The sequence below is a fragment of the Castanea sativa genome, chromosome 5 (genome assembly GCF_040712315.1).
Source record: "Castanea sativa cultivar Marrone di Chiusa Pesio chromosome 5, ASM4071231v1".
Taxonomy (NCBI): domain Eukaryota; kingdom Viridiplantae; phylum Streptophyta; class Magnoliopsida; order Fagales; family Fagaceae; genus Castanea; species Castanea sativa.
Window position 1 is genome coordinate 79,881,072 of NC_134017.1, and position 50,637 is coordinate 79,931,708.

The following is a 50,637-nucleotide window of genomic DNA, read 5'->3' on the forward strand; positions in this document are numbered from 1 at the left end:
AAAGGTCTAAATATTTCTTCTTAAAAAAATTCTTAATAATGATCTAACCTTTAAGAACTTAATAATTTATTATTAAGAAAATCTTATTGATCCTGTTATTTATTAATGATGTGGTGATATCTAAACCACTTATTTATCAATAAATAATAAAGTTTTTAAGTAATTTATGATGAAATTACTCTAATACCTCTACAACATCTTAATTTTTGGATTTGGCTTACCTCTAGTACCTTTTTAACTGGAAGTCTTGTTTTATTTGAAATACATAATAGCAAGTGATAGTAAGTTTTAATCTCCACATTTTATTTAGTTAGTGGGTGGTGCGACAGTTTCTCATTAAGACAAAATGAGATTTCAATTAAAAAAAGTACTGAAGTTTCTCATCATGGCAATTTTTTTTTTGGAACTCGATTTTTTGTAACTCAAGTTACAAGTTAAACACGAGTTTCACAAACTCGAGTTTTTAAAGGTGGTAGATCGCTAAATATTTTGCGAACAATGGTAGGACAATAATTATTTGGCCAATGATAGTATTTGCCCATTTTCGCCCCCACAGTCCACCCTAATCACAACCCACCATTGTTACAAACCTACCATAGCCACAACCACCTAGAGAGAGAGAGAGAGAGAGAGAGAGAGAGAGAGAGAGAGAGAGAGAGAGAGAGAGAGAGAGAGAGAGAGAGAGAGAGAGAGAGAGAGAGAGATCGGCGGCCCGGTAGCGGCTCGAGGTCGGCAAAGTGGAGTGAGGATGAGAGAGGAAGAGCGTGAGAGATCGCAGAGAGAGAGAGAGAGAGAGAGAGAGAGAGAGAGAGCATCAGAGGTGTGAGAGGAGAGAGGGAAGAGTTGATTAAAAAAAAGGAAAAAACAATTTTCTTACATCTGTCTGAGCCCACCTAGGTGAATAAAAAATAATAAAACTTTTGAGGTTTTGATAGTGCCGTTCTAATAATAGAACGGCACTGTAGCATGTTGGAAAAATATTTACAATTTAAACACCTTAGCATTCATAATGGGAATGCTAAATGCCATATGTTGCCATTATTTAGCTATTTGTCTCTCAAAAACCTCCATCATTTGGAATTGTAAAAGTAAAGAATTGTTAAAATTTTTCCAATACTGCTACAATGCCATCCTACTTTTATGATGGCACTGTAGACTATTGTATTTGTTTTTTAATCTGTTTTATTCGTCAGACTTCTCAACTCTCACTCTCTCTCTTTGTGCTGGTGGTTGGGCCTCCACGCCAGTGGGTGGGTCATGGGTTAGTGGATCGGTGGATTGCTAGGTTTGGAGTTCTGGGTTCTCTATGGTTTTTTTTTTTCCCCTGTGACCAATGCTTAAAGAAAGAGGTGGGTATGGCTAAAGTGGGTCGTGGGTCATGGGTCGTGGCTCTCTTAAGTCCGATGTTGCTGGGTTTTGTTGGTCATTGGAGATCGTCAGTGTTTGGGTCCGATTTTGCTGGGTTTGGGTCCAATTTTGCTGGGTTTTGTTGGTCATTGGAGATCGTCGGTGTTTGGGTCCGATTTTGCTGGGTTTTTGTTGGTCATTTGTGGGTTTTGTTTTGGCGGTGGTGGGTGGCAGCCGATGGGTGATGGGCAATGAGGCCTTACTTGTATAATCTTTGATTTGAATGAAATTCTCTTTGTTTTGAATCAATTTTGAATAATTGGTGTGTGTGATTTTGATTTTTTTTGTTGTTGTAAATTCGGCATTGAGAGAGAGGCTGAATAAGATTATGGCTTTGAACTATTTCACCACCTCGCCAAAAATGAAGGCTCTGGTGGAAGTTGCAGCTAGAAGAGAGGTAAAAATTAGAGAGAGGAGAGAGATGGGAGAGAATAGATATGATTTTGGAATATATTATTTTATTGTGTAGAAATATTATTTTAATGTGTTGTATTGTAAAATATAAGTTTGGATGCTGTGAATATTGTAAAATGGTATGGTATAATTGATTTAGTAGTTTTTTGAAATGGTAAAATAGGATAGGATACAATTTTTGGATGGGGATGCTCTTATGAAGCAAAGATTTTGATGTTTGGTGTGCCAAATGCCAAAAATTTGGCATTTGGCACACCTGATGCCAATGCTCTAAAAAATAGTCTTCTGCTTCAATATCCTTTAAAATTCTTATTTTTGATCTACTATAATATTTTACAAATACCATTTTGTTCCGCAATATGGTCACATTATCCAAGATGCTAAGCTCTTGACACCAGCTCGCTTAGTTGTTATTTCTCTTGTATTCAACCTCAAGGAAATGTTGTAGTTCACACTCTTGTGAGATGAGCCAAGTTTTCTTCTATTTTAATAGTTTGGAACTTTGGATGGAAGAAGTTCCACCAAAAGTAAATGGCTCATGGAGAGAAGAATAAATATAGATGTACATTTAGATTATGTTAGAGTAAAATTTTCTTTAAAAAGAAAAGGCCAAAGTAGATTTTCTATCTTCTTGTATTAATAAAATAAAATAAAATAAATCGTGTTAAGTAACAAGACACTAAAACAATATACACTGCTCACTTTTTTTTTGTTTTCTTAATTAATCGAATCATTTTTGCTTTCAAATTCTTATACTGACTGGTATCTTCTAATAATAGTTCCAAACTCTTAAAGTTTTTAATTTCGGTAAGAAAACACAAATAATTTGTTGTATTTTATTGGCGCTAGGGATTTGGATTGAGAGTTCAACTTCTTAGGTTATCTGGTACACTTACTCCTCAATAACAAACTTATAACACTTATAAATTGTAATAAGGATTCTTTCCCCTGATCAATGTGTACTCCCTTTTTTTTATTTTTTATCTTTTTCTTTTTTTCTGCACAAACTCTCACTTCTTATTTAAATGGCTAATTTGTATTTATTTCAATTAATTCATTTGAATCATTTTTATTTTATTTATTTATTTTAAAAATTTTGATAACTGGGGAGGAAGAATTTGAACCCCTGAATGTTTTCTTTAGAAACACCAAAAAATACCATTAGAAAGTACAAATTGAACTATAAGGTTTTTGACATTTTATTTAAAAAGAAAATCAAATGGCTAACTCTCACTTCTTATTTAAATGGCTAATTTTTATTTATTTCAATTAATTCATTTGAATAATTTTATTTTAAAAATTTTGATAACTGGGGAGGAAGAATTTGAACTCCTAAATGTCTTCTTTAGAAACACCAAAAAATACCATCAGAAAACATACGTTCCTGACATTTTATTTTTAAAAAAATTAAACTTCCCCAAAAGATGCCTCTGAATTATCCCTAATTGATAAGTTTAACTTGTACAACTGAGTGAATTATCAAATGTTATGAGAAATTCAGCTAAAAACAAAAGTGCTATAATACTTGGTCTAAAATGAAAGGGAAGTAGTGTTCGTGGGGCTGCCACCTTTACTCCCAATAATATTCGTTCTCCAGTTTTTCGCCGCCATTGACTTGACTCAATTGTCACTTGTTTTTCTAAAATTTAATTTAATTTAGACAATGTATTTTAGACTTTTGTCTAATACTTAGTTTTGCATTATATCGAATTAGCAATTGGTAGTTTGGACTTTGGATATTTACTTAAATCCTCCTGAAATTGTTGCTGATCATTACTCCAAGGTCACATTTTCTCTTCTCACATATTAGAGAGTTTCACTAATTAAATTTAATATGGAATTGGGGGAGTCATCATTTTGTGAAATTAATGGAGTTTCATGTATTGTGTACTTCGAGACTTAATAATTTTTCATGTCTGTCCAGGATTGCCCAATTGTCAATGGCCAGTGCCCCAATCGATTCACTGCCTCACGTTTTTTTTTGAGCACATAGTTGTTTACACCAGGGACAGTTAATAGGAATTTATAGGGCACCCGATCAAGCCTATGGGTTGCGTTGGGGATAACTTGTGCTCTAACCACTGCCTCCAAATAAATAAATAAAAAAAAAAAGAAGAAAAAAGAAATAGAAGCATAATAGTGCCTATAGGTGACTTACCTTTCCCACGATAGAAGGTAGAAATTAAGAATACAAATGTGACTCACAGTAAATGGAAATTTATAAATTAGTCTGTATTACTTATGAAATAACTAGCACTTTAAGCATATGTGAGGTGCCTATGAATAATTTTTATCATTAACATCTATTTGTTAAAAAAATTGCACAGCATTCATTTAGTTTTTCTGACGCTTAATAAAGCATAACTTGATGAGCTTTTATTTATTTTTTGTTTTTTTGAGTGAGTTTCAACTTATGAAGTCCGCTCTTGATAATAACTCTTTATCATCAGACCAAAACACTAATCAATTTTTGGTGTAGGCGGGGATTAAACTCCAAATCTCTTATACAACCACCAGAGACTTTACCAGTTGAGCTAACTAGAACCCACTTTATTTTTTGATTTTGAATGATCTTTTTGTTCAATATTTTGTTCTTTCATGGTTGTTGGGTCTAATCTTTGGGCCAATTTTCATTATTGCTATTTGGGTTTTTATTTTTTATTTCTATTTTTTGTTTAAGGGGCTAAAGATTATGCATTATGCCTGTGAATTATCCTCACGCAATAAGCATACCTAGTACAACCGAATGCCTTTGAATTATCATATGCAGTCAGCATAAAAACAAAAATGCTATCTGAATACTTGGACTAAAATGAAAGGGCGGCAGTACTTGTGGGGCTGCGACCTTTACTAGCCAACCCATAATAATCTAGCACCTAATAAATAAAGGAGTATCATTTTCAACCCAAAAAAAAAAAAAAGAATTTCCTACCTACCTCCTTCAATTTGTATAAAACTACTAGTCATAGCAATGAATATAGGAGTATTAGTTTACTACTACATTTTTCACAATGGGATGGTCCTTGGTGAAGAGCTTATTATGGGGTTTGACAGTTCTAGTTCAACTTCATCGGCATAGAGGATGCTTTGAAGAAGAGAGGATGGGTCTGTTAGAAATCAAGGAATTTGTGAGGTCGAGCCCCAATGTTACAAATCATCATCTTCTCCCTTCTTGGGTTAATGATGAGTCGAAAAGTGAGTGTTGTGAGTGGGAGCGAGTCACCTGCAACCCCACCACTGGTCACGTGACCCAACTCTCTCTCCAAAACATCAGAGATTTAGATATTGATTGTCATTATTATATAGATTTTGGTCACCAATACGTCGCATGGTTTCTAAATGTTTCTATATTTGAAACATTTCAAGAGCTCAGAAGTCTTAATTTATCCTGCAATGGAATTGGTAGTTGGATTGAGAATGAAGGTATGCTTTTTTTTTTTTTTTTTTTTTTTGAGATAGTAGAATGAAGGTATGTTAATCGTGCCTCCTATTTATATTTATTTGTTTCTTATTTTATTTTCAAAAGATTAAAAAAATGGCTTTATACAGAATTGGTGTAATAATACGGCTAATTTCGCTAACATATATACTATATATGATAATTACAAGTTTTACTTTTATCACATGAATTATACTGGCTTTTCTTTGACATATCTGTTTAGTATTTAGTCTAAAATAATTTTGAATCTTTAATGATATTTAAGTTTTTTCCTATTATTTAACAATTTCTAATTAATTAACTCGTGCATCATATATGTGCATATAGGTCATAATCTTAAGTAGTTTTACCACCGCACATTTTTGGTGCGATGGTCACTCTACAGGTATAAATGCTTGTGGAGGGTGGAGCAAGGGCCGGGGTTTAAGTCTTCAGAGGGAGTTTCACACCCATATATACTTAGATTAAACTAGAGTAAAAATTTTATCATGTGTCAAAAAAAAAAAAAAAAAAAAAAGTAGTTTTATCCTTTTCTCAATAAAACAATTGAATTTTGCTTACATGTTAACTTCACATTTCTTCAGCAATTCTTTTCCCATTTAATTTATGTATCAAATAAAATGGAAAAAGCATATGTAAGATACTAAAAATTGGTCTTTGAATTCTCTTCAATTGACTATATCAATAAAACTACTTATTTGCACTATATTATATCCCATTTTATTACCATGTATATCATTAATTAGATCTTGGTTCTAACGTGTTCAATTGGAGTATTATACAATCATTGAGATTACTTAAATCACTTAAAACTTTGAGTCTTCCTGATAATTGTTTGTAAGGATCCTTTCCTGCTGAAGGTATGCCTATACATCATTATAATCTTAATTCCTACTTTTCACTTCTTTTTTTTTTTTCTTTTTTTTTTTGTGTAGAACTTTTGGTTTTCGAAGACTTGGAGATATTGGATTTAAGCAACAATCAACTCAATGGCTTCCTAACAGTTCAAGGTAGAGAGATAGAGAAGATCATATTTTTATTTAATCAGAGTTACTAGTTTATAATAAAGCAGTGATCTAATTAAATTGACAGCTTTATGATCAATATGCAATAATTAATCATGCATCTGCATTTTAGCCTTACTAGTTTGTAACTTGTGCTTACACACATGTGAACATTCAACGATAGTCAGGGGTAAAGCCAGAAATTTTTGTTTGGGGGCACAAGTTGTGGCACTAATATATTTATCAAGACAACCCCCACACACACATATATATATACACACACTTTTTTATTTGATAAGTTATATATATATACAAACTCAAAAAAAAAAAAAAGCACAATATTTTCAATCAAAATTATGTTTGATGGAGGTCTTTCATAAAATAAAATTCAATTTTACAATTTTCATAGTGAATTTCTTAAAAAGTTTCAATCTCAATACAAATGATCATATTTTATACTAAAGTAAGTAAAAAAAATATTTTAATTGAACTAATAAAATTTTTACAAACTGATCCAAAACTTGGAGAAATAAGTTAAGCTCCGAACACATTTGAAACTATCTTACTCTAACCCATTATGTGGTCAAATAAAAGATATATTCCAAATTGGTAAACAAAGTGCAAATGTAAAACTAAAATAGCAAACCATAAATCTTTATATTTAAACATTTACCATCTTAATCCCAACCCTCCACTCCCACTTCATTATGATCAAACGGTTAACATAAAGCCATTGACTATATGTACACACTTATTATCTTAATCTCACCTTCCATTTCCACTACACTTTCATCGAATGGTAAAAACACGATGACTTTGATTCATTTCTAATTTTTGAAAGCCTTAATTATCACCTTCCATGCCCACTTCACTCTCTCATCCAACAGCAAACATTAACTTTGATTCATTTTTGTAATTTTCAAAGCTGGCTTCGGCCTTCTAAAAGCAAAACTAAACACTTTTAACAATCAGGGTTTGGTCACTAGCACATATATACTCAAGTATGCCACAACCATGCCTTGTGTCATCACAATCATAGAAGCCCACTTCAACCTCAAACTCTTCGAGCCACCACCGACACCTCAAGAAAATCATTCTCTTCATTTTTGCTTCACCTACTACTCTCTTTTCTCAATGCCTTACGAATCTTTCTCAATCTCTCGATTTCAATATATATTTTTTGAAAGATAGTGAGGCTGTACGTGCATTTGGTCCATCTACAAATGCCAATCCAGGTTCAATGAATTATGAGTGTTATTGTTACAGTCTCTCTGCTTTTTAAGCTTGCCACAAAAATCTCTTTGGCTCTCATGCTTGTCACAATTATTGAGGTTTTCTTAACTTCTGTGTTAGGTGTTAATGCCTGCACAAAAAATTAAATTTTAAAATTTTAGATAAGACATATGGCAAAAAATTAGCAATCCAATTTAGAATTAAATTAGATTTTCTCTCAAATTTGGCTTTAATTATATATATAAATATATTGTTGACACAAAACTAATAATTAAATAAGATACGTGACACAAAATTGAGAATTTAATTAAAATCTAATTAAATTTTCTCTGAGGTTTGATTCTCTTTGAGCGAGCGTGATGCTCTCTATTGATATTCATATTTGTTGTTGGAAACACATTATAGGGTAGATTTGTAGAGCACGTTGCTTCCAAATTTTTTATTTTTATTTTTAAATATTCTTTTGTATTATACTTTTTTTTTTTGAGAAACAATTCTTTTGCATTATACTTGATTTAATAGAATAACATCACCTAAGTAATTACTTTAATTTTAGTGAAGATGGTGTTTTGCCCTACTTATTACCATATAAAAGTGTAATTGATTTAATTGCATACAATAAAGGGTTATCATTTTCATTGTGTACACTCAGAATTCAAAAGTTTGTCGAAGCTAAGCAAGCTGAAGCACCTAGACCTCGGTGGCAATGATTTCGACAAAGGGATTTTAAGATCCTTGGGTGCACTGTCAGCGCTTACATCCTTGAAATTGGATTCTAATCAAATGGAAGGCCTCCTTTATGACCAAGGTAATGCAAGGTTGTTTTGGTTCTTTCACACAATAAAAGAATTAACAAACAAATAAAATCCTGTCCATATAGTGTTTATTGAGATCTGATCTAGCTTGTAAGTGCAAAGAAAATAAAAGGATAAATTCAGAAATATATATATATATATATATATATATATATATATATATATATATTATTTAACGTTGCAACTGAAATTTCTTTGCTGAAAGTACTGTAGATAAAACTAAAGGTAGCTGAAATAGTACAGTGAGACTCATGAATAATATTAAACAGTGTGATGGGACCCGTGGATAGTAGCAAAAAGAGTTGAATAATAAAAAAAGCTGGCTTTTTAAGCCAATGCCAAACGCACACTAAATATGTTATATTCATATTGTTGCAGATCTTGCTAGTCTAAGAAGCTTGGAGGTCCTCAATTTAGCAAACAATTCTTTCAACGGTTCCTTGCCAAAATGTAATGGACTTCTTCTTCTCTCTCTCCTAAATTCTATGGTTGAATTAACTTTGGGTGCATGTCTATATAATAATTAAATTATATATATGTAGTATTTAAATTATATATATATATATATATATATATATATAAATTATATTATGCATGCATCTTATTGTATATTTTTAAGTGTATCTATGCATATGCATGGGGTTATAAGCTAGTACATAGAGTAATATTAGATGTAATTCTCACACACACAATTTGACCAGCTATTCTTCCACACCACAAATGATTTTCTTTTTCTGTAGATTGGGCAACTTTGGGTAGGTTGTAGCTTTTAGGTCCTAGTAATAGTCACTTCACTGGAATTGTTCCTCCTTCTTTAGGAGAATTATCTTCTCTCAAATCTTTATCTTAATTTGAGCCGAAATTATTTTGATGGCTCCTTTCGATGCATTTAATCTAAAATTTGATGTATTCTTATGAATAAGATATAATAAAGTTGAAACTTACAAACATTTAGTCATTTTTTACAGGTTTATGTGGACTCAAAAAACTTGAAGAGTTAGATCTTCAGGGGAATTCTTTTGAAGGGACCCTTCCTTCTTGCCTATACAATTTGACATCTCTTCAACGGTTAGATCTCACTTGGAATCAATTCAGAGGAAACATTTCATCTTTGATAGCTGGCCTTACCTCCCTTAAGTATATTGATCTTAGTTATAACCTTTTTGAGGGTTTCTCATTCAGCTTATTTGCTAATCATTCTAAGCTTGAGTTATTTAAATTTAGATGTGGTAACAAGAAGGTTGAGATAGAAACAGAAAATTCAGATTGGGTACCCTCATTTCAGCTGGAGTCTTTAGTGATATCTAATTGTTCACTGAATATGCTATCCCATCAATTTCCAACATTTCTCTTTCACCAGCATAGCTTGAGAAGCCTTGGTCTTGAATACACTGGGTTGAAAGGACCGTTTCCTGATTGGTTGTTTAGAAACAATACGAGGCTAAAATATGCCATTCTTAATGATAACTCTTTCTCGGGTCATTTTCATTTGCCGCTCTTTCTCAACTCTACTCATGGGATAGATGTGTCAAACAATCAGCTCATTGGAAAGCTTCAACGAAATATTGGGGAGATCCTACCAGATATAAAGTATCTAAGCTTATCCAATAATTCTTTCACAGGTTCTCTCCCATCCTCAATTGGTAATATGAGTCTCTTGTCTGTATTTGACGTGTCTTTTAACAACTTCTCCGGAGAAGTACCAAAGGAAGTACCTGTAGGTTGCACCATGTTGTCGATCTTGGTATTATGCAATAATAATTTTGAGGGCCATTTAGATTGGGTACCTTTATATAACTTAACTACGCTATCTTTTTTGAAAATAAATCATAATCAGTTCTCCGGAGCTATGCCAAATGAATTACCCAATTTCATGTTTATTTCTTTCTTGGATGTTAGCAACAACAAATTGTCGGGTAAGATTCCTACTTGGATATGCAACCAAACAGAATTTAGAGGTATTCTCATGGAAAATAATTATTTTGAAGGTCAAATTCCATGTGACACAATTACAGTTGAGATTTTGGACTTTTCTCATAACCTCCTTCATGGATCTTTACCTTTGTGGTCAAGCACTCAGTTAAAACATTTACATTTGGAAGGGAACATCTTCTCAGGATCAATACTAGAAACTTTTCTCAATATGTCGGAGCTTTTGACATTGGATATCAGTGATAATAAATTGTCAGGCAGCATTCCCAGTGCAATTAGTAAAACTTCCAACTTAAGAATTTTGTTGCTGGGAGGAAATCATTTGAGTGGCAATATTTCGACACAGTTATGTCAATTGACCAATATAAGCTTAATGGACCTTTCTAGAAACTTCTTTTCCGGGACAATACCTCACTGTTTTGGACACACACTGTCTTTTGGTTTTTTTAATGCAGAAAATTCGGGGGACTTTTCTCTTGAATTTGTTAATTCCTTTCTTGATCCTAATGGAATTAATGTGTATGAACTAGATGTTGAAGTTAACTTTGTTACCAAATATAGGCTTAGCTCTTACAAGGGTGGCATTCTTACGTACATGTCAGGTTTGGATTTATCTTGTAACAATCTAATAGGTGAAATCCCACCTGAACTTGGACAGGTACAAGGAATTCATGCACTTAACTTGTCTCACAATCAGTTGACAGGTTCCATTCCAAAATCTTTCTCAAACTTGACTGAATTAGAGAGCTTGGATCTTTCTCACAATAGATTGAGCAAAGAAATTCCTCCACAATTGATTGAGCTTACCTTTTTGGAGGTGTTCAGTGTTGCTTATAACAACTTATCAGGTAGGACCCCAGATATGAAAGCCCAATTTGGAACTTTTGAAGCAAGCAGCTATGATGGAAATCCATTTCTTTGTGGAGTGCCATTGGAGAAAAGCTGCAGCAATAATAAGGATGCTTCACCTCCAACACAAACACAATCCTCAAATGTAAGTGATGAGAAATGGTACAAAATAGATCAAGCGGTTTTCTTCACTAGCTTTTCGGTAACTTACATCATGTTCTTTTTGGGAGTTATTACTGTTCTTTATATCAACCCTCATTGGCGACTGTGGTGTTTCAATTTGGCCAAGGATTTCGTATATTCTTGTTATTTTTGTGTTGCCAATTCCCTATGTAAATTATTAGTCCGTATGTATAAATAGCTATGGTTGCTTTCTCAATATTTGGGAACTCTTATTGTAGCAAACTTAATTTATATATATAATGGATTGTGACTTCAAATTCTCAATAAGTTTTTTCTCCCTGTTTTCTTCTCATTAAAATCTCACTTATTCACTATAAATTTAGTTTTTTCTTTTTTTGGTTTCTCTTGGTTGTTCTAAAATCTCTACTAGGAGAAATATTGATCCCAAAAACAGTATTGAGCCTAAAAGGTAATGGAAATGAAACCAAGGCAATCTCATGAATGTGAATTCTCTTCAATGTGTGAAACAACTTACGAAACCTTTATTCAGGTAATGGTTTTAATGGATGGTAAATATTTTGTAGTTTTTTATATAGAGAAATGCTATGTCCTTAATATTTTCACAATACTTTCACAATAAATTCGTTGTTACTTGATGTGAAAATATTGTAGGAGTAGCAGTTTTCTTTTTTTAACCCAAATTTTGAAATTTTGAATTTTTATGGATTGTTTGGTCATTAAGACTTTAGAAAATGTTTAAGGAAAAACAGAAAGGAAAAAAAAGAAAAAGACTGAAGAATTTCTAATTATGAATGTTGTTAAAATATTTGGAAAAATGTTTGACCGGTGGTTAAAAAGGGCATATGATAGGCACGCATATCAGTTAAGGATTACATGTGAGACTACAACATAAAATGACTAAATTTACTAAGGTTGTGTTTGGCATGATGTAAAACGTTTTCCATGTGTAAAATATTTTCAAGTTTAAATGTTTTTTGGAAAGAAATATATTTTCAAGCGTTTAGTTTTGTTCTTGAAAATGCTCTAGAAAACACATTATCTACTAGTTTCTCACATTTTTCCAACTTCCAAACAAATATTATAATAGAAAATCTCAGTAAATAAACCCAAAGAAAAAAAAAACATTCATCAAACATTCAAACTTAGTCAAATTGAGAGAGAGAGAGAGAGAGATCATTGGTGGGTCTGTGGTTTGATTTAGAGGCAAGGGAGACAAGATCAAGAGGCAGAGGAGACAAGGTTGAAAGGTTCAATAAGCGTATAAAACACTTATGAACGTTCAGACCCCCAATTTAAACTTAACCGATACAAGCTTATCCTTAGACAATAAAAGTGCATAATGATAAGTACAAGCAATACCCAAAACAACTAATAACTCTAAGCCATAATTAATCACATCACTGCATCAATTAATATGTAAAAGTAAGGGAAGAGAGATGCAAATACAAAGATAACATGGCGATGTGTTATCGAAGAAGAAAATGAAGTACTCGACAAAAAACATCTCCGCTGCCCTCCGAGCGGTCAAATAATCCACTAGAGAATGAAGTTGAGATGCATGAATAGCAATAGACCCTCCAAGCCTAATCTACCCAGTGCACCTAAGCCCTCCAAGCTTCTTACTCTAACAGGGTTATGCCGAACCTTGTCTTCTCTAGTTTACCGGATCTCGCAATATACCTATTGCATCAACCAAATGAAATTGGTCCTCTCTGAACTATTTCCCAAACACCAAAATGCCTCCTCACTAATATAGGTATAGTGAAATAAGGATTTGGCAAATGAACATCTCAAGGGTATGTCAATGGAAAGGGTGAGAGTAGAGGAATTTGGAGAATTAAAGGATTAAAATTGTGGATGAGTCAATCTTGTTTTTCTCTAGGGTTTCTCTCTCAAAATTCTCTCTAGAAGCTCTCTACATTTCGTGGGTATAAGGGTATTTATAATAGGGTACGTGAGGAATGTGAAAAGGCATTTTTCATCCAAACAGGCCATTCTGGCGACTCAGCCTTGCGACTGGAACTAGTCGCAAGTCTGAGTCGCAAGATAACTGTCAAACCAGACTGTACTTTTTTTTTCCTGAAGTGCTCCAGTTGTCATGACCCTTCAACTCCTTGCATGCTTCACATGTGTGGCACTTTGGCGACTTGCCAGTCGCGAGACTCCTTTGAGTGCACACATCAATTTTCTTCACACTTTCTCACACACTACCCTTACATAATTCCCACCTAAATATAGGGTATCTAATTGCTAAAATACAAACAAATTTGGCACGGAATAAAGCCAACACATGATTGAATAAATTCAATCTTGCAAGGGTCGTGGTGGGTCTTTCAACCTTGCAAGGGTCATGGTGGGTCTTTCGATGAGATTAAGAGGCGGCGATTCAATAGTGGGTCGGTCAGTTAAATGGGCGGTCGGTTCAATAGTGGGTCACGGTGATCAGATTAGCTCTCCTTCGTCTCATTCAAGATTTCCTCTCTGCTCTCCCTCTCTCTTTGGTATGGGTGTGCAAAATGAATGTGAGTGTGAGTCTTGGGCTGAAAATAAATTGTTGTAAAATGAAAGTGTATTTCATTTTACACCAAAAGCAGGTCTATTTCACAATATAAAAGAAAATGTTTTTCGGTTTACGGTTTACCGAATTTTCAGTCAAACCAAACACCTATAAATATGTAGAATGCTTTCCATAAAACCTTTTCAGTTGAAACAAACACAGACTAAAATTCATTTATTGAAAAACTGTTGGTCCTTTAATTGAGCAACTGATATTGTGGTAAATGAAATGACACTGTCTTTGCTTAATTCAAGCCGGCATAAGTTAATGGTTCTTTTCCTTCTTCTTTTTTGTGGCGAAATGGTTCTTTTCCTTTTGTGAATCAATCTTATGAGTAAATTTAATGAAATCAATTCAAACAAGTTGTAGTTTCTTCTCCTTAATCCCCTTCCCACTTGTGGAAGATCCACATGAGTTCATTTATCAACCCCAAACACAGCAATGACAAGAGACCCACCTATTTGAATTTCAAAGGAGCTAAAAGGTGTTGACTTATGATGGAATTTGATTAATTGAGAATAAAGGTATGTTAATTTTGCCTCCTACTTGTGTTTTCTATTCTCAATCCAACCACCAATTCCATTCCAAGATAAATCAAGATTTTTAGCTCCTTGAAAGTCTTAAGCCACATCCATAATATAATTTTTTTGTATACCACTTAATATTAGTGGAACACAAGAAGTGGAGGCAGATTTGTAATTGTAGTCAACTTATCATGTCTTGGGGGGGGGGGGGGGGGGGGGGGGGGGGGGGGGGGGGGCCCCCCCCCCCCCCCAAAAAAAAAAAAAAAAAAAAAAAAACTTATATTGTCTTTAACAATTTTAACGTAACTAAGAAATTTCATTCAACATTTAAGGAACAGGAGTAAAACTAAAACATAAATTATCCACTTCTACAATCTTGATAAGGTAAAACAAGACACTGACACAGTCACTGCTCTCCTAAGCATAAATAGCTAGAGCTTAGTAATGCAGAAAAACATTTAAAATCTGGGAATTATTCCAAAAAGCTCCCTAAAAAAAAGAATCCGAATAGAAAATTGTATGTAAAGTAAAACATACTAATCCATGCAAATGTTGAAAGTAACACACTATCTACTACATTTTTACGCATCTATTTAAAAATAAAGGCCTAATCAAAATATGAACGTGGATTCTTGAATGATCACGTCAATGTAGAAATCAAAGGCACTGAGTGAGTGACCATATTAAGATTAATTATTTAAGACGTATTTTTCAAGTTGAAGGAAATTAATAAACCGGATGTAGGCCTACTTTGTCTTTTTCATGGCAGAAATTAAAGTCCCTAATTTGATAGTATATTTATCTACATTTTAGTTATCAAACAAGAACATTTTCACGCGTTATCTATCAAAGTATATATATGATCCTTTTGTTTTTTTTTTTCTTGACAGATTTATTCACCTCTTTCTCTAATGTGAGGAAATAAAATATGAACTTAAACAATAAGCACAACAATAGTAAATGATGTTGTAAAGTTTTTAGACCCCTTAAATACAACCAGATTAACCTAGTTATTTAGCCAAGTGATTAACTTAGGTAAATTGTGCAAATTTAGGTCAACACATATAAATCATATCATGCAAAGCAGCGGAAATATAAATAACACAATAATATGATGACCCAGGAAAATCAAACCGGTAAAAAACCTGAGGAGGATTTAACCTAGCTATCCTTAAGGTAAACTGAATCCACTATGAAAGAATTGAAATTTACACAATACCAACTTAGACCACGAATATCCTATTGCTACCTCGAGTAGGAAACTTACTACCACGACCACGTGACAGCTCCGAGTCCACGGACTACTTCTTTCTTGGATTCCCAGCAAGCACAAGCACTCCCGCCTGTATATCTTTAAGCTCTTGAATCTGTAACTGAATTGATCACCAAGTTCTTGACATAATCTTGATCCTTGATAACCCTAAGTATGTGTGAAGGCAAACACCTCTAGATCTCACAAAAGACTCACACACACAGCATAAAGAGCATCAACAACAACTTTAAAAATGTGGCTAGGGTTTTCCCTTTTATACTTAGGGCAAAACATAAAACCCTACACATAAAACGGGCTTAGGCTGAGTTGGAAAATTCTGCAGAAAAACAATCTGCATGACTTTCGATCGGTCGAGTCTAATTCTAGATCGATCGAGCCAGACAGAATTGCACAGTAAATTCTGCAGCAACTCGATTCCAACTTTACATATAAGACACATACTTTGAGCAGTCTAAACAAGACTAAAACGTTTTGATCATGGTTTGCCAACATTACAAATTAGAGTTCTAATACATTTAAACCTAAAGGTCTTAGAAACCAACAGATGTGAATTATCGATTGTCCTAAAAGTTTAACCTATTAAAATATAATAAATTTAATCATTTAACCAATACTTCTAGCACTCTTTCTCACATATGGGCTGAAACTACCTCTTAATAGGTGAGACCCAACACCTAGGAATTTAAATGGGAGGAAACTATGATCGAACTCAGGATCTCATGCTCTGATACCATGTTAAATTACTGATTGTCCTAAAAGCTTAAGCTATTAGAATATAGTAAATTTAATCATTTAACCAATACTTCTAACAAATGACTTGACAATAAATGACGAGAGTGCTATGACTTGACTCAATTATCCTACCTACTTCTTTCACAGATTTACTATCCATAATTTCATTGCCCCTTCCTTGCGGAAATAATACCTTGGGGAGTTTTCAACTAAATATTATGTAAATATATGATATATAAGAAAACCACCTGATCAAAAAGACTTTAAACATGTGAGTTTAAGGCCAACTATGTTATATTAACTAGTTATTCTTCTCATTCTTGTTCAATGTGGAAATTCACTCACACGTGTATTCTTAAGACTTCCACCATTGACTTGACTCAATTCTCATACTTTGTAGTTTGTATAAAACTGTCACAGCAATGAATAGAGGAGTAATACTATTACTACATTTTCGCAAAGGGATGGTCCTCGGTGAATAGCTCATTGTGGGCTTTGATTGTTGTAGTTCAACTTCATAGGCCCAAATGTTGTATTGAAGAAGAGTGGATGAGTCTGATACTGATAGAAATCAAGGAGTTTGTGAGGTCCACCCCTGATGTGACCATCAAGAGCTTGTCCAACTGATGAATTAGACAAAAATGGAAAGAAGCATATAAAAACCTAAACAACCAAGAATAAAAGAATAGAGAGAGACGAGAGAGTGAGACTAGGCAAGAAGAGAGATGAGAGTTTGTCTCAATTCCCACATCATTCCAAACACATTTGGGCATGTCTGATGGTCATATCACATATTCACACCAACCCACTTCATTCTTAAAAATCTAGATTTTTGGGCTAGGCTAAGGTCATATCAATTTTTTTTTTTTTTTTTAATATTTGTAAAGAATAGCTTGATAGTTGTTATGTTAAGTGTGTGGTATTTGTGTTAATAGGGTCTATTTTGTTTATAGGCTTATTGGGCCTCCCAAGTCCCAAGTGTAATGGCCTCCAATTAATAAATCATTGTTTACGTTTCTTATGTTTAATGAGGCCCATGATTTTAAGTTGTGGGAGTTTCAAGAGAGTTCATGGGCCCAATATATAGTTCATTTAGTATGACGGATCATTTCTTTATTTCATTATTTCATACCATCTCCACTGCATCTTCTCCTACCCTACCCGCGTTACTTGTTGGACCCATTTCTCATGCATTAGACACTCTTTCACCTACCTAATAATAACTTAAAATAACTTATAAATTAATAAAGACTCTTTCTCCTTGTCAATTCGTGATTCTTTTTTTTTTTATATACTAAAACACTAACTTCTCTCACTTTAAGACTCATTTAGCCACAACAAACTTTCACTTCTTCTCATTTAATTTTTCAATTTATTTTTATATAATTAATTCTTTTAACAACTTTTCAGGAGAAGTTCCAAAGGAATCGCTTGCAGTTTGCTTCTTACTGCAGATTTTGGACTTATCTAATAATAAATTCAGCGGCCATCTATTGTCAAGTACTTTTAACTTTACTAAGTTAAAGGTTCTGAAGATAAATGACAATCAGTTCACTGGAACTCTGTCACCCAAATGTTCTCTCATGTCTTTTTTTGACGTCAGCAATAACAAACTGTCAGATAAGATTCCCACTTGGATATGCAACAAGACAAATCTTCGTACACTCTTTTTGTGGAATAATTTTTTCAAAGGTCAGATTCCTTGTGAAACAATTCAAATTCGGCATTTAGACCTTTCTCAAAATTCACTTTCAGGTTCTTTACCTTCGTGGTCAAGTGAATGGTTAGAAGCTGTGCATTTGGGCCAGAACAGCTTTTCAGGGTCAATACCAAAAGCTTTTCTCAATATTTCGTACCTTTCAACATTAGATATCAGTGACAACAGGTTGTCAGGCAGAATTCCCAGTGCAGTTGGTGAACTTGGGGATTTAACGATTTTATTGCTAAGAGGAAATCGTTTAAGAGGCATAATTTCCAACTCAGTTTTGCCAATTGAACGATAAGAGGTTGATGGATCTGTCCAACAACTTCCTTTCGGGAACAATACCTCACTGCTTTGGCCGAGTTTTCTCTGAATATTATCTTTCAATTCCAATTGATTTAGTTGATATTTCAACTATGCCTTATGAATATAGAATTTTCCAAAAAGTTATTAATGTGCCAATTTTGGGAATTTTTTATGATGATCTCGGTAACAAAGTTGGACTTAGTTATGAATATGACCCACAAGATGAATTTAATTTCATTACAAAATTCAGGCGTAGCTCTTACATGGGATCCTTTTTTTACTACATGTCTGGTTGGGATTTCTCTTGCAACAACCTAACAGGTGGAATCCCAATCGAACTTGGACAACTATCTATAATTCTTTCATTGAATTTATCTCACAATCAATTAACAGGTCCCATTCCAGAGACATTGTCAAACATGACTGAATTAGAGAGCTTGGATCTTTCTCACAACAATTTGAGTGGAGGAATTCCTCACCAACTTATTGTTCTTCATTTTTTGGAGGTGTTCAGTGTTGCTCATAACAACTTATCAGGTAGGACGCCAGATATGAGAGCACAATTTGGAACTTTTAATGCAAGCAGCTATGAAGGAAATCAATTTCTTTGTGGACTGCCATTGGAGAAAAACTGCACCATTAAAGATGATTCACCTCCAACTCCAACAAAATCCTTAGATGTAAATGACGGGAAATGGTCAAAGTAGATCAAACAGTCTTCTTCACTAGCTTTTCGGTAACTTACATCATGTTCTGCCTATGAGTAATTACTGTTCTTTATATCAACCCTCATTGGCAATTGCGATGTTTCAATTTGGTTGAGGATTGCATGTATTCTTGTTATTTTTTTGTTGTCATTACTCTTCGTAAGTTAGCAATCCGTTTGTATAATTAGCTATGGTTGCTTTCTCAATATCTGGGAACTCTCATTGTAGCAAACTTTATGTCTATGCTTATCAATAATGGACCTAATAAGTTTTCTTTCCCTGTTTTCATCCTCATTGTAGTCTCATTTATCCACTAAAAATGTATGAAACTGCTATTATGTGAATTCTCTTTGTTGTGCTGAAACAACCTTACCAATAGTTATCCAAATATTGCGTGGGTGATAGGCTAGTTTTTAAGAAATCGAAGAGCATTACAAGATTTACACAATGATAGAATATCAATTGAAGTAAAGCTTGTGAGTAGAACAAAGAAATTAATCGAAGAAGAAGATGAAAACAAAGAGTGATAAAGTGGGAGAAAGAGAGAAACTAAGAGCTTTAGAAGCAGAATTAATTACTGTGATTGATAATTTATATGAGGCTGGGATGAAGATCTTTTAGGCTATTAAAGCTTGTAGTCTCTTTCTCACAAACTCGTATTGACTTATATATATGTAGGTAACGCAACGCTAATTAATACAATCACTCCGCTATTAAGCATAAACAGTCAGTTTTTTCCCCTTCTCTTCTTTTCATTTTTGTTCATATTCAATCCTTGTACGTTAAATTATTACTTGGGACTTGAAAATGCAATTTGGAGTATGATAAACAGCATGTCTCCATCATAGTTTAAATTATGGATTGACATGATATGGATTGATTAGTCTAATCAATCGATATCATGTTTTACAATTCAATAGTTAGGGGAGGGGAGGTTTTATCCTTATATACCTCCATTAAAAATAACATCATGTGTCGATGCTAGAAGAATAGAAGCATAAGAAGTAAATTTTGCTTCAAAACCCTCTAAAATTCTTATCATAATCTACTATAATGTTTTACAAAGAGACCATTCCGTTCCGCAATATGGTCACATTATCCAAGATGCTAAGCCCTTGACAAGCTCGCTTAGTCCATATTTACACCCTAAATTAAACAAATGCGAATATTTATTTTCTTTTTTCCAAATAAAAGAATATATACTAATACACACACTGTCAATCTCATTAAAATCTTATTCAACTAGAATGCCTTTAAGTCTAATAACCACTCTTGAGTGTAATGGTTGAGCTTAATAACGTAAGCTTGTAACCAATTTCTCACAACGTAAACTTGTAACCAAGTTGGGACATTAAAGTGGTCAAATGTATGTTATGATTAGTTAGGTAGCATGTGGTTAGTATGTTTGATTTCTCCCACCTAGAGTCAATATTCAACATGCGACTTGCTCTTAGATTAAAGGGCAACCCACCCGAAATGTTGTTTTTCTATTTTCGGATTGCTTCGCTAGCCCTCTCCATGTGTCTCTCTCTCACTTCTGCTCTCTCTCTCTCTCTGAATAGCCTTGCTCCTTTCTTTTTGTCTATTCAACTTGAATTAGACTTCCAAGAGACCAACACGTTCAATACTATTTCTCAATTCGTGTGGCTATCAATTTCCTTTCAGCCAACTTCAACCTTGCACCACTTCTCATAAATTAGCTTGACTGGATTCAAATTTTGGGATTATTTTGCAAACAAACCCATTTTGCTAACAATTTCGTTAGTTAGCATGTTTCCAAAACTATTTAAGAAACTAGTATTTCAAGTTTTTAAGACTCAAGTTCAGTGAAACTCGAGTCTTAAAGACTCGAGTTCCATGAGCTAGTAAAGCTAAGGTGGAAAAAATTCTACATGAAACTCCAAGTTTCTCAAAAGAAGAAGAAAAAATTGATCTTCTTCTTCTTCCAGCCCCAAAAACAACACCATTTTCTCCCACTTCCAGCCCCAAAAACCCAACAACAAAACCAAACACCTATTTCTAGCCCTAAAAATCCAAGAACAAAACCAAACACAAAACCCATAACAAATACCTGAATCAATCTTGGTAATTTGGCAGAGGCGAGGAAGTAGCTTCATTAGTTAGATGTAATTCTCACACACAATTTGACCAGCAATTTTCCACACCACAAATGATTTTCTTTTTTTGTAGATTGGGCAACTTTTTGATCTTAGTAACAATCACTTCACTAGAATTGTTGATGGCTCCTTTCCATGTATTTGACCAAAATTCGATGTAAATATTTTTTCACGAAAATTGAAAAAAAAAAAAAAAACTAAAATGAAACAAGTCTACTCTAGACCCAATGTATTCTTATGAATAAGATATAATAAAGTTGAAAATTACAAACGTTTAGTCATTTTATACAGGTTTATGTGGACTCAAAAAACTTGAAGAGTTAGATCTTCAGAGGAATTCTTTTGAAGGGACTCTTCCTTCTTGCCTATACAATTTGACATCTCTTCAATAGTTAGATCTCAATGGAAATCAGTTCCGAGGAAACATTTCATCTTTGATAGTTGGCCTTACCTCCCTTAAGTACATTGAGCTCAATCATAATCTTTTTGAGGGTTCTCATTCAGCTTATTTTCTAATCATTCTAAGCTTGAGTTATTTCAATTTGAATGTCATGATAACGAGAAGGTTGATATAGAAACGGAAAATTTTGACTGGGTACCCTTATTTCAGTTGAGAGAACTTGATCTTTCATATAATGGGTTGAAAGGACTGTTTCCTGATTGGTTGTTTAGAAGCAATATGAAGCTAGAATATTTCAATTTTAAAGATAACTCTTTCTCGGGTCATTTTCATTTACCGCTCTTTCTTAACTCTAATTATAAGATAGATGTGTCAAACAATCAGCTCATTGGAAAACTTCAACGAAATATTGGGGAGATCCTACCAAATATATGGTATCTAAACTTATCCAATAATTTTTTCACAGGTTCTCTCCCATCCTCGATTGGTAATATGAGTCTCTTGGTCACATTCGACGTGTCCTATAACAACTTCTCTAGAGAAGTACCAAAGGAATTACCTGTAGGTTGCTCCAAGTTGTGGGTCTTGGTATTATTCAATAATTATTTTGATGGCCATTTAGATTGGGTACCTTTATATAACTTAACTATGCTATTTGTTTTGAAAATAAATCATAATCAGCTCTCTGGAGCTAGGTCAAATGAATTACCCAATTTCATTAGTTATATTGATTTCTTGGATGTTAGCAACAACAAAATGTCGGGTAAGATTCCTACTTGGATATGCAACCAAACAGGTTATTATGGTATTTTTATGCAAAATAAATATTTTGAAGGTCAAATTCCATGTGAAACAATTACAGTTGAGTTTTTGGACCTTTCTCATAACCTCCTTCATGTTTCTTTACCTTTGTGGTCAAGCACTTGGTTAAAACATTTCCATTTGGAAGAGAACATCTTTTTACATTGGATCAATACCAGGACCTTTTCTCAATATGTCGGAGCTTTTGACATTGGATATTAGTGATAATAAATTGTCAGGCAGCATTCCCAATGCAATTGGGAAAACTTCCAACTTAAGAATTTTGTTGCTAGGAGGAAATCATTTGAGTGGAAATATTTCGACACAGTTATGTCAACTGACCAATATAACTTTAATGGATATTTCTAGAAATTTATTTTCCGGGACAATTCCCTCACTATTTTGGACACACACTGTATTTTGGTTTTTTTAAAGTAGAATATTGGGGAAGCTTTTCTCTTAAATATGTTAGTTTCTTTGGTTTTTTTAAGGTAGAATATTTTACGTATTACCTAGATGTTGAAGTCAACTTTGTTACCAAATATAGGCTTAGCTATTACGAGGGTTGCATTCTTACTTACATGACAGGTTTGGATTTATCTTGTAACAATCTAACAAGTGAAATCCCACTTGAACTTGGATAGCTACAAGGAATTCATGCACTAAACTTGTCTCACAATCAATTGACAGGTTCCATTCCAAAATCTTTCTCACACTTGATTGAAGTAGAGTGCTTGGATCTTTCTCACAATAGATTGAGCGGAGAAATTTCTCCACAATTGATTGAGCTTACCTTTTTGGAGGTCTTCAATGTTGCTTATAACAACTTATCAGGTAGGACCCCAGATATGAAAGCACAATTAGCAGCTATGATAGAAATCCATTTCTTTGTAGAGTGCCATTGGAGGGTGCCATGACTTGACTCAATTATCCTACCTACTGCATTTACAGATTTACTGTCCTTAATTTCGTTCCCCATTCCTTGCGGAAATAATACCTTGGGGAGTCTTCAACTGAATAATATGTAAATATAATATATAAGAAAACAATTGAACCCAAAAGAATTAAACATATGAGTTTGAGGCCAACTATATTATATTAACTACTTACTCTTCTCATTCATATTCAATGTGGAAATTCACCCACACACGTGTTCTCAAGACTTCTACCATTGACTTGATTCAATTCTCATACTTTGTAGTTTGTATAAAACTGTCACAGCAATGAATAGAGGAGTTATACTATTACTACATTTTCACAATGGGATGGTCCTTGGTGAATAGCTTATTGTGGGGTTCGATTGTTGTAGTTCAATTTACGGGCCCAAAGATTGCATTGAAGAAGATCGGATGAGTCTGATAGAAATTAAGGAGTTTGTGAGGTCCACCCCTAATGTGACCATCAGGAGCTTGTCCAACTGATGAGTTAGACAAAAATGGAAAGAAGCATATAAAAACCTAATCAACCAAGAATAAAAGAATAGAGAGAGGCGAGAGAGCGAGACTAGATAGGAAGAGGGACAAGAGTTTGTCTCAATTCCCACATCATTCCAAACACATTTGGGCTTGTCTAAGGGTCATATCACATATTCATACCAACTCACTTCATTCTTAGAAATCTATATTTTTGGGTTGGGCTAAGGTTATGTCAAAATATTTTTTTTATTTTTTTATATTTAAAAAGAATAGCTTGTTGTTATGTTAAGTGGTGGTATTGGTGTTAATAGGGTCTATTCTATTTATAGGCTTATTGGGCCTCCCAAGTTCTAAGTGTAATGGCCCCAATTAATAAAATGTTGGTTCAGTTTCTTATGGTTAATGAGGCACATGATTCTAAGTTGGAGAGTTTCTAATAACTATTGCTGGTAATTAATCAAATGGGCTGGAGTTACATGTACTATTGGTTTAGATGAAGGGTTTCAAAGAGAGTTCAAGGGCCCAATATCTAGTCTATATAGTAGGTCAATGATGGATCATTTCTTTATTTCATACCATCTCCACTACATCATCTCCTACCCATTTCTCATTCATTAGACACTCATTCTCCTACCTACCTACTAATAACTTAAAATAATTTATAAATTAATAAGAACTCTTTCTCCTTGTCAATTCGTGATTCATTTTTTTTTATTAAAACACTAACTTCTCACTCTAAGACTCATTAGCCAAGAGAAACTTTCACTTCTGATCATTTTATTTTTCAATTTATTTTTTATAATTAATACATTTGAATAATTTTTTAATTATAAAATGCTCCAAAAATGCCTTTGTCTTTCAAAAATAAAAAAGAAACATAACAAAACAAAAGATGCCTTTAAATTATGCTTCAGTGACAAGCATAAGTTGTACAAAGAGTGTGTTATCAAATGCCCTCTAAATATTATCTTGTAACAACTTAATAGGTGAAATACCACTTGAACGTGGATAGCTACAAGGAATTCATTCACTAAACTTGTCTCATAATCAGTTGACAAGTTCCATTCCAAAGATACTGTCAAACTTGGCTAAATTAGAGAGCTTGGATCTTTCTCATGATAGTTTGAGTGGAGAAATACCTCCACAATTGCTTGAGTTTACCTTTCCAGTGGTGTTTAGGGTCGCTTATAACAACTTATCAAGTAGGACCTCGGGTATTAAATCACAATTTGGAACTTTTGACGCAAGCAGCGATGAAAGAAATCCATTTCTTTGTGGACTCCCATTGGAGATCTCCAACACACGCAATCCTCAGATGTAGGTGATGAGGAATGGTACAAAGTAGATCAAACATTCTTCGTCACTTGCTTTTCAATAACTTACATCATGCACTCCTAGGCATAAATGGTCATAGTATACTACTACAAAAGCTTTTTAAATTATGACAATGTTTCTAAATTGAACGTTGTATTTAAAGTAAAATATACATTTTTTTTTTTAATTTTTGCAAAAGTGCAAATCACACAACTAAAGTTTGGAGGTTTTTGAATTTTATACTTTGAAAATTTTAGAATTTAGATTTTATCCCCTGAAGTTATATTCTATTTGCATCAATAGCTCATCCATCCATGTTTTCACTTATGTGACACATAAGCTAGCTTGACATGCGTGTTTAGTTCTGTGCGTTTTTAGACCCCTTAAAACAACCAGATTAGCCTAGTTATTTAGCCAAGTTATTAACTTAGGTAAATTATGCAAATCTAGGTTAACATAAATATATTATATTATGCAAAGCAGCGAAAATATAAAGAACACAATGATATGATGACCCAGGAAAACCAAACCGATAAAAAACCTGGGGAGGATTTAACCTAGCTATCCCCAAGATAAAACTGAATCCACTATGAAAGAATTGAAGTTTACACAATAGCGACTTAGACCACTAACATCCTATTGCTACCTCGAGTAGGAAACTTACTACCACGACCATGTGACAGCCCCGAGTCCACGGACTACTTCTTTCTTGGATTCCACAGCAAGCACAAGCACTTCCGCTTATATATCTTTAAGCTCTTGAATCTGCAACTAAAACAATCACCAAGCTCTTGACATAGTCTTGATCCCTGATAACCCTAAGTATGTGTGAAGGCAAACACCTCTAGATCTCACAAAAAGATTCACACACACAGCATAAAGAGCAACACTAAAACGTGGCTAAGGTTTTCCCTTTTATACCTAGGGCAAAACATAAAATCCTACATGCAAAACCGGCTTGGGCTGAGTTAGAAAAATTATGCAGAAAAACAATCTGCACGACTTTCGATTGATCGAGTCTAATTCTCGATTGATCGAGCCAGGCAGAATTGCACAGTAAATTCTGCAGCAACTCGATTCCAACTTTACATAAAAGACACATACTTTGAGCAGTCTAAACAAGACTAAAATATTTTTATCATGGTTTGCCAACATTACAAATTAGTGTTCTAATACATTTAAACCTAAAGGTCTTAGAACCTAACAAACTCCCCCTTTGGCAATCCGTGACAAAACACAAACACAACAAAATGCTCAAAGTTTACATATAAACAGCCCATTACAAAAACAAAACCCAACATAACAAATTCAACCTAACTACTATCCATCAATTACAAGTGTAAACAGCAGCACGACTGAATCAACCTGTATATTCCTGTAACACTTAACAAACACATAAACGCATGTGTGGAAAATACAAGTAAAACAACATAACTTCTTGATTTCACATAAACATAAACTACAAGACATATATCATGAATAAACTCATCAATATAGATCGATAAACAATGTAGCACAATGTGAAACAAGAAACAGATAAACAAAACAAAATATCTCCCCCTATCATAGACAATCCCAACACAAACATTATGAGCCAAAAAGATACATACAAAGTGAAGCACCTAGATACAATCTAAAATCTCCACAGCTCCAAACAACTCAAAAATCTCCCTCTAACTACAAAAACTCCTCTCTACACCATATATACACTCCCTCTTTTTGTGATGAATTGCCAGAGGGCACTCACTCATCATCAAAAGGAGGTGGCGGTCTAATACTCTCCAAATATGCTCGCAAGGCACGAAGCTCATCAAACATGTTCACTAAAAGCTGACCATGAGCCGCCTGAATGGTCATGACAGTCTCCAACATACGTCGAATGTCTGAGTCATCCAAAGTAGAAGGCGGAGGAACATCAGCAGCAACATGAGGATCATCAGACGCCTCAGCAGTAGTATCACCTGTAGAGGAGGGAGGAGGAGGAGGTACAACACTTGAAGACTCAACCCTATGACGTTTAGAGTTTGCTCTCAACTAAGCAGCCATCTGCCTAAGAAAGGTGGCACCTATAGGAACAATAATATGAACAGGCTCAGACGCAGGAAACTCTTCTAAATCAAGATGTAGAAGAATCCTATGAATAAAAAGGGAAAGAAAAGAGCATAAGCAGTAGAACTACTCCTATAAACCTCGTTCAAAGAATGAATAAACAGATGAAGAAAATTGATAGGAGCATCAGTAACAAGGGCATATAGAAACACACATCGCTCAACAGGGATGGTGTACAGATGAGAAATAGGCCACAAGGAATGACAAGCAATCCGAAAGAAAAGATAGTGAACCTCAGAGAGCTCAGCAGTAGTGATCCGAGGATCAGAGCCCCATTGGATAGAAGACCCAGTGATGTAAGACATGATGTCGTCTAGGGGAGGAGACTCATCATAAGGGTAGACAAGATGCTGAACAAGAGGCCCCCAAGAGCTCCAGCCACTACCAAAGGAGTAATGGTGTACTCTTCACCTTGTATCCAACTCTTAAGTAAAGTGTTGGAATCATAAACGTGGATAGAGAGGTTCGAATAGAACTCTTTAATCAAGGTAGCTGGAGGGGGGGTCAAAAATATTTAACAAAGGTAACCAACCACGTCGCTCAAAGTTCCTCCTAATCTCGGGATCTAGCTCATCTAATAGAACCTTTCTCTTAGCCTAAATGTTCCTCTTAAGGTTAAGTGTCTCAAAGGTCTTTTGGTGTTTCTCACTCAAGAATCTCTCACTCTCAAATGATGGAGCAGAAGAAGAGGAGGAGGTCTTATTGGCTCTAGTTTTCCTAGGCATGATGCTAAGGAAAGAACAGACAAACAAAACCAAAAAGAAAATAAAAGAAAACCAAGGGTAGACTGCAAGTTAGCACAAAACAATATAGAAAATAACAAATCTATATGATGCATGAACAGTGTAAACAAATGATGCATGCTCTAATGCAGTGAGAATAAGTTTAATACAACTTTAAAAATACAAAATTGGCTTGAGCATAGAGTTTATATCAAAAACCCCAACATTTTGAAAAACCACTTGTACAATTTTAAAAAAATTGACCAATTGATCATTACAAAAGATAGATAAGACATCAAAATGATCAAATTAATCAATCCAACAAGTCAATTTCATGAAATTAAACTCAATTGAACAAAATCACTAATTCGGGTAGTTTCAAGCCCTAGAATTTCAAATTTTTCACAAAACCTCAAATTAATCAAATTAAAGCACCAAGAACAGATATATGACATCTCACAACAAAAACCCAACGACCAATTTTAGAGGAAACGATCAAAAACACCAAAACCCCATAGGTTCGAAAAACACCCTTGAATGCATGATTTAATGCATGAAAAATGAAAATAACGGAAAAATGAGGGGTAGAATGGTCTTACCGGCCTTAGAAGTCAAAATCCTTGCAAAACAATCGGAGGAAAACGACAAAAATTAACTTTGACTCTTATACCGGTTGAAAAGAGAGAGAAAAACTTTGAAAAGTTTTGAAAAGTGATGAACACGTGAAACACAAAGCTTTTTAAGAAAACTTCCTGTGCGATTTTCGATCAGTCAAAAATTAGGTTCGATCGATCGAAAAAGCCTTCGATTGATCCAACAGCGATCGAGTACCGATCGAAACAGACAAAAGTTGACCAAAAATTTAATCACAATTTCGATTGGTCAAGAAATAGCTTCGATCGATCGATCGAAATTCTGGAAAAAACAGTTTTTTGAAAAACACAGCATTTTTATGCAAAAACTCTTCAAAGCAAAGAATTTTATGAATAAAATGCATGAGTATGAGATGAAAATTATCCATGATAACAGGGATCAAGGATCAAGGATCAACTCTTAAATCAAAAGATCTAAACACTAGAGCTAACCCGCTCTGATACCACTTGTATGTTTTTAGACCCCTTAAAACAACTAGATTAACCTAGTTATTTAGCCAAGTTATTAACTTAGGTAAATTATGCAAATCTAGGTTAACACAAATATATCATATCATGCAAAGCAGCGGAAATATAAAGAACACAATGATATGATAACTCAAGAAAACCAAACTGGTAAAAAACCTGAGGAGAATTTAACCTAGCTATCCTCAAGGTAAAACTGAATCCATTATGAAAGAATTGAAGTTTACACAATAGCTACTTAGACCACTAACATCCTATTGCTACCTCGAGTAGGAAACTTACTACCACGACCAGGAAACTTACTATCACAACCACGTGACAGCTTCGAGTCCACGAACTACTTCTTTCTTGGATTCCTTAGCAAGCACAAGTACTCTCGCTTGTATATCTTTAAGCTCTTGAATCTGCAACTGAAATGATCACCAAGCTCTTGACATAGTCTTGATCCTTGATAACCCTAAGTATGTGTGAAGGCAAACACCTCTAGATTTCACAAAAAGATTCACACACACAGCATAAAGAGCAACACTAAAACGTGGCTAGGGTTTTCCCTTTTATACCTAGGGCAAAACATAAAACCTTACACGCAAAACGGGCTTGGGCTGAGTTGGAAAAATTCTGCAGAAAAACAATCTGCACAACTTTCGGTCGGTCGAGTCTAATTCTCGATCGATCGAGCCAGGCAGAATTGCACAGTAAATTCTGCAGCAACTTGATTTCAACTTTACATAAAAGACACATACTTTGAGCAGTCTAAACAAGACTAAAATGTTTTGATTATGGTTTGCCAACATTACAAATTAGTGTTCTAATACATTTAAACCTAAAGGTCTTAGAACCTAACAAGTTCATCTAATAAAATAATGTCATGTTACACAATAGAAATGACAAAAAATTATTTTATTGGATAAACTAAATACGTGTAACAAGCTTATGTGGCACTTAACAAAAAATATAGATGATACGACTACTGATACAAACAAAATGTAACTTCAAAAGCTAAAATCCAAAATTTGAAACTCCAAGATGTAAAATTTAAAAACCCCTAAATTTTAGGGGTGTAGTTTGCACTTTAGTCTTTTTCTTTTTTCACTTCGCTTCTCAATCAATTTTGTTGAGATGCAATTCTTGTTCATTGAATTATTAGTTGAGACTTAAAATTGCAATGTGGAGTAAACTAAAAGGCATGTCTCCATCAAAGGTTTAAAATTACACCAATTCATGTGAATGTGGAAATTTAGAATTTTTCTTAGTTGCCTCTAATAATGCATTGGTTGCTTTCAGCAAGGAAATGCATACAATAAATAAAGGCCTACTAAATCCATATCATGTCATCGTGGAAATAGAGTCCTAACATTAAATTCATGCACTAAATGCTAAGTCAAGTTTTGCGTTTTCCTTCTAGTCTTTCACGCGCATTCTTTCTCCTGTCTGCAAGTATTCTATTGTTTACAGCATCGTATTGCAAAAGATAAAGTGGATCAGTATTCTTCAACGATCACCTCAATGTTCAATGGACTCCTCTTCCTGCTTAAACTTTTTAGCATGGCAATACCTCTCCTTCAGCTATCAGTGACTTATTTTCTTTACGTTTTGGGCCTACCTCCTCATCCATGCACTCCATGTCATTAGTAGAATTGGGCCTTTGCGTAATTCTGGACCAGTATTCCATTAAAAGAAAGTCCTTACGTTAAGCCCAAGTTGTCTATCACTTTAAAATTTCCTATCACTAAATAAAACAATGTTTTTTTCCCTTTTTTATTATAAATGTTAATAGAGTGGTATTGGACATTGGGACTACATATGATGCATAGGAAGGTTGGGGCCCCGTGGCGCAGCTAAATTAATTAAAGATGTGATTTGCTAAGATACAAATAAGGAAATAACTAAAAAAAAGAAATCAATCAATTATGGACGTGATTTGATACTTCCCAACTTCTACGCCTGGACTTCTGCCGAAAATAGACATTATGGTTGATTTGGGTCTTCTGTAGACTTCTAGATAATTGCTGCAAAACGAAATAGAATATATATCTTTTGTAGGACTTATGCATGATTGTAAAATTAACCTTAAATAAGGAAGCTGTGGATTCACAAAGCTAGTTACCTGTTCTCTGAATTCTCAAAATCAAGCTTAATCTTTACCTAACATTATTTTAAACTAATAAATAAATAAGGGTATAAAAGTCATTTAAAAAATTCTTTGAAAAAGTAAAATACAAAATTACCCTCATTTTCCTAAAATTTAACGTACCTATTTAAAATTTAAAATACTCAAATTCTACACAAATACAAAGTACAAACGTCCACCACCACATACACGTTTCCTTAAAAAAAAATGCTTACACCTATACGTCTACCCACATTTTAATCTCACTTAAAGTTACAAGTTAAAATTTATTTATTTTTTGATACACTTGCTAGATTGGGTTAGTTCAATTTTAACACTGAAATCAATGGCTGAAACAAACTTTTTAGAGGGGTTTTCTAATTTTAAAACATTTTTGTTGAGATTCAATCATCCTTGTTCATGAATTATTACTTGAGACTTGAAAATGCAATTTGAGTGTGCTAAACGACATGTCTCCATTAAAGTTAAAAAAAGTACATCAATTCATGTGAATGTGGAAATTTAGATATTTTAGTAGATACCTTCAATAATGCATTGGTTGCTTTCAGCAAGGCAATGCAAACGATATAGCTCTAATCAATCCATATCATGTCAATGAGAAAATATGGTCCTAACATAAAATTCACTTGTAAAATGCTAAGTCTAGGCTGTTTTCCTTTTAAGTCTTTCACGTGCATTCGTTCTCTAGTATGCAACTATCTTTACTGCATAGAATTAATGTTTCAGCATCTATTGCAAAAATATAAAGGTCTAATCAAAATATGAATGAGCATGGATCGGTGTTCTTCAAAAATCACCTCAATGTAGAAAATTAAAGCATTGACTGACTCAGACTCAAATTGTTTAGGTAGTTCTTAGCAAGTTGAAGGAAATAACAAGGATGTAGGCCTACTCACTCTCTGTCATTGCAGAAATTAGATTCACTAATTTGATAGTATATTTCTTTACGATTCAATTTTCAAACAAGATCACTTTCAAGTTCTTGGATTATTGACTGGTATCTTCTAATAATAGCTCCAAACTCTAATTGGCACTAGGGAAATGGATTGAGAATTTATAGTGTGACCCTATGGTATCATCTATCAATTCGTAGTTGCTGGGTTTAGGCCTCTTTGTTCAGTCTTTTCTTACTTTCATATATAAAATTCTATCTTCTTTTTCAGAAAAAAAAAAAAACAATAATGTTATTAATTAAATATTGTGAAAGACAAAAACAAATGCAATTTTAATGAGAGTTAAAAGACAGTTTAGTGGAATACTAACTAAGGTCTTAATTGAATACTTTTAAAACTTAGAAAACTGAATTGAACAAAAATAAAGTTAGAGTACTAAAATGAATTATGGTGAAGCATAGGGGTGAGTTTTGTATTTTAGCCTAAATTATAATGACTCTTTTTCCTAATCAATGCATTTTTTTTTTTTTAGACAAACATCTAAAACCAGTTGAGGACTCAGGACTGTATCTATGTAACTATTAAAAGTTGTTTTTATTTATAAGTGAAAATTTGAACATGAAAAAAAAAATCTAAAACCAGCTTATTCATCATGTAAGAAACAATTAAAAAAACCCTTAACAATTAAAAAAAAATGATAGATATTATATCTTTTTCATTTTAATTTTTTTTACAAAAAATAAATAACTCATAAATTTTATTTTATTTTATAGTATATAAACTTCGATATTGTGGCAAATAGACCCCATTAACTTTTTTGTTTGCCAAGTTTAGTATATAAGACAAGACAATCTCTTTTCAATGCATTGGAAATTGGATGCTTTGAGCAAGGAAATGCAAACGAAAAAGGTCTAATAATTATTCCATATATCACGTCAGTGTGGAAATAGAGCCAACACAAATCTGTGCGTCAAATGCGTATGTCCAGTTTTACGATTTCCTTGAAGTCAAGTTTCTTGCGCATGCGTTCCATTTACGCAAGTTTTCTATATGTGGTGTACATGCGAGCAGCGAGGTACTCCCAAAGTCCATATACACCCTAGACTAGAGCCAAAGGAAAAAGAAAGTGACTTATGAGCAGATCATAATCCTCTCAAATTCTTATGTAACTCTAGTTTTAACAGTTCACAATCCTATTCATTATTAAATATTAAATAAGTAATTTAGATCTTGTAATATCTATTTAAATTATTAATAACTAAGTGATGAAACTTGCACATTTGTTTCAAGACTGTTTTTTTTTATATAACTAATTTCAAGTCTGTGTTGTTTACTATGTTTTGTTTTGTTTCTATCAGTTGTTCTAAAAATCTCTAGAAGAACAGTGTTAAGCCTAAATGGAAATCAAATAAAGGCAATCTCATGAATGTGAACTCTCTTTATTGTGCTGAAACAACCTTACCAATAGTTATCAGAATTCAGTGCGGGTGATAGGATAGTTTTGAAGAAATGGAAGAGCTTTACAAGATTTACACAATGATATACTATCAATCAAAGTAAAGCTTTTGAGTAGAACAAAGAAATTAATCTAAGAAGAAGATGAAAACAGAGAATGAGAAAGAGCAAAAGTGAGTATTTTTTATACATGGCTTGGATGACTATAAGAGCAACCACATCAGTCCAGTTAAAATCATCTAAAATACAAAAAATACCAATTTTACACATTTTGAGCACACATCAGTAAGTGTTAAAAGATGCAAAATTGTGCAAACTGATCCCCGAGCTACAGTAACGTGTAAATATACACAGTTACTGTAGCTCGTTTATCCCTTTTTTTATTAATTTCCATTGGCTCCTTTTTTTCTCTCTCCTATCCATGCTCAACAACCCAGTTAACTGCTCATCTTCGTTTTCCTCAGATGCACACAAACACACCCACAAACAAACACACAGAAATCATCACAGCTATACACTTCTAAAAAAAAAAAAAAAAAAGAGATACACACAGATAGTAGATCGGAGCTCGGATCGGAGCTCGTGGCTGTGGATCGGAGCTCCGAGCTGGTGGATCGTGGATCGGAACTCGAAGCTCGGATCGGAGCTGGTGAATCGGAGCTCGGAGCTCGGATCGGAGCCGGTGGATCGGATCGGAGCTCAGAGCTCGGATCGGAGCTCAGAGCTCGGATCGGAGCCGGTGGATCAGCGCGGATCGGAGCTGGTGGATCGGCACGGATCGGAGCTGGTGGATCGGAGCTGATCGAACGGATCGGAGCAGATCGGAGCTCGTGGAGCAGACGGATTGCAGCGGATCCGAGCTCAGAGCTGGTGAATCATGGATCGGAGCTCGGATCCGAGCAGAATGGAGCTCGGATCCGAGTGGATCGAAGTGTTAATCGAACTAGCTAGAGAGAGAGAGATTCTGAAACGGGTAGAGAGAGAGAGATGATCTGAAACAGGATGGTAGAGAGAGAGAGAAAAAAAAAGTCTGAAATGAGAAAGGGGAGAAAGAGAGAGCGAGAGAGAAAAGAATGAGAAATGAGAAAGAAGAGAGAGAGAAAAAAATCATAAATGAGAAAGAATCAGAAATGAGAAAGAAGAGAGAGAGAAAAAAAATCAGAAATGAGAGGAGAGAGAGCGCGCGTTTGTTAGTTAAGAAAAATAATAAAAAATTGTGAAAGTATTGTTATTTAATTAAAAGATGGGTAAAATAGAAGAACTGATGTGAAGATTTTGTAAAAGTGATAGTGTAAAATAGAAAAGGTAGATTTTTTGTGTAAAATAGAGGAAATTTTTAAAAGAGCTGATGTGGTTGCTCTAAGTGAAACGGCGTCGTGTAACCATGCTTCATTGATAACTAATAAGACGGTGTCGCATGGGCAGCGAGCTTTAATAGGCTTATGTGAAACGATGTCGTGTATATTAAGTGACACGACATCATTTTGTTGTTTGAACTCTTGAGCAACGATCACTGGCTGTGGAACGATGCCGTTTCTGTTTGAGGCTTGTCTAACGAGTTTCACAATATATATTGACAGAGATCTATGATTAACCTTCCCATTTGTGTACAATCATTTTTAGGTAACCCCACACTAATGCAATCACTCATAGCATAAACAGTCACACTCTAGTACCGTATAAAAGCATTTCAGAGGAAACATTTCATCCCATTTGATAGCTGGCCTCACATCCCTTAAGCATATTGATCTTAGTTATAACCTTTTTGACGGTTTCTCATTCAGCTCATTTGCTAATCTTTCTAAGCTTGAATTCGTTCAATTTATATGTGATAAGAAGATGGTCAATATAGAAACAGAAACTTCAGACTGGGTACCTTTATTTCAGTTGGAATTCCTTGTGATATCTAATTGTAGTCTCAACAAGCTCTCCAATCAAATTCCAACATTTCTCTTTCACCAGCATAGCTTGAGAGTACTTGATCTCTCTTACAGTATGTTAAAAGGACAGTTCCCTGCTTGGTTGGTTGGAAACAATACAAGGCTGGAATATGTCAGTCTTCATGATAACTCTCTCTCAGGTAATTTTCATTTGCCGCTGTGTCTCAACTTCACTTATTGGATGGATGTGTCAAACAATCAGCTCAGTGGGCAGCTTCAAGGAAATATAGGGAATTTCCTACCAAATACATGGCATCTAAAGTTATCCAATAATACTCTCAGTCGTTCCCTCCCATCCTCTATTGGCAATATGAGTCATTTGAGCATATTCAATGTGTCCTTTAACAACTTCTTCGGAGAAGTACCCAAAGAATTATTAGCAGGTTGCTCCCATATAACGACAGTGGATTTATCTAATAATTATTTCGATGGTCATTTATTGTCAAGTGATTTTAACTTTACTAGGTTACAGGATTTGAAAATAAATGATAATTGGTTCTCTGGAGCTATGTCAAAAGAATTTTCCTCCCGGTCTTTCAATTTTTTCTTCTTGGATGTTAGCAATAACAAAATGTCAGGTAGGATTCCTACTTGGATATGTAATCAAACAGATTCTTCTGGTTTCTTTTTGGGAAATAATTATTTTGAAGGAGAAATTCCATGTGGAACAGCTTCATTTATGCTTTTGGACCTTTCTCATAACTTTCTTTCAGGATCTTTACCGTCGTGGTCAAGCAATTCTTTACAATATCTAAATTTGAAAGAGAATAAATTTTCAGGATCAATACCAGAAGCTTTTCTCAATATTTCAAACATTGTGACATTAGATATAAGTGACAATAAGTTGTCAGGAATCATTCCAAGTGCAATTGGTAAACTTTCCTACTTAAGAATTTTGTTGCTGAGAGGAAACCGTTTGAATGGCACCATTCCAACTCAGTTATGTCAGCTGACCAATATAAGTTTAATGGATCTCTCTAGAAACTTCTTTTCTGGGACATTACCTCACTGTTTTCAACACATTGTCTATAACGAGACTCTGCCTATTGGTGATTTTTTCTCAGCAAATGTGGTGGTCATGGCTTACAGACCTAAAATTTTCGACAATGTTGTACGTCTTGAACGTCAGAAAAAAGATATTGAAGTTAACTTTGTTACCAAATATAGGCTTAGCTCTTACAAGGGTCGCATCCTTCAATACATGTCTGGTTTGGATTTTTCTTGTAACAACCTAACAGGTGCAAATCCCACTTGAACTTGGACAATTTCAAGGAATTCGTGCACTAAACTTGTCTTACAATCAGTTCACAGGTTCCATTCCAAAAACATTCTCCAACTTGACTGAACTAGAGAGCTTGGATCTTTCTCACAATAGATTGAGCAGAGAAATCCCTCCACAATTGATTAAGCTTACCTTTTTGGCGGTGTTTAGTGTGGCTTATAACAACTTATCAGGTAGGACCCTAGATATGAAAGCCCAAATTGGAACTTTTAGTGCAAGTAGCTATGAGGGAAATCCACTTCTATGTGGATTGCCATTGGAGAAAAACTGCACCAATAGAGACAATTCACCTCCAACAACAACACAATCAGATGCAAGTGATGAGAAATGGTACAAAGTAGATCAAGCGGCCTTCTTCACTACCTTTTCAGTGACTTACATCATTTTCTTCCTGGGAGTTATTACTGTTCTTTATATCAACCCTCATTGGCGACTGTGGTGCTTCAATTTGGTTGAGGATTGCATGTATTCTTGTTATTTTTCTGTTACCATTACTCTACGTAAGATATTAGTCTGTTTGTATAATTAGCTATGGTGGCTTTCTCAATATCTGAGAACTCTTATTGTAACGAACTTTATATATATGTTGATGAATAATGGACTGTGAGCTTAAAAAGTGGAATCAATTAAACTATTAAATTACCCTCTATGCAACTCATAACTGCCTAAACGGGTTCTGTTACTGTCTAAGAGCTATTATTGCAAAGGCATTGTTTAACTATGCTTCGTTAATACGATTGGGTTATAAAAGCGGTGTGTTAGGCATAGTGGTATGTGGTTTAATAAGGAGGGGGTGTTGGGTTGTATGTTGTTTACTAAGAGGGGGTTGGTGCTGTGATACAATGCAAGCTGTGATGCAGAGAGGGGTGCAGTGATGCAGTGCAGCGGGCTGTGATGCAGAGCTATGATGCAGCAGTGACTAGTTGGCTGTGATAGTGTGCTAGTTGTATGCGTGACTAAGTGTCCATACGTGAGGTACATTAGAGTTAGTTGGTAACTGTGTAAGTCAGTTAGAGTTAGTTAGGGACTGATGGTTATTGACAACTGTCTTGGTGTTGTATAAGAGACCAATGAGTTGTATAGTGGGCAAGCAATCAAAGTGTATTTTCAATGCAATCTTTCTTTTTCTTTATTCCTTGTCTTTCCTTTCTCTCTATTCTGGAGGCCTAGCTGACCTCGAAACCAGCTACCCAATAAATCCCCAATTCCCATCTTAACACGGTGTCGCATGCTTCATGAGCTTTAATAGGATTTTGTGAACATTAAGTGGCATGAGCCACACGACATCATTTTGTTGTTTGAAGTTTATACTCTTGAGCAATGGTCACTACTCGCTGACTGTGAAATAGTGCCGTTTCTATGTAAATATTACAATACGTTCTATTGCATTGGATATTACTAGCTATCATAGTTCTTTTAAGTACTTGTAAGATAATTAAGTCTAAAACATTGGCATGGATACCTAAAATTCAAGCAATTTACTAGTCACTGATCAATAAACACGAAATGTTCCCCTGTTAATTCCTTAGTGCTCCCCCTTTGTGTATGACACATGATTTCATTTATCAACTTTTTAAAAATCATTTTTAAGGCAAGTAAGAAATTTTTTATTCAACAATACCAATTGTGCCTAACAGGACACTGATACAATCACCGCTCTTCTAGGCATAAAAAGTCGGTCTAATATTACAAAAGCATTTAAATTACAACAATGTTTTGAAATAGAACGTTATGTTTAAAGCAAAATATGCACATTTTGTTTTTGTGCATGGTAATAGTGCAATTATACTCCTAAAATTTGAGGGTTTTTAAATTTTACATCCTAAAAGTTTCTAAATTTGAATTTTATCCATTGACGTTAAATTCTATTTGCATTAGTAGCCCATCCGTCCATATTTTCAGTTACATGACACACAAGCTAGCTTGTAATGCTGTCATGCGCATTTAATTCGTTCAATAAAATAATGCCATGTAATATAATGAAAATGACGTGACATTATTTTATTAGATAAACTAAGCACATGTGACAAGTTTATGTGGCACTTAACAGAAAATATAAATGAAATGACTACTGACTATGGATGTAGGCCAACTCAATTTTTGTCATTACAGAAATTAGAGTTAAGTGGGTCATTTTCTTGTTTATTGTCCAATAGCATATAAGCTGTGGTCAATGGCATGCTGTATGTTTGGACTATAATGGGCAATGCCACATAGGGTTATGGATATGTTTGCAGCTTGGTAGGGTGCTTTTGAGTTTTGACAGGCATCAAACTATAGATTTTTGGAAGGCTGTGCAACATTTCAACATTTGATGGCTTTTGAGAGAATGAAATATTAGGCGTTTTGAGGGAAGTGAAAGGCCTATCCTTCAAATTAAGTCCTCTTCTTCCCTACTTTGCTAGCTAGGCCTTCTAGATGTTGCATAAGGGTAAAATCAAGAACAACCAAAGATTGCATTGAATTCCTTAAACCAACAATCAGAGAGCAACAGAGTTGACTTTGGTCTTTACAAAATAAAAATCTACTGTATTATCTGAGTAAAACCAATAGGATGAATATTCTTGTAACAAAATCTGGTCCTAAGTTTGTTCACTTGAACCTCCGACCACCAGCCTGATTTTTGTTCCCTAATAACTGCAAAAAGGCAAAGACCCACTTTTCTTTATCCTTAGCCACCAATGGCATTGCTTATTATTACTCACATTCATGAAAATTTACAACTGTCGGTGTTATGTGAAATTTCACAACTCATTTTATTCTCAGAAGTCACTCTATCTTGATATCAAAAGGAAAACAAACTTAATTGATAGAAGCAAAATGAGCAATAAATCCAAGAGATAGAGTATCATCTAAATCCAATAAATTTAATAAGCTTATGTGAAACCACGTCGTGTATATAATAAGTGGCACGACATCGTTTTCAAGTTTGGATTCTTTTTTAGTCTTCCTCAACTGAAGCTTGCGTAACGAGTTTCACAATATATATATATATATATATATATATATATATATATATATATATATATATATATATATATATATATATATATAGAGAGAGAGAGAGAGAGAGAGAGAGAGAGAGAGAGAGAGAGAGAGACAGAGAGAGAGAGAGACAGAGATCTGTAATTAACCCAGACATTGAAACCACAAAAATCAAAGATCAGAATAATTTATATATATATATATATATATATATATATATATATATATATATATTCAAAGATCATAATAATTTATTCTATACCCTTATTCAATGCAGAAAAGTAAATCAAATAATAACTTTTATCACTCGCTTGATCACTAGAAATTCCAAAATTGTATTCAACAGCACCAAAAAAGTGTGGTTTAACCAAAGCTAGCTATCAACTTATTTGGGTAACACGACACTAATTAATACAGTCATTGCACTCATAGCATAAACAGTCAAAGTTTAATCAATATTATTTATAAGAGGATTCTCCTCTTTAAACTGGATTTTTATATAATTCAGAAATACCTTTAAATTCGATATTTAATAAGGACAAAACTTAAGGACAACCCGGTAAAAATGTATCTCCAACTCCACTTAAAATACCTACAAAATATAACACTCTTCTACTGATCTATGCCTTTTAAACAAACTTATCTAAAATTTAAATAATAAAAAAATTCACAGTCCATTTTGAAAAATAGTTTAACTTTTTTTTTAATCTAAACAGTATAATCTCTCTAAATGAGAGCTATAAAGTTTTTTTTTTTTTTAATTGTATCATAATATAAAAATTGAAATGAATGAAAAATTATGACACTAGACACAAAAAAAAAAAAAAAAAACCCTTATTGCACGCACTAAGTACAATGATGAGGCTAGTTCTTCATAAGCATTTGAAATTAGACCATGTCACCAATTATAAATTCCAAATATAATTTTATATTTTAAGTAAAATTAAAATATGCAGATTTTATTTTATTTTACTTCACTTATCATTTATGTTTGTTGAGATTCAATAATCCTTGTTCATTGAATTATTAACTGAGACTTGAAAATACAATTTGAAGTACGCCAAACGGCATGTCTCTGTCATAGTTTAAAATATTATTATTATCATGTGAACTTGAAATCATTAGGTTTATAAAAATGTCATTTTAAATTCATAATATGGATCTTATTTGAAAAAAAATTCAAAGCTCACATTATCATATATTATTAAATTAATTTATAGGAAAAAATTTATACTTTTAAACTAATAATTATTCTTCGAATCTCTTGCTTTTAAATCAAATCCAAACACAAATGTAAACGTCACTCAAACGTAAGAGTAAACTAAATTAAAATGGATGGAAAGTAATACTCCAACCCTACCATACTTCCATTCTTTCTCCATACATTGTTCTTTTTACTTTTTCGGCGTCACTTGATGCAATCACTCAATATTAAACGCCGAATTAAGTCCTACCTACTACATTTGTCTCTTGTAACTTTTGTTTGTAAAAATAGATTGTCTCATTTGATAACGTATCCATTATTTAATAACTCCATATATGTTATGGTCTAATAAAATGTTACATGTCTTTAAACTATTGGTTAATGAAAAAGTAAGTTTCCTAAGTAACTCTAAGGAATTTGGTCCTCTCTCTCTACCTAAAAAAGAAACATTCAAGTATTCATCACATATACTGAATAGTTAAAGAGAAAAGAGGGTCAAGAGAGAAACCAATTCTATAAGAATTAAGTGCGTTTTATACTAAGACTTGATCTTAAGAAAATTTCAGCGATGGATCAAGGTAAACTTTATAATTAATTTGTGTGGTTGTGAAATCATGATAATTCAATATCCTAAAAGTTATATTATGTTTGTTCATAATCTAACAAAGCATTTACATTCTTAACCTCTTTTTCACCGGTGACTAGATTCAATATTATACTTCTATGGTAGGAGTATAAAGCTTTGTTTTCCATGAACCTTTTCCACCACTTTCCCACTAAGGAGCGGCCCAAGGAATTTTGAGGCTTTAAGGGATGTTTGGATTGAGGCATTTTATATATTTAAATTTAATAAATTAATTTTTTTATTATTTAAAATCTATTCTTTTAACTTGTTCAAAAGCAGAAATTTTTAGTTTTTTTAATGAATTTCTTGTTCATATGGGAGTTGTTCATCTAAATTTTTGTAAATTTGTTTTTTTTTTTTATATTTATTTACTTTACTTCACTTCTCGTTCATTTTTGTTGAGATTCAATAATCCTTGTTCATTAAATTATTACTTAGAGACTTGAAAATGCAATTTGGAGTACGCAAAGGAGCATGTCTCCATCAAAGTTTAAATTATACCAATTAATGTGAATTTGGAAATTTAGAAATTTTCTTAGTTACTTTTAATAATATTGCATTGGTTGTTTTCCGCAAGGCAATAATATAATATATATATATTTATATTTAGCTCTAATCATGTCAATGTGGAATTAGACTCATTAGAGTCCTAACAACTTTAAATTCATTGTCAAATGCTGAGTCTAGTCTTGCATTTACCTTTTAAGTCTTTCACACACATTCGTTCTCTACAATGCAAGTTTCCATTGTGATGCGAAAGTATGTGAGGCACATGTTTTTATATATAATTTTTCAGATATTATTGGCACAAGGGGAGTGGGTTGAGAATTCATAGTGTGACTCTGTTGTATCATCTAGCAATTTGTTCAACCTATCACTTCCTCAATTCCTAGTGAAAATTAAGAAGAAAAAAAAAAACACTTTCTCCTAATCATTGCAGTTTTTTTTTTTAATATATACATAAACTCTAAATTCTTCTTGTTTAAATAAAAAAGAAAAAATCATTTAAATCATTTTTATTTTATTTAAAAAATTGATAATTGGGAGGGAGAATTTGAACTCTTGAATATCTTTTTTTAGAAACATCAAAAAGTACCATCAGAAAGTACTTGTTGAACTATAATGTTCTTGACATTTAGAAAAAAAAATACCCCGTCAAAAAATTTAAATACTCAAAATAAATTATATGTGCTTTATTAGTGTACACTGGTTGTGCATAGATTATGCTTTATTAGTGTACCTTACTTTTTAATCTTATTTTTTGCAGGAAAAAATATTTGTTTTAATTAAGCATATTATATATATATATATATATATATATATATATATATATATATATATATATATTAGGTTGCATTTTATAAATTTCTCTCTTTTAATTTTAGATATAATGGAGTTATTATGGAAGTTTTTTCTGAACTTATACCAACTATAGGATGGGATAATAATTATCTTTTCCAATCACAATAGTTAGTATCTATACTTAATTGCTTTTGAATGAACTTTTTATTGAATATTTGTTCTTTTTTGGTTGTCTGTCCTAATCTTGTTGTTGTTTGGGCTAAGTTTTATTATTGTTTTTTGAGTTTTTTTTTTAAGGGATTAAGGGTTATGTTTGGGGGGCCAAGATTATTTTTGTTGAACCCAAATTATTGGGATCCTCAAGTCAAACTGTTCAATATTATTTTTTAGAATAATAGACAAAACATATTAGTTTATAAATAATTATATGTGTGTATTCTATATTGCAACTATCCATACTTAGTAGATTGTTTTGGCAGCTAGTCATGAGAAGATATTTACACTTGGTACTTAAGTTTTTTTTATTCGAAAACACATTTGGTGTTTTATATCTTAGATTTATTTCTCTTTACTTAAAGCTTTATTACTTATTTAATTTAATTTTCTTATTATACATTCAAGGCTTTTTTTTTTTAATACAAGATAGAATTCTACTCTAGCCTAATCTAAATGTATATGTGTATGAAGCTCCCTCCTGGAGACTTAGAGCCTGTTTGGTTTAGGGGTATTTTGAGTGATATGATCCAAAACTCATAACTGAGTTATCAAAACACATGAGACCCATACAAAATTTTTTGTTTGGTTTAGTTTTCACCCATTGTTTCCATAACTCAATTCTTTGATTTTTAAGTTATGAGTTATGGAAATTGAAAACATATTTTAGGTGTTTTTAGTTTTTATAACTCAGTTTTCAATGGCATTTTTGTAATTAAATCTAAGTTGGAGCCGCAATGTTGGACTTTGGGGCTTTTTTTTTTTTTTTTTTGAAACAAAGCCCACGCATGCCCAGCCGCATATCTTCACTTTTGTGTGTGTGTTTTTTTTTTGAAACAAAGTAACGTAGAACTGAGTTAAGCTACCAAACAAGGGTGTTTGAGAAATTGAGGTATTTTAAGTGATAAGTTATAAGTGATGAGTGATGAAAATTGAGTGATGGTAACTTTTAAACCAAACGGGCCCTTAAACCCTGACCTTTGTCCCTCACACCCCACAAGCTTTTATACTTGTGAAGTGACCACTGCACCAAGAGTGCGTGGCGGTCATTAAAGGCGTATTATCTGTGCTTAGTTCAATTGGTTAATCATGTACTTGGCCTAAATTGTTACTTTAGGGGTCTAAACTATTGCCTAGTTTAATTAGGTAATTTCTCAGCTAGGATAAACTCACTTTAGAATTATTTACCACATTAAACTCTCACTTATTCTAATTCTCAAAAAAAAAAATTATCAACCTTTTTTTAATTAATTCATTTAAATAATTTTTTAATATTAAAATGCTCCAAATACCAAGTGGATGACTTTGAATTATGCTTAAACGACATGAACAACTAGTACAACTGAGTATATATAATCGAATGCGGTCTGAATGCTAACTAAATTACCTGAGAGTAAATTGGACTAAAATGCTCCAAGAAGATGCCTTGAATTAGTGTAATTTTCTTTCCCGCCATTGACTTGACTCGCAATTCTCCAAAGTACCACCTTTACAGCTTACTCCCCATAATATTGTTCTCCATTTTTCCGACATTGATTGGATTTCTGAGGTTAATTAGGAGTGAATTGGACTAAAATGAAAGAGAGAGTAGAATTTCTGAGGTTGCCACCTTTATTATAATAAAGGTTTGACATGGTAAATGTTATTATAGGGAATACAAGGCTAGAATTTGTTGCTCTTAATAATAACTTGTTCATGGGTACTTGAACCTATCTTAACAACTTTTCAAAAGAGGGTGAAGCTTAGGTTCAATGCATGTGGTATACTAAATCCGTTAAAATGGTGACATGTGTTTAAAAGTAGAGAAGTATTATAATCTCAACCGATCCAGTACAGCTGGACATTGGACCCAAACCTCACCCTTCAAAAGAAGTACCAAAGGAATTGCTAACAGGTTACTTCCAATTGCAGATTTTAGACTTGTCTAATAATAAAGGCAGTGGACATCTGTTGTTTGAGTGGCACAATTCCAACTCAACTTTGTCAATTGATCTTAATAAACTTAATGGATCTCTCCAGCAACTTCCTTTCTGGGACAATACCTCACTGTTTTCATCAAAACGCCTATTCCACCGCTTCACATGTTCATTTTATGATGGTGAACTGTCCATTGACATAATGCTTTGCCAATATGGAATTCACCAGGACATTATTAATATGCCATTTCTGGAAATTAATGCTGATAATTATGATCAATACGCTATTATCTCCTTTTTTGAATTTTTGGTGATATACTTTTTTATATAATAATTATAATCAATACACTATTATATCTTTTATAAGTTAAATTCGTTTCAAAAGTTGAAAGAAAACTAATCCTATTATATTAATGTTGTTTAAAGGCTAATAAAAACCATTATTGTTATGATTGAAAAGTAAAATGAAAAAAAAAATTAATAAGATTTCAAAATTTTTATGTTATAATTTATTCTCCTTTATAAAATTTTTGTATAACTAATCAAATTTGGGGGATAATTACATATAATAGAAATTTACATAAATTGTACTTTGTATCTATGTAACTACTAAAAGTTGTTTTATCTATAAGTGGAAATTTGAATTTGAAAAAAAAAAAAAACATTTAAAACTAGTTCATTCGTCATGTAAGAAACAACTAAAAAAAAACCTTAACAATTAAAAAAAATGATAGAGATTATATCTTTTTGAGTTTTCTTAAAAAAAAATATAACTCATGAATTTTATTTTATTTCATAGTACATAAACTTCGATACAGTGGCAAATAGACCCCGTTATATTTTTTGTTTTTTTTTTGGTTGCTAATTTTGTATTTAAAATTTGATATAATAGAAATAAGACCTCCTTACCTATTTTTCCCCGCCACTTTAGCTTCCTTTTGCACCAAATCATTAAAAAAGAAATGAAAATGAAGGATTCTTATTGCAACTGCGTAAAAGTTTGGGGTGGGGGGGTCTATTTGTTAGAGTACCAAAGTTTATGTACTAAATTGGCTAATTTTTTTTTTTTTTTTGAGAAGGTAAATTGGCTAAAATTAAAGTTAAGGAAATCTATCTGTTATATTATTAAAATTTATTTTCTAAGTTGGTTAGAATAAAAGTTCACAAAGTGTAAGTTAACTAGTACGGTTTAGGGGATGTCAATGAATTTTACTCATATGTGTGTGTGTGTTAGAGTGCACACATGTATATGAAAAATTTATTCCCCTCTAAAATCATATGGTAGCTCCATTAGCATATAAAAGCAATTTAAATCGTATAAATCAATATTCTAAGTAGAAAACTACATGAGATATGGTGGGTTTCAGTAATTAACTCAACTGATAAAATCTCTAATGGTTGAATAAGAAATTTAGGGTTCAATCCTTAATTACATAAAAAATCAATTGGTGTTTATCATTAGAACGAACGCCTAATGTTGAAACTCTCTTAAAAATAAAAAGTAAACACTATATGTAAAGTAAAATATATTAGAATTACAGAAAATCTGTGCACCCCACAAATTTTTATCTTTTCTCTCTTCTCAATATTCATTTCTTAACCAAAACAGCATGTTCATCTCATTATTACTTGAGACATGGAATTTGGAAATGCGATCTGTGAAACCCTACATGGCAAGTCTCCATCAAGTTGAAATTAAAACCATCAACCCATGTGAATGTTGAAATTAAGACATTCTCTTAGTTACCTTTAATGCATTATTCCATATCACGTTAACGTTGAAATACAGCATTGAACCATAAGTCCATTTTTGTGATTTTTTTTTTTATTTTTAAAGATGACTCCAACGCAATTTGAAGCTAATTTTTTTCCTTATATATATAAACTAATATATATATATATATATATATATATATGCGTGCGCACGCAAGGAAATTGAAAGTAAATAGAGGAAAAATATCTATAAAAAAATATTATTATTATCTTTCAAAAATGAAATAAAAAAGATTAAATAGGGATTTTTTTAAAAAAAAAATTGTTTGGTAAAAAATTTATTCTCCTACATAAAATTGTGTATAATTAATAAAATTTAAAGATAATTACATAATAATATAAATTTACTGTATTTACATAAATTGTGCTTAGTTTCCATCTAACCATCAAAAAAAAAAAAAAAAAAAAAAAACCTCAAAAAAATTTTTGTATCTCCACTCTTGGGGCAAAAGTAAAATTTATTAGGACAGCAGCTATCTACACTCCGCAAATTTTTATCTTCTTTTATTTTCTTTACTATTTATTATTGCTAAGATACAATTTTCTTGTTTATATATTTAAGGATCCACTTAACAGATTTTCTTAGGGCATTCGTTAATGGACTATTTTAGTAAAGTTTTGATATTTTCCTATAAATTAGTTTCTTTTTTCTTTCTTTCATAAATAGTTTATAAAAATATTTTCTAAACCAACATGCTTAAGGCATCTTTTAACTTTTTCTATTGTTATTACTCAAACTTGAAAATGCAAATTTGGAGTAAGCTAAACGGCATGTCACCATCAAAGTTAAAATTGAAGCTACCAATCCATGTGAATGTGAAAATTAAGACAATCTCTTTAGTTTTTACCTTCAATGTATTGGAAATTGGATGCTTTGAGCAAGGAAATGCAAACGGAAAAGGTCTAATAATTATTCCAAATTTACCCTTATTTTGAGAGGAGAGAGACATAAAAGGGTTGTAAATACACAAAATTACCCCCATTTTTTAAAAAAGATGGGGAACTGGAAACAAACAAATTAAGCTTACCTCCGGTGGGTAAAATGTCAATTTTAAACTACAGGTAGGCAAAGCGTTTTTTGGACAAATCACAAGTGGGTAAAATATAATTTCCCTTTATTTACATGAGGCTTGGATTACTGCGCTCATAAGCATAAAACAGTCACAGTTTTATATTGCAAAAATAATTTTAAAATTAAAAAAATTATTCCAATAAAAACGTTATATTTAAAGTAAAAAAGAAAGAATTATACCAAATAGAAAATTATGTGTAAATTAAAACATACTAATCCAAGCCAATGTGGAAACTAATGCACTTCTACCATATCTTTACTGCATATATATAATTAACGTTGTCCTATTGCAAAAAATATAAATGCACTGACTGACTCTAATTCAAATTGTTTAGGTAGTTAATGAAAGTTGAAGGAAATAATAAGGATGTAGGCCTACTCAGTCTCTGTCATTGCAGAAATAAGAGTCCCTAATTCGAAAGTATATTTCTTAACAATTCAATTTTTAAACAAGATCACCTTTAAGTTCTTGGATTATTGACTAGTATCTTCTAATAATAGTTCCAAACTCTTAAAGATTTTAATTTATCAGATATTATTGGCACTAGGGGAATGGATTGAGAATTTAGAGTGTGACCATGTGGTGTCGAGGTTTCAATTTTTCTTGGCTGGAGCCTGGAGGTAGTTGCTGGGTACAGGCATCTTGGTTTAGTCTTTTCTTACTTTTTAAAATGAAATTCTATCTTCTTTTTCAAAAGAAATAATATAATAATAATGTTATTAATTAAATATTGTGAATGGACCAAAACAAACTCAATTTTAATGAGAGTTAATGGACAACTTAACAGAATGTTAACTAAGGTCTTAATTGAACGCTTTTGAAACTTAGAGAACTAAATTGAACCAAATCAAAGTGAGAGGATTGAAATGAATTATGGTAAAACTTAGAGGGTGAGTTTTATATTTTAGCCTAAATTATAATAAGGGCTTTTTCTCCTAATCAATGCAGTTAAAATTCATTTAAATCATTTATATTTAATTTTTTTTTTAAAAAAATTGATAATTGAGAAAGGAGAATTTGAACTATTGAACGTCATCTTTTAAAACACCAAAAAGTGGCATTAAAAGTGTCTGTTGAACTATAATGTTTTTGATATTAAAAAAAAAGGAAAAAAAAATTAGATGCCCCAATTGCTAGAGGTGAGTCACCTTTTTCAAAATATAAGGTACCAAGAATATAAATGTGACGGATAAGGATCTCCTATACACAAGCCTAAAGCAGTTTAATTCTTTCTTTTCCCTTTTATTGTTAGATTCAAGATAAATATTGAAAGATAAGCTTTCATGCAAACAAATCTGGTCCAGTGCCAAATCTTTCTTTTCGATATGCTTTGCGAATTTCTACACAGGAATTACAACAAACTTCAAATGACTGCAGTGACAAAAAAGAAGGGGGCGGGTGGGGGGTGAGTGGAAAATAAGTTTGAGTTTGTTTGACTACGCCAAGAAAAATGGAAAATTTATAAACTTGAAAGGGTTTGATTGGATATAGAAATTCAAATCGTAATGGGGAAATTCAAATTGTAATGAAGTTAAGTTTTCAATCAACCTAAGAATTATAGGAGAATGGGAAATATTGACAATAAAGGTGGCATATTAGGAATAAAATTGTGACACTTAAGTCTTAAACTTAACGATTAGAAAAAATTATAGATATTATATATTTTTGAGTTTTCTTACAAAAAATATATAACACATGAATTTTATTTTATTTTATAGTACATAAACTTCGATATTGTGGCAAATAGACCCTATTAACTTCTTTTTTTGCCAATTTAGTATATAAACTTTGATCTAATAGCAATAAGACCTCCTTACCTATTTTTTCCTGCCACACTTTAACTTCTATCTGCACCAAATCATTAAAAAAGAAATGAAAATGAAGGACAATTATTGCAATTGCATAAAAGTTTAGGGGGGGGGGGTCTATTTGTTAGAGTACCAAAGTTTATGTACTAAATTGGCTAAAATTAAAGTTAAGGAAATCTATCTGTTATATTATTAAAATTTATTTACTATGTTGGTTAGAATAAAAGTTCAGGGAGTGTTAGTATGACTAGTACATTTTAGGGGATGTCAAGGAATTTTACCCATATGTTTGTGTGTGTTAGTGTTAGAGTGCACACATATGTTTTTGAAAAATTTATCCCTTGCTAAAATCAAATGGTAGCTCTGTCAGCGTATAAAAGCACTTTAAATCATACAAATCAATATTTCAAGTAGAACAATATATGAGATATGGTGGCTTCCAATTAGCTCAAATAGTAAAGTCTATGATGGTTGAATAAGAAATCCGGGATTCAACCTCCAATTACACCAAAAACCGATTGGTGTCTTAACAAATCAATATCATCAGAAGCGAACACTATAGGTTGAAACTCTCTTAAAAAAAATAATAATAATAAAATACTATATGTAAAGTAAAATATATTAAAATTATAGAAAATCTATGCACTCCACAAATTTTGTCTTTTCTCACTTCTCAATATTCATTTCTTAACCAAAACAGCATGTTCATCTAATTATTACTTGAGACATGGAATTTGGAAATGCGATCTGGGGTACCCTACACGGCATGTCTCCATCAAGTTGAAATTAAAGCCATTAGCCCATGTGAATGTTGAAATTAAGACATTCTCTTAGTTACCTTTAATGCATTATTCCATATCACGTCAACGTTGAAATACAGCCTTGAACACTAAGTCCATTTTTGTGATTTTTTTTTTTTTAAAGATGACTCCAATGCAGTTTGAAGCTAATTTTTTTTCTTATATATATTTACAAGTATAATTTTTTTTTTTTTAACTTATAA

The 50,637-nt window shown here is 32.9% G+C and overlaps 1 protein-coding gene and 2 pseudogenes across 1 annotated transcript; all 3 read left to right on the top strand.

The window, feature by feature from the left end:
• The first annotated feature begins 4,751 nt into the window (after nucleotides 1-4,751).
• On the top strand, nucleotides 4,752-11,542 carry LOC142633954 (cuscuta receptor 1-like). The gene is made up of 5 exons (XM_075808215.1): nucleotides 4,752-5,244; nucleotides 6,196-6,270; nucleotides 8,150-8,305; nucleotides 8,691-8,762; nucleotides 9,281-11,542. The coding sequence occupies exons 1-5, from the start codon at nucleotides 4,833-4,835 to the stop codon at nucleotides 11,452-11,454; spliced, it is 2,889 nt and encodes a 962-aa protein (XP_075664330.1). The 5' UTR covers nucleotides 4,752-4,832; the 3' UTR covers nucleotides 11,455-11,542.
• Nucleotides 11,543-11,688: 146 nt separating this feature from the next.
• LOC142635900 (uncharacterized) lies at nucleotides 11,689-23,278 on the top strand (annotated as a pseudogene).
• Nucleotides 23,279-33,032: 9,754 nt separating this feature from the next.
• LOC142635901 (cuscuta receptor 1-like) lies at nucleotides 33,033-37,264 on the top strand (annotated as a pseudogene).
• Nucleotides 37,265-50,637: the final 13,373 nt, after the last annotated feature.

What these genes read in the sequence shown, in the direction of transcription:
- LOC142633954 (XM_075808215.1), top strand. Translation starts at nt 4,833, where the DNA reads ATGGGATGGTCCTTGGTGAAGAGCTTATTATGGGGTTTGACAGTTCTA. An exon ending in TGGCTTCCTAACAGTTCAAG is followed by an intron (nt 6,271 to 8,149) that starts GTAGAGAGATAG and finishes GTGTACACTCAG; the next exon opens with AATTCAAAAGTTTGTCGAAG. An exon ending in CAACGGTTCCTTGCCAAAAT is followed by an intron (nt 8,763 to 9,280) that starts GTAATGGACTTC and finishes CATTTTTTACAG; the next exon opens with GTTTATGTGGACTCAAAAAA.